Genomic DNA, 68,800 nt, shown 5'->3' on the forward strand with positions numbered 1-68,800 from the left:
TTTTGAAGTAACTTTCTAACGACATGTATAGCACAAGCATGTGCTTTATATGTTCACAAGTTACGGGCGTACGACGTTTAGCTATTTATTGCTGTCTTCCTGCCAAGCTAACGAGTTTTTACAAAAGTAGTAGAACTAAAGTTTCTTATATTAAGCTGTTTAGAATTTTCAGGACCCTAAAATAACGTTTTTTTCATTTTGGGAATTCTTGTTTTGCGTATTACTTTTGAACGGAGCACCCGATGAGAATATAACTTATGATCTTGTGCATTCATCCCAAACGGCCCCAACATATAACATTTTCTAAATTTTCACTTTTACACCGGTCCTTCTCGCAAACTAATTGATTTTTTTTAAGTCTTGGAATGCAATCCATTTAGTTTTTGCGATTCCTTTCGATAAATGTATCACTCGTTATCAACTACCACAGTAGATTTTCATTTCTTTGTGTACAGTAGTCGCCCTGCACACTCTCGTGGTGCGCTTCGTCACTACGTGGACTGCCGTCGACAGTGATAATCTTGCCAACTTAACAAACTCGTAAACAAGGCCGAATTAACCATGAAAAAGTACATGTACTCTTGTAGTCTGGGGCACACACAGCACAAACTCGGGATGCAAATTGACTTTGAAGAAGCATTTAGTCGGCTCTAGCGGGGCAGCTTACGGTACTGAGTACTGAATGCTGGGGAATGCTCAAGATGCCTATGGCTCGCTGTGGTAGGAGCTTATCTTTGCATTGATATTGATTACCATCCCGTGCAGTGCAGTGCGCACGGCGTAGTTGATGCGATTACAGCTGGCTGCTGTGCTCTTGAGTTGCCATAAGCAGGGGCTTTGTTAAAGGATTACTTTAAGATGCCCCATTGTTTACGTTCTTTTGAGGATTTAATCTTCCCACACATTACTTTGGTCAAGGCCACCGAAACACTGACGCCCACGCCCACCTTGTTTCTCCAGCTGCACCAGTGCATTAGGACTATGCCTAGGTACTTTCCTAATAACTGATGAAATCAGATCTTTACATTTGCATCTTAGGCAAGCAAAAGACGGCAATCACAATGGATCCGCCTACGATGTATTGTGAAAACATTTATCTCAAAACAAAGTCCAAAAAACTGTAATACTTGATTTATTAAGTTTTGAAAAGCCCAGATATTCTATTATTTATTTTATCCGACAAAGCTACATCAACTTGAATGGACATAGTCATAAGCATATATTCAGAGATTTCGACATCGATTGTAAACAACTAATTTAAATACACTTTCATTTCAACTAAGAACTAAATGTTAAAGTGCAAACCGATGCTAACTACCGGGAAATGTTTTGAAAAAATGTACACTCCTTTTTTAATTCTAATGGTCACCTGATATGGGCGGCAGGCACTATTTTAGCGAACCCGGCTGTCTGCACATGAATATAATTGCGATCGTTCCGCCTTTTCCATCATGATCTGGCTGAGTAATTACGCCGTAAATGCGAAAATAACAGTGTGCAGTGAACACTCGGGCATCATCACTTCCACGTTTGTATTTGGTGTGTACATATGTACTTGCTGCCCAGGGCAAAATTGGTTTGTTCTTTTTCAATATTCGGACATAGCTAAAACGCAATCAAGCATATTTTCTTGGCTTAAAATGCGTTATTTAATGTACTAAGTATTCCTCTTAATATAGAAATATGACTTGACATTTTTCCTGGATTCAATTAAAATTAAAGAGCAGTTTCTAGATCGATCAGACGTCGAAACATTTTCAACCAAGAGACCACATGCACTCACACATTAGGAAATTTGTTGAAATACATTTCACGTGCGTACGAAAAAGAAAAGATAAACAAAACCCGGGAAGACGATCAGAGTGGTCAATATCTAAAAGAGACGATAAGGAGCAAAGACGCTAGCAGCGAAATTTGTAAAATTCAGATATTTTTTCTTACTGGGGGAAAGTGTTTAAAAGTATGCAGCATTAAGTATAAGTGCATTTAGTCCAGAGCTCCGATGGATTAATTGCATACTTTCAGGCAGCCTTTTAGCTGGTTTCTGTGGTGGTTTCTTAAGTTGTGGATTTATCTGCGCAGGAGATTATCGAAAACTACTGACGTTTATGACTTGTTAATTCAATTAAGGACTGCCCAAACTAATATTTAAAATACCACATAGTGCTCGGTAAGTAATTGGTTACAATGTTTAAGCCCTTGAAGCATGGTAAATGCTATTTTTCGTGCTCAAACTTTTAGCTAGCTGATACCTGTAAGTTTCGACTAAAGGCGGGCTATACCTATCAGTAGATTTGGCTGTTGATGGTTTTTCGATTTGAGCTGACGTAAGCAAACGTTGATCACCCTAGCGAGGCCCCACTGTCGATCGAGTCAACAAACAAACAAACATTTTCACAGACTTTCTGGCCAACCAACACCACTGTGGGAGGGGGGAACACGAGCTAATAAACTAAAACGGTACAGTATCAGAGAAAGTGCGCCTATGGGCGGACTGTGTGTGTGTGCTCGGGTGAGGGTGCCCGTGCATATGTGTGTGTGGGCCAAGAGAGCGAGCTTTGATAGGCGCAAAGATAGCACACACTCACACACTCTCTCTATGGAGGGGCGTAATTGATGATGATTTTCCGAGGGTGTCTGTGTCTGTGCGAGTGTGTGCAACAACAATATCAACAACCAGAACAACAACATAGGCCGAAAACTTTGCGCAAAACAGTTACATATTTCACTTTGGGAGTTACAGTGTGCCTGCGATTGCGATGCTCTTTTTTGACCAAACCACCTCTGCTCCGAAATTCGTTTGCAGTAATGTACAATAAACAAAAGCACTGTGTACACAAATTTCCGTATTTTTATACAAGTGTAGTGTGTATACATATATTCGGTGGGCAATTAAATATTTACGTCCGCGAGCAGCTGGTTCGCAACTTCTCCCGGAACTCTCACTCTCTTCTCCGCACACCATATTGTGTGTTGGTGTGCACATGCACACACACACACACACACACACACAGCAGCGTCTGGGTCAAGTGAAAATGTATTATTTGGCACTTTTCATATTTTCCCCATGCAGACGATCCGACTTTTTTCATCCATCACATGAATTTCCACATATTCACTGTCAATGCTAGCATAACTAACGGTGTTCGCACTTTCGCACACAAACAAATACATTTTTTTTTCTTTGCTACCTTATTGCGCTGCCTTTCCTTGGCTTTCGCTTTGCGCTTTTCCTTTTCCTTTCTATGTGTGGCCTTCTCCTTCGGGGACTCTCGCGATTTTCTAAAAGAAATCGTTTTTGGTATTCCCTTTCGTTGCACAGCACTCTCACCGAAATTGATGGGAAAAATAGGAAAAAATCTCACTAAAAAAAAAGGCATCACATCTTTTCGAATGCACCAGCCACACAACAACACTCGGAATCGATTCGAATGCGATTGCGATTGCGATTGCGAATGCGAAAATGAACAGTTAGCTGGGGCTCCTGTTGTTCCGTTGCGCCCGCCAGTGGCTATATTTCCATGCTGCTCGATGCGATGTGCCTGTGCTCCCTGAACCCAAAAAACACCGTCAGCGCGAGCAAACGACGCACGCACGACAAGGACGTCCGCCGCACACGATACTTTGAGCCAGTGTCCGTATGTGGGAAAATGGAAAATGGATTTTCCTGCTGTTCTCGGCGACCCGAGTCGCCAGTCGCCAGTCGCCAGAGAGCAGCGAGAGAGCTTGTCGCCTGCCTCGGCGAGAGCGCCAGCGCCAAGTTTTCGGTTCGGGTGAAAAAGCTGCGGTCAGCCCTATGGCAACGCAGTTGGGAAAACAAGTGCCCGCGGCCCCCTGGAAAGCGAAGGGGCCCGCGAACTTTGGCACTGGAAGGGGAAGTACTGGCACGAAACCACAGCTCCTTTCGACTATCGCTTTTCCGTCCATCTCTATAGCGCTTGTAATACTCGTTGCTCGCCCTAATTCGGCCGTTAGTTGTTTGAATAGTAACAGTAGAGAGAAATATAGTTTTGACTTCTGGCTAATGGGAATCACAGTTGGTTAAAATAATCGTATAAAGGACATATCTTGAAGAGTTAGCCGTATAACAACAAGAAGATCAGATAATGTCTTCTGTAATAATGTCATAGCTATCAAAAATTCTGTTTTTTCTTTCCCAATATAGTTAGTTAGTTAGAAAACGTAAAAAAGCTACACTTTTCAGCGAGTTAAAATATCAAGAAACAATATAGTCGAGTGCCTCGACTATCAGATACCCGTTACTCTGTTATAAAGAATAGAATTATAAGAGTAACGTTCCAGAGCATTTATATTGGCTCTGAAAGAGATTTTTAAAAAATGGTTAAACTTGGCTGCTTGGGGCCCCTAGAATGCGTTTTAAAGTTCTAAAAATGCCGACTTTTGGTGGTTGCGGCGCCAAAGTTCATTAAAAAATCACAAAAATTTGTATTTTTCTTTTGTGTGACAACTTTACATCGAAATGAAATAAATTCTCATCTTATTTCGACTTAAGCAATGTTTAACTTTGCCCTTAAAGTTATGCTGTATACTTTCGTAACTCTTATGTGAGAAGGGCGCGAACAAAAATTAGGGGAAAGTGTAGCCTACTTTTGGGCTGTCACAAATTTAAAGTAAACGAAGCAAGAGGAGTACGAAATGCAAAGAGCGAATCCCGAAAACTTAAAATTAAACGTAATTTTGACGTTAAATGATAAAAACAAAAACATAATTTTTATTCGATTACGTATAAATTTACCTTTTAAAAGTCTCATTTTTAAGCAATAACTTTAAAAATATGTTTTTTATATATTATATTACATTTATTTTAACCTACAAACATTTTTATGAAATTTTCATCACCACATTGCCGATATTCAATACTTGGGCACCGTTACTTATTCTGACTAGAGAAATTTTGCCATCCTTGCCATTTGAAAAGAAAAGCTAACGTGATCTTCAAAAAGTACGCAACGAAAAATTTGTTTTGAAATCCGACATAGCATGTCTGTAGCTTTGGTAGTATAGCTATATATAGCTTTTCCCGCTACGCTGACGTATTTTTCGTATATTGGGCAATTTTATATAAGTGATCCCAAGTCAACTGGATACGCACAAACTGACATTTTCACGAATTTTTATTTTTAAATGGCTCCAAAATCTGGTTATTTGAAAATATTGGAACTTATTTTGGAAAAATTTCTTATATACTTAACAAAGCCCCTAATTGCTCATATTTTCAAAATTTTGACGATTACACTTTCCCCGCTCTTACACTTGAACCAATTTATGGAACCCGTCCCTCGTAGAGTATAGGTCTTCGTTGTAAGGCATGGATGCGTTGCCGACCCTATAAAGTATGTACGTATATTCTTGACCATGTTTGTCTGTACGTCCGTATAAACGCCGAGATTTCAAAACCTTTAAAAGCTGGGATTAGGAATCCTGGCTCTAGAAATTTCAGCGCAGCGCAAGTTTGTTTCAATCGAAGAGGTCTGTGGCGTCCAGTTTTGATGCTTTTGATGAACATTTTACTGGTAATGCTTTTAATTCGTCAATACTTAACCACTCCCCACTGTAAAAGATGTAAAATTGTATTTTTAAAATTGAATAACAGAGTAACGAGTATCTAATAGTCAAGTCACTCGACTGAAGCGTTCCTTCTTATATCTTCCATAATTACCAATCAGCTTTGAACCAACTTTTGTGAAACAACAGGAGATATGTACCTACACAATTACCGTGTTACGTTGCTCCATTGATACCGAAGCAACCCACTTTTCAAAGAACCTTGTTTTTTACTTCCGTTACTTACATACGTTCATTTTATAATCGGTATCTAATAAAAAGAGTAAATTTGTGATATGTTTTAAAAAGACAACAAGAAATGTATTGAATAAGTACAATTATATAATTTACACATAATATTTGTACATATATTTTGTTAATTTAATACGCTTTCAAATCGAATGAAAAAATACGCTGCGCTCGTAACTTAAATTCCGCCCTTTTACCATAACTTTATTTGCGGATTCGACTCGCGGATAATAGTCTAATGTTAAATTTAATATGTGTCTATATGTCAAAATACACTAGTCAGTTTACAATAGTGTAGCACTAAATTTCCGGTGGACCGAAAATGTTTGTATTATGCATTTTGTCAATATTCCGTTTGCCAAATAAAAAACATTTATGCACTTTGGCCTATCCAAAGGACTAATTTCTAGCTACCCGTCAGAAAAGAGGAATACAACTAACCTACCTTACAAGTGGACCACTAAACAAAATGTATCGAAATAAAGAAGTGGTTTCGAAAGTTCTCTCTATATTAGTCATTTGTGTATTTACATAACGTATGTATGTGTTACACCGATCCTTGTCCGAAATCAATTCGATCTTTCGCTGTTTCAATTATTGTTATCGGACAGTGTTCCTACCAAAATATTCCAGTTGACTGGGCCTAATGGAGTACACCTGTGAAAACAGCTTTTGTACAAAAATAAATTGTTTAAAGAGAAGTGCGAGTGTAAGTTATACGCCAAATTCCTATCTATGTTTCTACTAGTAAACTAAGTAAAACTCATTAAAATCAGGTCATGTTTGCCTTTTGATCTTTGGCTTGATATTAAGGGTTAGTCCTTCTGCTTCGGTGACATCCTACCAAAGCAAAGACGAGAGTCAGAGTCCCGATCATTCCTGTAGCCGATATTAGCAATCTTCTCACCCTGTAAAGTCTAAACTCATGGCTTTCATCGTCCCATATACCATGCTCTCCCTTCCTTATTGACTATGTTATCCGTCTGGATTGCGAAGTCTTCTAAAATTATCACAAGAAGTTGGCATTCGTGTGTTCAATGGCGCTTTGTCGGCGTCACATATAGGAGGGCGAGGACTTTCGGGATCGCGAGCGTGGCTTCGAAGGACTCTTCAGGCTGTGCCGCGAGCTGCTGCGCGGCTTGAACCCGCGATCGTTCCACGGCTCCGATACCCGTCCAAACCAATGAATCAAATCCATAACCTCTAGCTAAAAGGGCAACGGATCAGTTTACTATGATCGATAAGCATGGGTGTCGTGAAAAGCTCACCTGAAGTGTCTGTGGCAATTCCTTGAATATTTCACACTTGGTCAGTTGCGCATGTTGCGAAAGAAAGGAAAGGCATTTCGACTTTAAAGCAGTAGCCATATAGCGATCCGCAATGCCCAGAAGGCAGACCACGGAGTCCTCGTCAATTAATGAGTACAGGGTGTTTTCGCACAGTTCCTGTTGGTTTAAAACAAAATTAAAGCTTCTATGTAAGGTACTTAAGAACAGGTGCATGCAACAACGACTCTTGTATTTCTAAAAATAAATATCTCAAATTATAGATCAAATGGACTATATTGCATGCACCCCTTGAAACCATCCCCTCACCTTGAGATCATCTATAGAATACCGGTCTGCCAAGAGCATTAGTTCGCACACCTGCTCGGCGCCAACTGTTCGATCGATAGGAGCACCGTAGAGGTAAAGTAGCAGACGCCGGAATATTACGGGGGAGGTGTCCGTGATTATGACCTTTCGATTGATGGACTCCTGCATGCCCGACATCAGAGCCTTCTTGAACCACTCACAGCGAGCCGCAACGATCACCCGGTGGGCCTTGAAGCTGTGCACCTGGAGGGCCTTCTTCGCCGGCTCGGCAGCTTCAGTTCCACCCTCTGCCTTGCCGGCACTTGGGGTCGGCGCATAGGTGTGAACCTCGAACTCCATGTCGGCCAGTTGGGTCGAGTGCAGCAGACGCAGGGCGTTCTTCGAGAGATTGCTGCTGGCGGCAATGGGTGGCTCACAGAGATGTCGAATGAGGTTTAACTTTGGGCACAAACGAACGTTAGTCAGAAGCTCTTTCCCGGTGTAAGAGTTCGTTACCTTAATGCTATTGTAATCATAATATTGTTTGCGGTCCAGGTAGATCGGTTCCTTATCGCTCAGCCCCTGATTCAGGTTGTTCTCATGGTCGGCCATTTTGATGTTGTTGGTTAGCCGACTGCTGGCGTCCAAAAGTCCCAGCTCAATCACGGACTGTGTGAACTCCTGTTTTCGCACCAGCAAACAGATCTGACTGATGGCATCTCGCAGGGCATCCTTGTGGTCGAGTAACTTGGCGATGACGCCGTTCTGTAAACGAATTAAACGATGTAGGGGAGTACAGCAATGTGGGTATTCCAGCGCTTACTATCTGACTGGTGGCCAGCTTGAAACAGAACTTGAACTCCTTCCAACCCAGCTTGTCGTCCAGTCGATCCGACAGGTTCTCCACTATGAAGATGTAAGCGGGAATGTCCATGATCAGTTGCTCGAGGTTCTGGTTGATGGTGCTACTTTTGCTCAGAAAATCCATTTCGCAGAAGGTACTCCTGAAAGCAAGGAAGTGATCAGAGGCCGTGGAATTGCCCAGTACCACATGAACTCACTTTTTGTCCTTGATTATTTCCAGGGCCGCCACAATCCGGCCGTATATGTCGCGCATTTTCCGAACCTCGTACATGTAGAGAACGAATTTGAGGTCATTCTCCGCGGAGCTCAGGCGCTGCTTGTCCGGGAGATTGTCGTAAAGCGTTAGGCCCACGGGAGCACCGCGACGAGGACGTGGCGAGGGTTCGGCCCCGTCTGCAATCTGCAATTGCATGACAATAGCATCGTCTGCCTGCTGCTGTTGTAGTGGGAGATCCAGGTGGGAACATTTTAGGTCCTGTAAGTTGAAAATACACATGTAGTTTATGGTATTCCCACCAAAAAGTCCAGTCCCCACTCACCTTACACATGATTTCCAGCGAGTTTTTGATTTCCTCTATCACAGCGGTCAATACAAATAAGATTGATTCGATCTGTTAGGTGTACGAGATAGGTCAATAGTTAGCAACACTTTTTTTTATAGCGAAGGCTATTGCTATTACTAGTAATGGCTATTACAATCAGTTGAATTCACTTACTTCAGGTACAAGATAGTTCACCAATTCGGCTTTTTCGTCGACGCTCAGGCCGACAAAGACTCCGAGTACGTTCTGCAGCAGCTGTTGAACTTGCGACATAAAAATTGGGATGCGGGTTCGGACATACTTGACGATTTCGTTCTTCTGATATCGCGTCATGTGTGTGGCATCCGTGATGAAGATATTACAGAACTGAAGTACTTTGGCGCAACCTGCAGGAATGTGCATCCAGTAATTAGATCCTCTGGAAACAAGGAAGCCCACTGACTCACCTATGGCACATTCGCGCAAGGCGTCCTGAAACGTCGCATAGAGCTGCACCGGATCGCGGGTGATGTTCCCGGGATTAATGCACTGTATGACCCGATTGAGAATGCCGTGCAGATCCATCGTTACGTTGACCACAACTGAAAGCAGAGTGTCACAAGTAAGCAGGAGATATGCAGGTGATACTCGAAATGCATACATTTTTTGAGCCGTATCAGTCGCAGGTACTTGCGCGTCGGCTCCACCAGTTTGGTTAGCGACGGCTGCGACTCCGCAAAGCTTATCAGCTTCTCGCACACATCCTCGTCCAGATCCGGCAGCAGGGACTCCGTGTACAGCCAGTGGAGGATGGGGCCGAGCAGGAAGGTGGGCAGGTTGCACAGAACGCCCACGGGAGTCAGCGGCGACGACGGCGGCGTGTCCATGGAGCTGGGGAATGGCGAGGGGCTGCGTGCCCGGTAGGGCGACAGCGGTGGCCTCCGGATGCTGCAGATGGCCAGCCCGGCGGTTGGTGGCAGGGGCGTGGGCGTGGGCTGCAGCATCAGGTCCTGGCAGAAGTTGAAGATGTTCTTACAATGCGACTGCGACGTTTCCAGGTGCGAGTCCGAATGCGAAGTGGGCGGCAGACGGTACATGCCACCACCACCACCGCCGCCGCCGCCGCCGCCGCACTCGAGGCTCAGCAGACCCGTGGTCCTGACCACGGACGCCGCGTCCCCGGCATTGCCATTGCTCAGGCAGTTGAAGCTGCTGCTGAACTGATGCACTCGCTGGGCTCCCAGCCCAGATGACGGCATGGTTTGGAAGTCACAAGGCGGCTGCAGGTAGATGGGCGAAAGATTCAGGCGCGGCAGGGACTTGTCATGCCCGTCGTCATTGGCCGGCGCCACGGAGATCCTGATGGGATTCGGCGTGTTGGGGCCGCTGTGACAGGTCCTGGCCGGACGAGCGGTGGCCGAAGAAGGGGCACTATTGACACACATGCTGCAATCGAAGCCATTCAGCCGCAGTATGGAGGCGTGCAGGGCGTACTCCAGCCCGCCGGAGCTCTTCACCATCACGTCGCTGAAGTAGGACTCCTGCAGGGCCTCGCCGAAGCTCAGCTGCTTCTCCTGGCCAGCAGCCTGGCCATCCTGCAGCCGCTTGCACTCGACGGCATACCAGTTCTCGCAGCTGAGCACCAACGTGTCGGTCGGCGTCAAGGTGTTGGTCTGTGGGGCGAAGAGGTTAGAGTTCCTGGAGTTCTGGAGGAGATCCCAACGGAGCTATTGGTACTCACGCTGAACTCAATGCTGTGGCCGGCAAAGGCTCCAAAGACAAGACGCGGGTTGATCTCGTGGACGTCGAAGGTCTCGCAGCTGAAGAGCACACTGGCCGACTCACAGTAGGTGCCGCAGTCCTTGCCCTCGGGCAGCGGACTGACCAGGTCATTGTACCAGGTAATATCGCTGGTGTCATCCAAGCGGAACTTGATGCTAAACGGAGGGGAGGGGAATGACGCTCAGGATATTGGGTTACATGTTTCGGAGGATGACTTACCCCTCCAGACCGGAGAGCTCCCGCTTTCCCTCGAAGGTGCAGCAGACAATCTAGGATGTTCGGGTGTAGATTTGTTAGATGCACATCGGTTGCAGGAGATGGGGCAGTACTCACCTCCCATGTGCCCAAGAAAGTGTGCACCAGTGCCATGGCGGTTTTTTAGTGTCCCCGTTGGCGTTGCCTAATCTCGAGTAGAGCCATGAATCCTGGCCGAGAGCGGGTGTGTGTGTGTGTGTGTGTGTGTTGGTACCCGTGTGGGCCGACGAAATGCAGTTTCCCCAGCTACTGCGAGTCAGTGGGAAGTCACCAGTGACCACATTGCACGCTCCGTTTCCGATGCTCCAGGGAGTCCACTTTTTCCTTTGCCCGACTCTAGAAAGGACCTCTTCTGGATACGGATTTCGATGTGCGAGTGTGCATTTGTATGTATTTGTTGTTGCCAACAACTGTAACTGCGCTGCCGCTGTTGCTGCTGCCTCCGCTCCGCCGCCTCTCTGCCGCTCTGCAAGGATTCCAGCGAGTCCGGAGTCCTCGCTGCGAATCTGAGGCGCTCTCGGTCTCGGTCTCGCTCTCGCTCCTCCCGGCTGTTCGCTCTCACATCCCCGCGTCCGCTGACCACTGAGCTTTGCAGCAGCTGACGAAGCTTCCACGGAAAAGCTTCGGGAAAGGATGCGGTACGTGGGTGGTTATGCACGGCTGGTAAAGCCACCCACGCCCGTTGCCGTTCGATGGCGAGCTTTTCATTTACTCTTCCAGGGAATGTTTGGACCAACACGACGCACGCACCTCATGACGTTGCACAGACAGGCATTTGACGCTTTCTATTGACGCAATTGATTTTCGCACAGCGCTCGAATTTTGATAGACTCATCAAAAAAATGATATTTAGAACCCTTGCAGTTTTAGCAATCCCATAGGCATGGGTATAACCTTGTTTTTGTCAGTTTTACTTTCTTAAACTGAAAACCCTCAAATGTTTAAGTGGTTTAAAAATGTCTTTCCCGAAAATGGTTGTCTTATATGGTTTAAAATGGGTTTACTATTAAATTCAATATTTTTTATTACTCCAAGGTTCATACAATTTAATTTAATTTTAATTTCATGTACAAATAAAACATTTCATTTTGGCATGCTGGACATCACAATGGTAACCAGACTATAAAATTACTTCTCGAGCTCGAAAACATAATGCAAAAACCGCAGTGTTCGCTCAAAATAAAAAAATTTGTTTATATATTGCGTTTACTCCACGGATTGTAATACATATCGGGTTTTTTAAAATTTCAAGTTTTATCACCGTTACCTTTTAAACATATTTCGATTTAAGATTATAAACTTCACACAATAAAATATATTAATTTATGTTATAATTATTTCAACAATTAACACATAATTTGATCTCCCTTAAGGAATTAATTGCATGAACTATGCTTTCAAAATAAAGGCACTAGTTAATCGAGTCGAGAGTATGAATGTTTCTTGTACAATTGTAAAATTTAATGGAAAGATACAGTTTAAATAATACCGAAGTAGGGCTGAACATCACGACCTTGTTTGGATGGCTCTCTCGAGTCAGGTGCTAGAAGTCCAGAAAGGCATTGATGGCACACTGGCTGGTTTCCTGATCAAACTGTTTGTCCTCGTAGATCCGGATTCCATCCCTTGCTATGATATCTCGGGGAGAGAGCTGCAAATAATTGAAGCAATTGAAAGGATTCCCCGCATAGTGGGTTCATAAACCGAAACATACGCTGAGAAGCTGCTTGGAGCTCAGGTTATAGCCCTTATAGAGGGCAATCCTTTGGAGCGCCATCACGCTGCGAATCCGCTGACGTGGCTCGATGGTGAGCAGCTTGCGGAGCACATCCCTGCCCTCGTGGGAAAGGTCTTGCACCTCCTCCGGCAGGAAGTCCTCGCTGTCCCCGTCACTGTCCTGCAGACAACCATTGATCTGGGCAATGGAGGGGGCGTTGGACAGACCGTCCTCTGGTTCCACACTTTCCCGGCGGCGTCGCAACAGGTGACGTTTAATGTTCGGCGACTGCAATAGAGCAGGTGATAAATATTCAAGTCAGTTTTCTAATCAGAAATATTGAAAATCAACAGTTTTCATTGAGTATACTTTTATGCGATTATGGAAAATAGCCAAGACCCGAACCGACTTTCAAAATCCGTCATGCAATTGCTTCCGAAAACATATAGAAGTAGGTAAAGAAAGATAACCCAAAATCCGAGTGTTACACCTCTGATATGAAAACCCCTGTATATCCAAGAATTCAGACCTGGAGCAGACCTGTTACCGAAGCGATGAGTAACCTCTGTTTGTTTTTCCGCTTGTCAGCTATGCCAAAAAACAACAATTAGCGTCCGGTGACAACACGATCAACCGAACAATGCTAATGGTGGCGCCCTGAATCATATCTAAATAACCAAACAATTCGGAACAAACGCATGAACACGCAAATACGCAAATCACAAACGTCAGCTTATTGACAGAGCCAACCACATGTCTCGGGTTCCTTGCCATGAAACTGAATAAAGTAGAGTAAACAGAAACTCTATAGTAAACGACACTTACTATACCCTTGCAGATCCATTTTTATTGGTAACATGTTTGTGCATAGTATCAGTGCTAGTAATTAAATACAGATATATTATTTTCATCTAGCATAGCTCAAGTTAGCCCGATCGACTTATTTTAGAGTTCGCATATAACGCTAATTTACAAGAAATGTGACTCAAGTCGAAAAACTCGTTTATTTTTTTAGAAATGTTATTTTTGTGATCTGTGTTGTGTAAAAATGTGATGGATCACAAAGCGTGAGAAAATAAGAAAGAATCGTAAATAAGGCAGCCCCTATCTTCTTAAGGCATCATTTAGTCCGATTACTTGATGGGTATTTTAAGCCGAAATCTTTTATGCAGCATAGTATAGGATAGACACACAATCTTGAGATGGTATATAGCAATGGTAAGCACCAAACGATAGTTTTACAATAGGTCACTTTAAAATCGAATTATAGTAAAGTGCCTTTGGCTGCGTGAAGCTATATCAAGGAATATTGTACATTCCACAGCTTAATACGTAGCTTAATATGCTGATAACAAAATACTTTATGTTTATATCGCAAGGAAAGTAACTGTAGAATATTCTGGAGGGACTTAAGAACAAACTCTTAAATTTGGCGCCCCACACTTTAATATCTTTATTCCAAGCTGTAATTATGGTGATTTCGAGAAGATACATGGCGGTGGTAAACTGGATACCCAACTTGGATAAGTCGCAGGCCCATGTCTTAGATCGGCTCCGCTCAACTAGCCCGTAATGCTCAGCTCGGCTCCACGAACGCTAATGCATGCAAATTGGATTCAATTAGCGGGCGACTACTTTTAAAATAGAAATAGACAATTTTTGTCGAGTTGACGTCGCTGATGCTGGACTTATTGTCGTTGTCGCCATGGAGAGTGCTGTAATACTCGCACTCTCACTTGCCGAGTACGTTCCAGATTTACGGTCACAAATGCATGTACGGGGAAAAATGGGAAAGTGGGGGAGTTCTTTAGGGAATCGACGGGCGAGTTCTTATCAGGCCACTATACAGGGGTACTAAGAATTGTGTAAAGATTTGGTATGGAAAATCAATCGAATATACGTGAGTATTTAAGGAAACCAATTTAGTAAACAATATGGTAAAAAATTCCTCAATGTCTATATTAAAAACTACACAAAAATAACGTTTAGGTAAATTTGAACAACCCAATAGTTAAATGGTCCCATTTCATCAAAAGGTCAATTTGACCAACGAAATAGTTACTCTCCCAACTACAAAATATACACAACTTTTCATTTTATGGTGGTTTTACTATTAAATAGTAACACGTCACTATTCTAGTAGTTGTTACCTTTCTTACAGTTGCGTAATCATACGTAATGTTCAATTGTATCCATACAAGTTTCAATTCCTCAATGTTTATATTAAAAACTCGCATCATAGTTCAAGTTTGGTTAGATTGAAGGGTAAGACCCACTTCGATCAATCACACACATAAAGGCAGCAGAATCTACATTAACTCCCCATTGAATAGAATAGCAAATTTCATGCAAATCTAATTTGACAAACGCAATTGTCATGTAAGAGCCACTTACTGACACTGACTAGCTGCTAATTACAGCGCTGCACTTGAATACTCGCATGTACATGCATACGTAGTTGCATGTGGCATGTGGATGATGGTGGTGATGGAGGATGGTCCGGGTTCGAGACCAAGCGAGGCACGCACTTGAACTTAACTTGGACTGCGCCCGGAGAAGTGGGTGTCTCTCGGGCATGACCCAAAAATGCTGGCGACGGAGGAGGGTGACATTTATGATTGGACACTGTCACTTTCACATCGGAAAACGGCAGCAGGTGGCATTCGGGAAATGCCAGCGAATTGCAACTTAGTCATCCAGATCCATTACCAGATTCAAGGTGACTGCCTGCCTGCCTGGGGCCATAGTGGCGAATACGAAAAACTAAAGAGAAACCACTAGGTTAGGATGCATTGAGCGCTGGCCTAATGCCGAGAGATTTCGAAAGGTTTGACCTGCATTTGGAGCAACAAATTAAGCTTAATCAATGCGGCTGCGGCCGCCAACTGACAAACAACGAAAAGTTGACAAAGTGAAACAGTTTGGGTTGTGCTTAGAAAAATTAAATTAAATCACAGACGGGCGAGGCGAGCGGTAATGATCATCGGGGCAGGTGGCAGGGCGACAGGGCGACAGGGCGGTACAGGGACTGACCATGCCACCTTCCTGGTTCGTTGATTCGAAAACAAGTTGCGAAATGAGATGGGACGAGCGCTCCACTGATTCTGCTCTGGTTCCCGCAGACGCTGGCAATCTCTGTCCATATTATATCTGCTTTATCGCTGACAATGTGACGCATGGTAATTGTAATTGCCGGCACGTGAGCTGGCCGCTGTCACTCCATCATAACTACACTTCGACCGAAATATAGAACTCTTTCAAATGCGAAGTAGTATCTATTTTTGATACGGGCAATTCTTTACTGTCGCACGCGACATTCGTCCGCTTTGATACTGAAAAAAAACGAGTTCCAAGTACCATTTTTCTTTGGACTTGAATTAAAGCTCTTGATTAGCACTATAATTAGTGCCAGGGCTGACTTTGGGCCATTATTCATTTTCAGGATATATAAAAAATCGAAGCCTTTAGCCGCAACAAAAATAGAAGTGATATATTTTACTACCAGCTCAACTTTCAATTGCAGCGAAACGTGAAAAAATATTTTGATGAAGCTAATTTTATATTGTTCGCTTTCATTTTTCTTTAAAATGTTTTTGGGTTGGTTCCAAAATATTAAATTGTTTTTTTTTATTAAAATTTTAGTGACTGTCGCACATTTTTCCGTAGTTTTGTAAGGTGGTTTTTCTTTAATCTCAAATGAATGGTTCTAAACCAACTTAAGAATATACCGACAAATTCCTGAAAAAATAATTTTGCCCATACTAGTAAGTATTGTCCTGAAAATTATCGAATGTTAGGCGAATTTCCTAGCTAAGTTTAGGATCTATCTAATAAGAAACAAATATCGGTGAAAAACCATATAGAAATATGTTTTAATCACGATTCAAGATTTTGGGCATGGTTGACATGAAATTGAAATTCATCATTTGACTATCCTGTTATTATTTAAACCAGAATTCTTTCTCTCCGTGTAGGCAAATAGTTGTGGTACGATTTCTGCGTTTGATTTGGCTAACTAGATCACAATCATCCGCTGGCCCTGGCCCAGTCATGGGTTGCTGGAATCCATCTTTCGTTTGAACTACCATAGGTCACCAACCGCCTTCCTCCTCCAGCTGCCGCTCGGTTGGCCAATTATCGTCGCGACAATGTTTAGTGCGAGCAAAAAACTTGATAGTGATTATTATTTTTATATTTCCTAGAATTAATGTCCAGAGATAATTGTCTTAATCGACTGTACATCGCTTATTGCATAGTCAGCCGAAAAGAGAAAAAACCGGCGAGAACAGATTGACAAAGCAAAGTGCGCAGCAGCAAAAACCGAAAACAATCTGCAAGATTTCATTTCGGATGACCATTGCGGTTTTACGAGTGCCGAGCTGCCGAGCTGCCGATGAGGGGAGGCCACAGAAGCCCTAAACAAACGCGCCAGGAAGTGCTCTGGGACCTGGCCAAGATGAGGTGGCTGAAAGGTACGACGACGGCGTGGCGTAATAAGTTGCCCAAGTCCATCGACGGCCCATCAATATGTTTCAAGTTATTTATTTAAATGCATTTTTAATATATGCACATGGGCAGGCACATGTACATCTATTCAATCGGATGGCAGGCCGGGCAGAGGCCCCTTTGATCGCCTCCAGATCCCGACGGCCACATGACCATGCTGGGATGGGTCCTTTTCAATTACAGTCATTAAAATGCGTGTCTACTTTAATTACAAATTTCAAAACGGAAAAGACGAACATCGCGCAGAGGTGGATAAAAGTGCACATAGATTTCGCAGTTTCCCCAGGGGGAATGGAAAGGGGAATGGGAATGGGAATGGGTACGGAAGGGAATGGGAATGGAAGGGAATCGCCACTGTCCACTGTCCACTATCCACTGTCATTGTCCAGCAGTTGGCAAGCGCTGGATAGACTGGACAGGCTGGACGGGCGGTGTATTATGCGACAATGACCTCTTTTCCGTGCTTAGGACATTCAAGGCCAATAACAAAGAGTTATGTATCCATGAGATACAAAGGCGGCTCTGCCGCTGCTTCTCTGCCTTACCGCTGGTCGCAGGTCTAGTACTGGCAGCAAGGAGGCACGAGTGTGTGTGTGTGCCTCGGTGTGGATGTGGCATGCAGCAGTCTTTGCTTTGCAGAGAACACTGGGCAACAAGGTGGCAAAAGGTGGGTTTTCTCTGGGTTCCCCGGTAAAAAGAGAACTGGCCGAAGGATCCTACGGTGGACTAATGTTTTGCTGAAATCGCTAGCTTCCCTTGAGTTCGGATGCAGATTTCAAATACCTGAATGGGGAATAACTCGAAATAAACCTTGTGTAGTCCTGTGTAATTACCTTTCAGGATGATAATGATAATGATGATGATAATGCCCCAGCCCCGATCTATGCTAGTTCTCCCCCTGCTTTTGTGTTGACGACCAGGACAATGTTGATGTTGATTGCAACGCATGTGCATTTTATATTACATGATAGCAGACCAGTACGAGGAGTGCGAGCATATCGTGGCCATTCCCCATTTCCCATTCCCATTCCCCAATCCCCACCCAGCAAACCCAAAAGGCCACTTTATCCATGTTGGCCAGTTGGCGAGTCCGAGGCCGAGTCGATGGAGTCGGTGGAAGTCGTGTCCGCGGCGCACAAATTTATTTCTTTCGGTGCTCTGCAGAGCCTGTAGAAAATCTACGTCCAGAGGTTCCCCTTAGCGGGCTCCGCAAATATTTATGCAAGTCAAGAGCATAAAAATGTCGCAAGAAAATGAGCAGGCCAGTGCAGCCATTAAGTGACCACTTGGCCCAGCAGGCAAGTGCTTGTGGATGCCGACCTCCTCCTCCAAGTCGGTGCATTCCCACTTCTTCTGTTCAGTTGGGTCTCTTCAGCGTCCAGTCGGTTCGCGGGGAGGATCGGTGGCCGGCTGAAAGCAATGCCATCTCGTGCCCGGCCAATTTTCCACCATCTCAACGCCAAAATGTTGCATTTGATTTGGTCTGGCGTGGGTTAAGGTATGAGTACTATGGATGCCCTTTCTTTGGCCAGCACTTTACACCTGCTTAAGCAACATTCCGAATGCTTAGGGTTTTCAGATACATATTATAGTTTCCATAGATCTTACATTAACTATTGTTATTATGAAGCGTCTACCTAAGTATTGTACAAGAAACACAAAAGGTTCAAAATCCTTTTTGAGTACTGGTATACAATGCTTTGCACCGTTTTTGTAAATGTGATACAGGAATAACTTGGCATTGCAAAAACAAGTGTAGTTAAGGGTCGGCTAAATATTACCACACTCATTATTTTAATAGCATCGCCTACTTTGGCTAAGACTCAGTGGCCGAAGTCCCTCCGGGTTTTCTTCTAACTTCTTGTACTCCAGCAGAGCTGAGGTTGTTTTCAGATCGAGCAATTAAATGGCTAGTGGGGATCTTCGGCTAAGTGTGTAAGAAGTAGGACTAGGTCTCACAAAGAGTTAAGGCTAAACTTAGCTAACAGAATCTATGAAACATTTACTGGTGAAGATGTGGGGTAAATCAAAGTTATGTTTAGTCTATAAGCACTGTAGCCCCGCCACTAGAATACGTCATCTTTTTCCTTGAACACATAGTTGTAATAGGCAGAGTTGTTGTTTCTCAGCCGTTCATCCATGGAAATCATTGAGCAACTTAATAATTGCAATTATGCATGATTTTTCTAAACGTAAGTGTCTAAAGATTATGAGATTCATTTTCGTGTCGAGACATACAGCGCTGTAGATCGACCTTCAAAATTAGCAAACGACTGGTAGGCCATAAAGGTTTTCGGGTTCTTGGTATTTGGGCTATTGGTTTCGCATACATTTTACAAGTCCCGAGGTACCAGCACCGGGACTAATCTTCCCGAATTATAGTTTCAGGTTATAGGAAACAGGTAGAGAGTCCGATAATCCCTAGGCCCATAAAACCCAAAACCGAACCCAAAGTGGTCGTAAATAAACAGATGGGTCGCGTTGAAATATTTTCGACAGCGTACATTATGCGGCTTTCTCTGTTTATCTTTCCATCTCTGTTACTATCTGGTACCATTAGTACTATCATGCTCATTCTCAAATCAGAGTCTTTCCAAATCCAATCAGAGCACGTTTAACTTAAGAGCTCTCCCAGAACTTTTCCGCTAAACGATTGTCTGACCTTAGAGACGTCGACGCAGTCGTATCTTCTATAAGGCATTTGATGTTATGAGTGCACCGAAAGAAAAAATGACATGGAATTCGATATGGTACCTAAGAAAAACTTTTAGAATATTGTTAGTACAATGCATTAAAGTAAAAGTTGCGTTATATACATCTAATGTTTTACCTGTTATTGATGAATGATTAAGACCAAAAGAAATTATATTATCTATTACGATAGAAATTAAGTTATATAACAAAAAATAATTGATCTAAACGAATTAAGTTTTTAGAATTAAAAAAATTCAGTTTGAAAAAGATGAAAGTTATGCGATCAAATTTGGCTTATACAGGGGTGCTACAAAAACCGCCGATGGCTTTGGAGACGGTTGGTTTGGAAAAAAAATCGGAATTTTAGGAACATTTTTTTCAAAGCCCTCTATTTGGTTTGTTTTAATTCGTCTACTTATTTTTGAACCGGCTTCTGTGACACCGAGATTTGCTTTCGGGGGAAATTTGGTTGGAAAGATTTCTGTGACACCCCAAAATATGATTATTTCTGCTGAATAAGTATCTTTGTGGCTGTTTCACTCTTAGTTGCCCAATTAAGAAAATTCGAGAATGCGGTGGATGTGATTTTCGTAAGCGACAAATGGGGCCGGGCAATTAAGTGCCCCACCCCCGCGCTTCATATACAATCTTTGTTGCGGGGAGTGGAACTTTCCACAGATACGCGTCTATCCTTTTTGGTGTATATATCTGGCCGTGGTCTATAAAAAGAATCTGCAGGCCTGTTTGGAGCTGCCCCAAGGCATTTATCATTCTAAGATAATCAACGATCGGAAACCCCCTGCTTTGATTATGTTAATGATGTTCCTCGGCCGGATCGAACGCAGCCCGGTCTGGTCTGGTCTGGTCCTCTTCTGGCCACTGGCTTAGTCCGTCTTTGGCTCGAAGTTGCTAAAGTTCTTGGCCTGTGGTGGTGGTGTGGCGGTGGAACTAGCAGATAGGCAGCCAAGCTGGCCCGTCCCCTGGCCCCCAGTCCCGTCTCGGTATCCAAGACGGATACCGGTTTCTCGCCAACCCAGCTAGCCCAACGCCTCTGCGACCCCGCCAATTGCAATGAACCACAATTAAGCATTTTTCTTTGGCCCTGGCTGATTGCTGATATTATCATCGTCCCAACTGCATTTGAAAATCGTGCTGCGTTTAATGACGCTTATGGCAATCGATCAGCAGCGAGCGATCCTGGCTAGTTCGATTTATAAATAGATCCCCGTAGGTCTGCGGTCTGCAGAAGTCTGCAGAAGACTTACAAATTGCATTCGCTTTAAAAATAGACAGAGCTTGGGAGCAATTTGCCGTCTATTTATGGAGAAAGGGTTCTGGATACTGGGTTTTCCCATTCTCAGAGCAGCCGGCTTAGAGCGCGGACTAAAAATATCCATGTCCCCGGGATCCTGCGAGGCTCACGTACGCATGCCCGCTGCCCCAACCTCTGCCTCGATTCTGCCCGCTGCGTTTGCTGCTTCGGCTGCTGCTGCGGTTGCCTGCTGCGACGTTCGTGCCTAGCACGCTGTCTATGGCCATACCGCTGACGCTCTGCCGACGTCGGCGTCGGCGTCGGACGTCGGGCGTTCGTGATCCGCCGCCGAGTGTATATAAACGCCCCGGCACACTGGCATCCACTCAAAGTGTTTCTTGAAACTGACCGGTGAGAACACGCGGCAGGCCAGGCCAGCAGCGCAGTGGATTAAGAATATACCATATAACCATATAACCATTACCAATAACCAATTTTTTTTCAAATACATTTTTTTTTAACTTTGTGCGTTGTGTGTTTGTTGCAGGGCGCGAAACGAAATCCCAGAATATTCCCGAAAATCCAAACCGTAAAACGATAACATTAAGTGTATCTGTGAGATACGCAGTGCCAAAGCAAACCCTGTTTTAATCCGACGAAAGCGGCTTCAATTAAAAGGTGAGTGGTGGCCAAAGGCAAGGTAACAAGGTATTAAGGTACCGGGGTACCGGGGTACCGGGGCATCAAGGCATTCAGGGTGATATCCTTAAAACGAGGTCTTAGCCTGCCTTATCTGCATCTTCGGGCCATCCAAACGCTGGGTGAACCACCCGTTTGTGTTTCGCAAATCACCGCCAGCATTTCTTAACGAGTTTCGATTGCCAAGTCTCGGCTGCGGACCTAAATGCAGTTTTGGCCAACGAGAGCTGCTCGTAAATTATAAAGATCGTATCTTGGCAGGGGGCCCGGCTTCTCGACCGGCCAGAGTTACGTAGTTGCGTAACACCCACGAAATTATGGCCAGAGCAGTGGTCGTTGGCAGTAGTACAATAATACAATGGGGGTGCTCAATCATGTTCAAATGCATATTGTTTGTGGGGCTCAAGAACCCCATATATTAATCGGAGCCCATACCGTTAGGTCCAAGCTCTTTGTTTAATAAATTAGGGTTTATCGATGGCCATAAACCAGCCGCATTAATTAGCATAAGGAAATAAGCAAATGGCCAGTCCAAGTGGTAAATTTGCAAGTCAGCCGTTATCAGATGGACCGAGTAAGCCACTGAAAACTTAAGTGATCATCACTTAAGTGCCGCATTTGAATAATTAAACGCCGTGAATGTGAATCTGAATGTGGATGTGGGCCACTCGGAGCAGGGAGAAAGGAGGCGCCATTAGACAGGCAGAGCGAGGACCGGCAAGCCGGGTCTACGAACTGCCGCGACCGCCAATTTAATTCAGAGGTAGAATTTCATTTAATCGAATTACAAAAGAAGCAAACGAAACGTAATTCTGCGGAAGACGAAACGGTGATTGGGGAATTCAAATGGAAATGGAATAGAAAGTCCGGCTACAAAAATCCCACTGAGGGTCATTGTGCAGCAGAAAGATGGCGATACGATACACACAGGCTTTTATGGGTTCTATGGTCCGCTCCCTCATACTAATTAAGTCCCCTGTTTGCTCTTCCCTTCGCAGAATGAAGTGCCAACTGCTTTTCCTGGCCACCGTGTGCCTGGCCAGCGTTTGGGCGCTCCCCGTGCCCGACGAGGAGGTTGCCATTCAGCCGGAAACCGGTGCCAAGGCCGAGTTGCTGACCAAGAACGCGCTGCCCACTGCCGCTGAGCCCGCTGTCCCCAAGCCGGAGGTCGAGAAGGTGCCGGAGCTTAAGATCGCCCAGGAAGCCAAGGCCGCCGTTCCAGAGCCCGCCGCTCCCATTGCTCCCGTCGCCGAGCCGGCCAAGGAGATCAACAGTGTGGAGCTCAAGTCGAGTGCGCCGGACGTAGAGACCGCCCCAGCCATTCCGGAGAAGAAGGCCCTGCCCGAGGAGGCCAAGCCCGCCCAGGAGCCCACTCCCGTAGAGGCCGAGAAGAAGCAGGAGAAGACGGCCCGCACAGAGGCGGAGCCCATCGTCGAGGCACAGCCCCAGGCACCCAAGGCCATTGAACTTGCCCCCGAGGCCCCAGCCGCCAATGCCGAGGTGCAGAAGCAAGTTGTGGACGAGGCCAAGCCCCAGGAACCCAAGATCGATGCCAAGTCGGCCGAGGAGCCAGCGATTCCCGCCGTAGTAGTCGCCGCCGCCGAGAAGGAGACAGTCGCCCCCGAGCAGCCCGCCCGTCAGGAGAGGATCAACGAAATCGAGCAGGAGGCCAAGAAGGATGCTGCAGCCCCCGAGGAGCCAGCCAAGGCCGTTGAAGCCGCACCCACCGCCGCCCCGGAACCTGCCAAGTCAGAGACCAACATCCAGGTGATTGCTCCGGAGAAGAAGTCCATCGAGTCGACCGCTGCTGCTTCTCCTGCCGCCCAAGCCGCACAGGCAAAGTCGGGTGAGGCCCCCAAGCCCGTTGACCAGCAAAAGAACACCGAGACCGTGGCCGAGGCCGCTCCAGTGCTCAAGACCAATGCCCCACTGGCCCCTGCCGGAGCCACCAAGGTGACAGAGCCCGCCAAGGAGCAGGAGAAGGAGCAGCCAGCCGCCGAGACCATCGCCAAGGCCTTGCCAGAGCAGAAGACGGAGGAGACAGCAGCAGCCGGTGCCCCGGAGCCAGCCGCTGCCGTGCCCGAGGCCAAGAAGATCGATGAAGCACCAGCACCAGTTGCCGAGCCCGTGGCCAAGAGCCCGGAAGCCATTGTCGAGCCCGTTCAGGCCCAAGCTGCACCGGCCGAGACCAAAAAGTCGGAGGAGGAGAAGTCTGACAAGTCCGAGTCCAAGGTCGAAGAGTCCTCAGAGTCGAAGGAGTCGGAGGAGAGCAGCGAATCGAAGGAGAACTAGGGATAGTAAGAGCTTTACATCTACCACCATGCCTTTACCCAACGCCACCAGCACCAGCACCACCACCCCCCGACCATCGCACCACTGCTACGCCTTGGCAGCGTCTTAATATTACGATCGTAGTTAGTGGTATCCTTAGTTGTATATGGAGCAGATCGAAATGACACACAACCATGAATACGAGGGGAGAGCTGAGGAAGGCGCCCCGGAACAATAGAACCAAGTGGATCGCAAGTTACCCACGCGTAGGCATAACAATTCAACACACAACAAACAGGACAAACCGCTAAGATGGCATAAAATATTACTTATAATTATAATTTAATTAATGTAATTTTAATTAAATCTTAGTCATTGCAAGACAACACCCCTGCACTCAGCACCCCTGCAACCCCCAATCCTAGATCAGCCTCCCCAACTTTCCTTCCTAAAAATAACCCCCAGAACGAAGCCAGCACTCGAGTATCGCCTACGATGCATTATAAATGAAAAACCCTTTTTTTTTATTTGAGTTCTAACATAATGAAACTACATTTAATAACGATAGTGTTATAACGTATATATGAGAGGAAGTATATATGATTTTATATAGACTGAGAAAATTCTTAAATAAAAATCGAAAAACTAAAATACAACATGGGTGCTGCGAAGACTTTCTGGGGGATGGGATCAACAAGATCCTAACATAATACCAACAGAAGGCTAAGCCCTATAAACGAGTGGCTTTTCCAATAACCTTAGCTGAAGAAAATGTAGAATCAAGTCTTAGGGTGGACAATACTAGATTGTACAGCTATAATGGCTAGTCCAATTACACACATAGCTCCCGGCGCCCGCTGTTGGATTATAGAGCTTCACTGTTGACTGGGCAATACCAAGTATTCTCCACAGATGCCATGCACATGCAGCAAACCAGTTCCACAGTCCCAGATCTACTGGGGCTACACAAGCGCTAGCTATTGCGTCGGAAAACCAATGGGATCGCCGAGATGGCGCATGCTCGCATTCTGAACGGTTATTACCGATTGAATTACTGACTACCGGAATGGGTGGCTTACCTTCTGTGTCAGCATCTGACAGGCTATAACGCCCAAGGCCCACCAGTCCACTGCATGGCCGTAAGGTTCGCCGCACAGAATCTCGGGGGCTGAAACGATACGAGAGGGGGAGAACGTTTTACCCACCCGCAAACAAATGGTGAAGAGGCAATAGTGAGCAGTCAACTCTGAATTGTTGCTTCGGCGGGCCGAATTCGGATGATATCCATAGGGTTTGGATTATAGAGCGGTACGAGGTGACCGACTGTACAACTGGGAGCTCGGAACGATAAATGGCTGGTCGAAATATGAGGTGATGGTTTATTTTGATAATGCTCGAAAAAGGCCAATTACATTTCTACTTTGAACGTGTGCTTCAAAGGATTTATTCTGCTTAATTCGATTTTACAATATTAGTTAAGTCGTAAAGTACATTTATCGATTACTTCTATAGCTTGGACATACAGATAAACATTGATTTACATACATACACATCTATGTATTGGATCTCCATGGATACATAGAGTTGGTACTATCGTTTAAACACTACAAGTACAATCACAATCTTTTATACATACATCTCTACCGCTAATTGCCTCGATCTCAACATTAGATGGGTTCTGAATTCGTTATTGTTTTCCTTCTCCTCCTTCTCTCTTCTTCACCGAATATAATTTCTTAGCTTGCATCATTTTCATTATTTACACTGGCGATTTAGACATAATTAACACAATGCATTTGATCTGCTGACAGGTATTTGCTTGCTAGGGGAGCTCAAAGCTTGCTTTTGGAACGTTTTGCATGAATTTTCGAAGGGATACAGCGCTTGTCACACCTCGAGCTTAGGCTTGTTGGCTCGATGGGGTGATAGACAGCTAAATGGTAGCCCAAGTGGTAAAATCGAGAGCCCATTCTTTAATATTATCAATCGGTTATTGACTCTGCATCCATCTCCTTTTAGCTAAGCATCGCTGTCTGCACAACGTTGCCTCCTGCTCTTTTGCGTGAACACTTTCAAATCCTGCAGAGCTGGATTTACCCATACCATGCTCTTGGATGTACCGGTGGTTAATAGAACCTATTGGATAGCTTAGGCCATAATAACAACTAAAACAAGAGAGAACGTTATGGTCGAGTGTCTCGACCAGCGGATACCCGTTACTCAGCTAACCATCTACAAAACAAGATTTCTCAACAAAATTTCAGGGCATTTCTTTTGGCTCGGCACCTAGCGGGAGAGTTACTAGCTTACATAACTTCATAACTTTAATAATAATATTGCAATTGGTTTGATTAGTGGAATGTAGATAGGTATTGATCAACAAAACCTTTAAAAATGTGGGCGCAATACAGACTTTAGCGCTAGAGTGGGCGTGGCACTTCGATGAAACAAACTTGCGCTGCAAAAGAGCCCCTAGAATCTGTATGCTCAACCCCAGATTTCTAGCTTTTGTAGTTTCTGAGATGTTAGCGTTCATACGGACAGAGAGACAAACGGACAGAACCACAGACGGACTTGAGTATATTACTTTTTAGGGTCGGAAACGCTCCCTTCTACCTGTTTCATACTTTTTGACGAATACAATAAACCCTTTTTCTCCATGAGTAACGAGTATTTATATTAATGGTCGCATAACACTTGCTTAGTGTTTGTCTAACTGGCTGAATATGTTTACGGGAGCTTTTCAGTACGAAATCCTCTATCTCTCCCACAAAAAATCCAGTCAGTTAGCCAATATTAAAGAAAATGCCATCCGGCTTTAAGGGGGTTCATCTATGTCTCGGTTTATAAAAAATTGAACATTTTTTTTGCAGTTCTAAGTTTTAATGGTTCTTCACAAAAAAATGTTCAAAAAACCATGTAAATACGGACGAGACATGAGTGAACGCCCACTTAAGGCAGAACTATTGAAATGAAAGCCTACATTTAAAAGATATAGTTCAGCGGGGACTTGCCATAAATATTTAGCTACTTGGTATTTTATCTTATCACCCTTGCAAATGACTCACCCTTAGTCTTGGGTAAAAACACTATAAACGGTTGAAAAAAAAAGAAAATACAAATAAATAAACTCGCGAACAACTAATTTTGATGTGTGGACAGCCCCGTAGTGATAACCAGCCACTGGTGTGGCATTTCTACACAAAGGTGGCAGGATCTCGATCCCTTCTCCATCAACCCGTCACATTGCGAGGGTCTCTTTGATGATCTTCTTCATGGCGTTGCCCATGGAGGGAGCAGTCGAGCCAGAAGTTGAGTAGTCGAATTTAAAGAGGTACGGCTGCACGTCCGGAAAGGATGTGTCGAAAATCAGGTCCAGTTCGCTCTGACTGGGCGTCTTGGGGACGTAGTCGTGTCGGTTCATCAGCTCGGTGATGTATATGACCTTTTCGGTCAGGAGATCGGAGACATTCTCGCGGCACAGCTGCCGCTCGTCCTCGTTCTCGTGCTTAATGAGGTCCAGATGGACCGTCCACACTTCCCACGGGATCGACTCCTGCGGGAAGGGCCAGCGGTTCTTCTTTTTCTGGAAGAACTCCAGGCTGATTTGGCCGGAGCCGCAGCTTTCGTTGGAGCGCAGCTTTTCGCTGAACGAGTTGATCGCCCTCTTCACCCTGTGCGTCAGGCTGTCCGAGGTGCAGCACACGTAGGTGAAGTCAATGAAGTTGCAATCGACGTCCGTGTAGCCGACCGTCCCGATGGAGTACTGGGCGTCGCCCGTGTACATGTACTTGCCCAGGCAGCGGTGGAAGAGGACGGTGTGAAAGATGGTGGCTACCGCCTCGTCCACCTGACGACCCTCCATGGTCAAATCGAAGACCTGCGAACGCGCGTTCATGACGATAACTTCTTGGGCTTGGGACTGAGATTGAATTTGAGTGCTGGCTATGTACAGTGTTCCGTCGCTGTTGTGACTCTGTGTCCCTTTTGTTAACCTTGCTCCCTTACTGTCTGCCTGCTCTGTAATGCCTTTCTAGGGTAATCTGGGCTCTCTTTTGTTAATGACTGTATCTCACAGCTTACAGTTGCTTTTATAGTAAAATAACCTTTCTCTTCTCAAATGTACATTGTTTTATAACTTAAGTGGTAGTATCCTAGCGTGACAGTAGGTATATATGCTATATTTTCCTATACTGCTCTGTTCCCTTTGCTTCTAAGTTGCATCTGCTGGGCTTTCTTTTCGAAAATGCCTTTGAACGATTTGAATTGCGATGGATCGGCGCGCCTCTTAACAGCTAAATCTATTACTTAAGTGTTTGTTATGTTTAAGTTGAATTAAATCGTACCCATGTATTTGAAAGTGCCACACATGGTGCGCGTGTTGGCCCCCAGTTTGAGCCACTTGCTAAGGCCGAAGTCGGTCAGCTTTACGTGAAACTGTTGCGTTAGCAAGATATTCTCCGGCTTGGCATCGCGGTATATAATCCCGGCGTTGTGCAGAAAATCTGTGAACACGCACATAAAACGTAAGACTTTGGTAATATGATCAGAGGCTGCATTAGCCCCTGTCTACTCACCCAGAGCAAGTGCTATTTCGCCAACATACAGTCGAACCAGATCAATGGAGAAGTACGTTATTTTTGAGAACAACTCGCCGTTAGGTACGTATTCGGATACTGCAAAGGAAGTATTTAGTATACACTTGGAATGCTAATAAAAACGTCCTCGAGACGTACGAATGTGGAGGTTGTGGCGGTTCTGCCACAGATCAATTTGCTTCACGATAAACGGATGGTGACCGCAAACCTTCTGTATGTCCGCCTCGTCCTTGATCTGCCGCACGCTATTGTCCTCGATGAGCTGCAAAAAACGTAGGGTGTTACTTAATCTCCACGAATATCCACATCAAGTTTTGAACAACCTTTGACTTCTTTAGCACCTTCAAGGCGTAGCACACGCTGTTGTCGCTCTTAGTGCACACCTTGAAGACCACGCCGAAGGCTCCTTTGGCCACTAGATGCTCGATTTGGTACAGATCGTTCCGGCTGGACTCCTTGAAGTGCGAGTTGAAGATTGAGTTGGTGAGAGGCCTGTGCCACTGAGTCTTTCCTCGCCGAGAGCCGTGAAGTGACGTCAAGCTGCAGGGAAACGGAGGCGTATTAGTAAAGGCCCCAGAAGTTCAAGCCCAAGGGATTCTACCTCTTTCGCGTCGCCTTGTTCCGATGACGAAATGAGTTACGTGCCCCGGAGAAGCTCCAGTTGAGGCGTCCTCCGCTAAGGCTGCCAAGACTCCAGGTGGAAAGCTGTTGCTGAAACATGGCACATCATTAGGACTTATGTTTTCAGTTTTTGCAGCTCACTATATTATATGTAAACTGAACACGCGGCGGACTGTCTGCTCGAAGACAATGTTGAAGCCAACAAAACGGCCTGAAAATGTGCTTAGCCGATTTATTACGGCTTACCTGCGTTGTTTTCGACGGTTACTCGGCCCGTTTTCGCCGGGAAACTCAGCTAATGAGTCGCAGAACCCTGTCTATCTATCTACGAATTTCTACGGAGGCGTAGGTTCGGTTTTGCGATGTTCACTGGGCGACGACACGTGCGTTATGGCCTGTGAATATTTGCAAACAAATAACGCCACCGATGATCGAACAGCTGGAATCGGATCGCAGAAGAGAGCGAGAGAGCGAATCGAAAACAGCCCATACAGTGGGGTCCACGAAAAGTGATCATGTTTGGGTTTTGTCTATTATACTTTTGGAAACTGAAACTATTCCATAAAAAAAATTGAAGTGATAACCCTTGTGAGAGATTTGATAAAGAAAACATGTCAAAGTGTATGTGAAAGGATTTTCCCATACCGCGGGCCTCTTCTGACGACCATTTCTATAGTGGAAAATTCGAGAAATTCCTACTAAATTGTAATTACTATACATACAGAGTTCCTAAAGGACTTTACAGGTAGCTGAAAAATACCGTTGAAAAGGTATTATGAAATGCAGGTTATCCAAACCATTATATCTAATTTGTTTCTTGTTACATTTGAAAATGAAATTGATTTATACACTTTTAATTTGCAAATGATAATTGCGGTTTTTAAATAGATGCGGTTTTATGAAATTTGCATTTTTAAAAAAGGAAAAAATGTGTTGTGACTGAATACTTTGGGCCTCAAAACGGTTAGTCGCATCTGTGAGTTCTTTGATATCAAGTGGGGAGCTTGTACAATACTTTCGACCGCGACTGTGGCCAGCGTTTCTTGGCTGAGGGTCACCATTCCGTATGGTTACACACACGCACGTGCTCGCAGTATACGTACAGATCTTTGGATCTGGATCTCCGTGTGGGCCGTGCGATCCTCATAGTTATATTGGGATCGAGATGGGCTGGAGGGGGCACGCGGGAGGGCGGATTTGATAAGGGGGCGCCAGAATTTGCGCAGCGGGAGGCTCAATTGGCATGGCCCTGAAATCCGTATGCGAATGCGGAAATACTCGGGGCATTTGAAGAGTGCGGAAAAGAGCGCCCACACACGTGCCTAATTTGGGGTGGTGGGGAAATGCTCGGCGGGGTGAGAGAGGGGGTCAGGGGTCAAAAGCCGCGTCGTAATTGAATGGGGAAAATGCGAGCCCAACACCCATTAATGACGCAGTATTTATTTGCGCTGACGAGGGAAAACATGGCCAACACTGCCCGAGATATGTACGTACATACATATGTATGTGGGTTGCCTTATCAGCCTGTCCCAAATACCACCCACTCCAACGCTTCTTACTCACTACCTGCTGTGATTGTACGGGCGGCTCCTCCTCGCCTGGAGGATCTGGCTGGGATTGGTGGGCTTGGGCCTGGGCCTGGAGCTGGGCTCTCCGCGGGTTGGCCTGCTCCTGCTCCTGCTGCTGCTCCGCCTGCTGCTCGTCCTCCCGACGATGATCGGCGGTGGCTCCTTGTTCCGCTGCTCCTTGTGGCCACTGCGATGTCCTTCTGCTTCTGCTCGCGTTCCGCGGTTGCGAGTTGCCCATCAAAAGCTCCACTCGTTCCAAATCAATTCCCGTTGTTTCGTCTTCGTCCCGTTGTTGTTTACACACACACACACCGCACACCACCACACTCGTTCCACTGGAATTGCGCAATCACCGTGTGCGTGTGTGTGCGTGGGGGCAGCAGCAAAAATAATCGCAGTAAAAAGCGCGCACTTCGCAGCCGGAAAGTGAAATTCTAATATAAATATTGGGTGGCTCTGGTTCTATTTTGCTGTTTTTTTTCTGTGTTACGCTTTGTTGTTGTTGTTGCGGGGAGGTAGCAGTGTGGCCAGGTGGCGGATGGAACTAAAGCACTAGTGTTCTAGTACTAGCAAACGGTCACACTTAAGCAGGGCTGGCTTAATATGTTGACCTTTATTAAGCATTACATATCTATTAAGGTATCTACCCCGCAGTTCACCAATTCAGCACTGGCACAAAATCATCACGCAGTCGACTGCGTCGCCACAGAGCCGAACGCACCAACGGCAGAGCCGAACGCAACGGCGGCAAAGCGCCTTTTTAGCGCTTTTGTAGTGCTTAAAAAAGCGCTTAAAAGATGCTGATTGTACGACAGTTTTGATGCAGTGATAATTCGTAGGACATCAGCACCATTTTTAATTCAAAATCATCGCCGATTAAGCGCTCGGTGATGATCTTTTTGCAGTGATTCAGCGATAAAAAGCGCTAAATGGTATCTTCACAATGAAAAAACACAATCAATAAACTAATAAATAATGGAAAATATATGTGTGCAGCTTTCGGGGCTTGGAAAAAATGTTAATATGGCGCGAAGTTTGGAAAATTGTGATGAGTGTGCAGCCTTTTCCAGAATTACACTCTTTGCACTCTGGGTATACCTTAAGCTGTTGAATTGCTGAATTTTTGAAAATGCAACAGAAAATTGCAGAAATAGGGAACGACCTTAAATGGTTCCTATTGGCCGCGCTCAGCAGACCATGATACCTGATCACTAGAGCGGACTTTTTTGTATGAAATTTTTAAGGTCATACTCTTACCCCATTAAATCTTTTCTTTTGGTATCCTTAATGCATAACAAAAAGAAAAAGTCTTAAAAAAATTAGTTTAAGACGGTGCGTAATGGCTTTTAAGGATTATGGGCATATGTTATATTCGTCGTAGACTTCATTTTTAATTTTGACAGTTTGTTTGTAAAGCCTAGTACTCACATCGACGAAAACCGCGAGCTAACCATAGGAGTGAGCGAGAGGCAAACAGGCGGCTAAAGCTTTTCGATGAGCTAAGGAAATACCAGAAAAAATACCTGATTTCGGGAGTGAATTTTCGATGAAAGCCGTTAGCCGCAGCCCAAAGAATAAGAAATTTAATCTTTGGCGGTGTTCGTGCAGAAGCGGTGGGGAATTTAAAAATTTTAAATGGAAGAAAAACCCCAAAAACGGTTAAAGGACATCCTGCCGGGCGTGTCCTCGCAAAGAAAGTAAGATCTGGCCAAAATAATTTGGTTGCGTTGTACTAATAGAAGCAGAACCACCAGTAATATGATCTCCGAAATCCTCTCCATTAGGACTCCGTACACCACACCACCAGCTACTTGGCAGCTTAAGCTGAGCTGGAGGACGCGGTGGCTTCTATAGGGATGAGGAAAATAGGGCGCCCGCTAAGGAACAGTTGGAGATGCCATGGCCAGGATGCTAGGCGACTTCCTGCAGCATCAGCGGATCAACCCCGTTCCCAATCCGGCTCCCACTTCCTCAAGGTCCAATATGCCTATTGGGACTCGGAGCTGGACTGCGGTGGCGCGGGAAAGATGGCGAAGCATCCGTGGGACGAAAAGGAAGCTGTAAACTATTAGTTTACATAAATATAAACATTCGTTGAACATTCCATTTAGTTTTATTTTAATTTCTTTGTGTACCAACAGACTCCTCCTTTTTACATTTCTCCAATTGATTTGTTTTCAGTTTGGCAACAAACCCAGCCGCTTGACAGTAAAACCAAGCTACGTGCATTGCGGGTGAACTTTGAATACTTTGGTCACACTACAAAGAATACGATTTTTCGACTAGTGAAACTCTTAGCCGATCTGAGAACTAGGCTTAAGCCTAGCTAAGAGTTTCACTAATCGAAAAATCTTATTCTTTGTAGTGTGACCGAAGTTTTCAAAGTTCACCCGCCATGCATGTGGCATGGTCTTACTATCAAGCAGCTGGGCTTGTTGTCGAACGGAAAACAAATCATTTGGAGCAATTTAAAAAAGAAGAGTCTGCTGGTGCATAAAGAAATTAAAAAAAAATAAATTATATGTTTTTATGTATGTAAATTAGAAGTTAAAGGCTTCCTTCTCGTCCCACGGATGCTGCGCCATCTTTCCCGCGCCATCTGTAGTCCAACTCCGAGCTGGCCAATAATGGCTGGTGATAGCTCCTCCAGCTGTCCCTTAGCGGGCGACCTTATTTCCTCCTCCCTATAGAAGCCGGCGCATCCTCTATCTCCGCTCCATCACCAGCTGCCAAGTAGCTGGTGAAGGAGGAGTCCTTAATGGAGCTCATCGGAGATCGTGCGATGTCCCATGTCCCTTCCCACTGGGATTCTCTAGTGGATCTCCTCCAGCGCTTCAACTATTCTGCGGATTTGACCCGTTGTGGTACTGCTTCCTGTCGGTCAATTCCCACAATAATGGGCAACAGCTTGGAATAGGCATCCTCTTTCATCTGCACTGACCTTTAGCCGTTTTGGGTGTTTTTCTTCCATTTTTAATTTTTAAATTCCCCACCGCTTCTGCACGAACACCGCCAAAGATTAAATTTCTTATTCTTTGGGCCGCGGCTAACGGCGTTCATCGAAAATTCACTCGCGAAATCTGGTATTTTTTCTGGTATTTCCTTAGCTCATCTGAGTACCGCGCTGAAAAACAGACCCGACGAAAACCTTTAGCCGCCTGTTTGCCTCTCGCTCACTCCTATGGTTAGCTCGCGGTTTTCGTCGATGTGAGTACTAGGCTTAAAAAAAATCAAAACGATTCACTAGGACCAATTTCAAAAGACATTGGAATTGCATAATGCAGTTTTTTATGTAAAATGTCTTGCTATTTTGACATCGTTATGATTACTGATCTATATAATCATGTTGTTCTGCTGAACGGTACTTGAATTTTTACCAGCTGTGATTAGTTGTCGTATTGGCAGAAAAAAACCATGTACAATTTTATTTTATATTAAATTTAAATTATTATTAAGATAAATTTAAGTACTTTGTACGGAGCAGGTGATACAAATTCATTAACTTAGCAATTTAACAGCTTAGATACATTTCTTATAAGCTAAAAATATATTTTTAGTTAATCGATAGCCATTTTCGATATTTTTAATCGATAGTGCAGACATCCACCCCCATGTGCCACCACTAAAACGCCTACGCTTTTTTTTTTTAGAAAATATTGTTGGAATTACATATTTAAAGGGAATTGTTTATTCTCACATCGTTGGGAAAAAGGCTCGAGTAGCAAAAGCCGGGTGCGATGGACATCGAACTGAGTCTGGACGAGATTATAGAGCGCAAACGCGGACACGGCGGGCGGCCCATAGACAAGAAGTTGTAAGTACGAATGCGGCGAAGGCCGAAAAAATGGCGTTGCACTCCATGCGTTTTCCGTTGCAGCAATGCGAACTTCACCAAGCCGCGGCGGGTGCTCAACAAGCCCGCCTTCAAGGCCACCGGCACAGGAGGCTCCCTGTCGGATCCGCCGGCACAGCGCTCCTTCGACGCCCGGAACAAGATCATCCAGAAGACACGTGCCAAGATAGCGGATGCCCGCGATCTCCTCAACCAGAGCATGCGCGACTCGGGCATCGATGCCCGCCAGTTGCTGCTAGAGCGGAAAAAGGGTCGCCCACTGGGCCCGACCGCCACTACCGACGGAGAGGCACTGAAGCCGTCACGCCACGCCCGCGCATCCGGGGTGCACCAGGGTCACTTTGGTCAGCGCACCATCACCATGTCGAACCGCCCGGGCGGCACCATACAGACGGAATGGGACTCTGATGAGGAGCTCGTAGGTCTGGGCGGTGGTGGCCATGGTGGCCATGGTGGTGGCAGATTGGCAGGCATGCGTCGATCCTTCCCCCCCAGATCGAACCAGCCGGGCAAGCCCTTCGCTCCGCGTGGCTACATTGACCATGACAATATGCAGGAACTAGAGGATGGTAAGCGGGTGGATCCCCAGCTGTTCTGGTCACTGTAAGCAAGGCCCCTAAGGGAAACCCTGTGCAGCAGTGACCAGAATTTTTGCCGTCCATCTTTGGTCAAGTCTTCTTTCATAACACCCCCGCTTTCTTTCAGAGGAGATCACGCGCACCCTGCACTTTGGCAACTTTACCGGCCAGCAGCCGCCGCCGCGCTACACCTTTGGGGGCTTCGACTTGAATCGCGACGACGACGTGGAGATGTCCACGGCTCCGCTTAAGAACAATATAGCCAGCGACCCGTTTGCCATTTACGAGGTGGCCCGCAATCGAATCGAGCGACCATCGCTGCCGACCCCACTGGTTGTCGGACACACGGATACCAGCGAAAAGCTCTTTGAGCGCCGTCAACGGAACATGGTGAACACCACCAATCTGCCGGAATCGCTGCGCGCTCGTCTGTTTGGCGGTGAGCCGGATCGTCGCGTATCCCATGGTATTTATGCCAACGAGAACAGGGGAAAGGGTGGTGGTGGTGGGGCTCCATCGATGGCCCATCCGATGGGATTGCACCGTTCGCCACCAACACTGCCGCTGGGATCGTCGAACACCAAGGGCGGATATCGCTTGTTGGTGAGCAATCTGCATGCTAACGTGACTACCGCGGATATCCGCGAGCTCTTCAGCGACATTGGACCGATGTACGATGCCCATGTGGTGCGCCCGGGCACTGCCGAGGTAATTTACAAGTCCTTGGAACATGCCGAGATGGCCGTCGACGCTTACCATCATCGCGAGTTCGATGACCAGCCCATGCACTGTGTGCTGGTCAATCCGCACTCCTCCCACCGGTCGGCACACCCCGCCAGGTGAGTCAGATGGTGAAAAGACACCAGAGTGTTTCTTTTGACATTCCCTTCCGCAGCTCTCGCACTGTGACTACCAACTCGTCCGGCGTGGAGGTGGACATCGATGCCCTCCATTCGGTACTCTTCCGGGACCGCTAGGTATGGCCAGCGGACTGACGCATCTAGGCAATTTTCCAGCTACTCTAGACATGGTGCATCCTTCGCATCCTACTCTATTCATCATCTAGTATTAAGCCCAACAATGTACACCACTTAATTCTTAGGCGCGCTTGTCTAATACGAATCGATCCACCCGGCGTTGGTTCAGTAAACTAGACAAGTTTTAACCATGCGTTTTTTTTTGGCATAGACCTTGAATATATATGAATAGAAAAGAATCCTTAAAATTTAATAACACCCATTTTTCTTTTGGATTTCCTGATTTTTTCGGGTCAACGTTTTAATCCATGCGTATTAATATTAAAATCAGGGCTCTTACGCAGATCTGCCTGTTTTGATATCTGCCTACTGAATAATTTGAATGTTAAGCTTTAATATTCCATCATCGTTAAAGTAATTTAGCAGTTCTAAATTAAGGTCTTCTAAGGTGATCTACTATATAATATAATTAAAATGAGGACATGCCATTCTTGTCAGTGAAATAATCAAAGTTGGTTAACAAGTAAAGTTGGGGAGGAAAAATAGATACCCAGTAATGTTACAATTGCTTGTATAATATTACATAAAATGTACAGTTTTTAAATTTCATAAAATTAATTCATAATAATTAAAGAGAAAGGTTCAGTTTGGTAAGCGGTTGAGAGATGCAAAAAAAAAAGTATGTAAAGTAACTTGGAGGCCGCTTAGTTATCCCGGATACCCGTTCCGTAGTTAGCACCTCCGGCACGGTTCAACGCCTCCCGGAAGAGCTCAATGTCCAGCTCGGCCTCCACGCCCGCCTGCAGTTCCACGGCGAAGTTCTGCAAGATATGTGGGTTATAGGAACTTGTCTCGTCGTCGAAATATATAGATCTACTTACGTTAAGCACATCCTTGATGAGCGCCTTGTCCGTGGACATCTTGGCCCGCTGGATGACGCCCACCTCCTGGCCGATCCACGTCAGGAAGATGAACTTCTTGCGCTTAGACATCTCGTCGCCCATCTGGATGCGTATGTAGCCGAAGGCGCGTTCCGAGTCACCAAACTGCTGTCGGAACTCCTCGAAGCACTGCCCGCGTCCGTGGACGATGATCTGGGCCCCATCGAACTTGAATACCGCCCACTCGGTGTCGGTGAGATCGGAGCGCACATCCTCGTAGGCCTCGCGAATCGAGTCCTTCTCCAATGATGTGGCCAGTGGCATCTGTGCGGAAGAAGGGAAGAAGTGGCGTTATAATCAAGTAGACAGGATCCAGGTTCCCAGACGGAAGTGAATGCTTTTGGTTCATGCATTCCAAGTCCGCCTCGTTCCGCCAAAGCGAATCACCATGGCCGCCCATCGTGCATTGGACTGCGGCAATGGGCAGCAATGAATGAGTTCATGTACTCAACCAGCGGCCAAGTGCTCTTGACGGCGCCATCTATGAGTCAGACTTGATCGGGGCTTTCGCTTTCGATTTTATAGTTTATTCAATTCAATTTGTTTCCGTGTCAGGCTACCACAAAACGCCTAAAAAAGGCACGCCATTGCATCGCCCACTGGCGTTACTTTCAGGCAGATTCACGGAAAGCCATTTGTTGGGCTTTTAGTGCTTCATAAACTTAGCAAGCAGACCAATAAAAGTATGTTTTTGTTGCACACATGGTATATGGATATGCAGATGTGCATATGATAAGATCAATTTTAAAAGAATACCCGCATGTCATGTTGGTATACCATGTTTTGATAATCATACCATAAGGGTTCTATCCAGATATAAAAATATACGTTCATTGAACATTGTTCATACTTATAAGGGTTTCGGTCCTAAGTTGTTTTTAAAAATGGTTCTTTAACAGAAAATGTGTTTTTTGTGAGCTGAAACTTAAGAAATGAAATGCCGCAAGATTTCGGAAAGTTCAAGTTTGAAAATGTGTAATACATAATAGGCCTAGTGTATGAACTTGGAAAGCGTCAAAAAGACTGTAATTGGATCGATGAGTTTGATAAAAATACCCACACACAGTTATGGGTCGGAAAACGACCCTATCTACGAAGCGCTCTCTTTTATTCCCCTATTGTCTTAAGCGGATCGCTGTATTAAAAGTAATTTAAGCGTGACAATTTTCAATCAGAAGCCGACAGAAAGCAGGTCAGAGATTTGATAAGTGCGTTCGGGTCGTCGGAACGGGATGACAACAAACAAAGAGAAATGCTGGCATAACTGGCCGCAAACTCGGGTTTGAAGACAGGAACGATACGCAGTAGAAATAGACATTGAAGCTGGTCCAGAGATACGGATACAGATACAGATACAGATGGAAGATAGAGATAGAGATCGAGGTGGAGCAGAAGCAGAAGCCCCGCTCCAAAATGCGTTCAATGACCGGGGAGTACGGCGTCTGGTGAGAAAAATCAATTAGAAAAGCGACGACTGCCGAAAATATCAAAGCCAAACAATTAAACCCAAAGATGATTCGGGCGACGACTTTCACAACACAACGCATCGCATCGCTCGGTGAGAACTTGGTATGGGTAGGTATACAACACATAGAACTATAGAACAGCTCGGAAGCTCCCGTTTCGTGGGTCTGAATTAATTAGTCCCAAAACCAAAAAAAAAAAGAAATGATGCGGACGCGAACTGTGCCAAAAAAGAGCGGACGACGAAGAAACCGTTGCAGCAAATGACCCACCGAAATACACAAAATTCCCCCAAAGCCAGATAGGGGATCCATACATACATATGTAGGTGCTCCTGTGGCCCTGTGCTCTGTGGGTACGTGAGCCAATTTGATGGCTAAAATTAGCTGAAATTAAGTTTCCAGCCGATAAGCCCGATAACGGACGCACACAGTCCCGCCATATCTCTGGCTCTGACACAATGACAACACGACAAATTAGATCACACCATTTGGGCTGCGGCTGCGACTGCACCCCGAAGATCGGATGGGATAGGCCCGGCTAGAAGAGCCCCTCCTCCGCCGTTCGGCCTCTAAACATTGATAAGAAAGTGCCGCAGAACTACAGACTTCTAAATTGATTTATTACATAATGTTCTTGGGATCGCCTGGGCAATTAGAGAGTGCTAAGTAAATCGAGCTATAGCCTTTCGGCTGTTTCAATTTAACACACCATAAAAACCCACTAGAGGTTGGCGCTTAGTCACACTGTAGATATAGGGCTGGTTCGGAGTGAAAAGAGAGCCTGGTTCCAAGGAAATCCAGATGTGTCATGTTTCACAAATCTGTATGGAGAGCGATAACCATTAGTACTGCCATAATTGATCAAGTTTATCGCAATACTGTCAAAATCAGTCGTAAGCCAGAGCTATAGCCTTGTTTTGACGACAGGAAATTAATTTTCGTAAATTGTATATTAAATATGTAACTATAATTTATCAATTGATCAATTGGTTGTGCGTTCTTCTCAGCTTGTTTGCCACCTTCTCAGCAGGAAAGCCATCTGCCAGGTAGCTCGCTCCAATGAAATGGCATGCGACCATGTCCGATAGATACGTAATGAGCCATTTATGCCCATATGTGCATTCATACAGCTCATCGCATTGCCTGCATATATGTGTGCATATTTCTATATCTATCAATATCAGCCGCCTGCAATGCTGGCAATGAGTGGGGCTGCGGAGCATCAACATGGCTAAAACTGCAGCTGAACGTAACCAAGCATAATACTGCAAATCAAAATTGCTAACGAAAACGAAACTGAATCCGATTCAGGTGCTCGGAACTGACTTACCGCGTAACTCAATGTTGATACCCTTGCCAAAGGTATCAACAATACATTGCAACAAGGAATTTCCAAACAGATTCATACAAAATAATGAACTGATCGGAGTCGACTTCAAAAAGCAAAGGACTGGAAAAATAATTGTCAACCATAAGATATTTCCCTATCTGTATTCACTGTGCGTAATATCTGCATTTGTACATATGAATATATCATAAAATATGGTAATATCTGCATACATATGGCTATATACCATCAAATATTGTGGGATTATTTAAAAATAACTCTTGCTTGTATAGGTATATTCATGTGCTTATAACGCTAAAAATGAAGTATGAACGAAGTAAGAGTATTCGATTAATTTCTCACTGCACTTCATTTTGTGTTTTATTCGTTTTCTTTATGTATGTACAATGTACATGTGGATTGAAATTGTTTTATGTTGACTAATGAATTTCAGATAAGAGGCCAAATAATACAATTGATTCGGGGGAAACAAAAGGAGGAAATGAAGTAGGGGGGGTGCAGATAATATGGTGAGCGCATAATGCGGGATGGCGATTCTTGGCGATTCACAAAATCGGTCAATCCATGAAGCAGTTTGAAAATAACAAATAAATTACATTGAATCGGTTATTAACCGCTTCGCCTTGGGCACGCCAAGAAAAAACGATTCAGTGACAAAATAATACAACTGAATTGGGGGGCGATGCATATATGTAATATAGTGAGTGCATAATGCGGCTTGGCGACTCTTGGTGATTCAGAAAACGTGTCAATGAAGCAATAAAAAAAAACAAAAATTCCTTCGAATCGGTTATTAACCGCTTCGCCTTGGCTACGCCAAGCAAAAACAACGCAGTGACAAAATATTACAATTGAATTGGGGGAAACAAAATAAGGAAATTAAGTAGGGGCAATGCATATTATATAGTGAGTACATAATGCGGAATATTCTTGGCGATTCAGATAATGTCAGTCAATGGAGCAATTCGAAAAATAACAATAAATTCCTTCAAATCGGTTATTAACCGCTTCGCTTTAGTGAATCGGGGGGCAATGCAGATAACATATTGAGTGCATAATGCGAGATGGCGATTGAGAAAGTCGGTCAATAAATGTAGCAATTCGAAAATTTCCAATAAATGCCTTCGAATCGGTTATTAACCGCTTCGCTTTAGTGACAAAATACTACAATTGAATCGGGGGGCAATGCAGATGACATATTGAGTGCAAAATGCGAGATGACGATTCACAAAGTCGGTCAATCAATGGAGCAATTCGAAAAATTTCAATAAAAGCCTTCGAATCGGTTATTAACCGCTTCGCTTTAGTGACAAAATACTACAATTGAATCGGGGGCAATGCAGATGACATATTAAGTGCAAAATGCGAGATGTCGATTCACAAAGTCGGTCAATCAATGGAGCAATACGAAAATTTTCAATAAAAGCCTTCGAATCGGTTATTAACCGCTTCGCTTTAGTGACAAAATACTACAATTGAATAGGGGGGCAATGCAGATGACATATTGAGTGCAAAATGCGAGATGGCGATTCACAAAGTCGGTCAATCAATGGAGCAATTCGAAAATTTTCAATAAAAGCCTTCGAATCGGTTATTAACCGCTTCGCCTTGAACACGCCAAGAAAAAACGATGTAGTGACAAATTGCCAGTTGTTGCGGCGCAGTCGCGATGACGTACTTGCTCCGGCTCTGGGACCGCCGATATGTCATTGCCTGCTGCTGCTGCGGGTGTTCCTCCCCCCCACCCCTATGTCTCATTCTCATTTTGGGTTTCTGTTTCTGATTCGCCGCCGAGTCGCCTCTCCTCGCACACAGTGCAGCAGGAAACAAAGGAGCAGTCGTATGGGGTGGGGGGGCCTTCGAACGGGGGGTTTCGGGGTGCGAGTGCGTGATTCATACCGCCCGAAGGTGACGACGACTCGGGGAGTGGACGACCAAAATTGGCGCGTCAGGAAGCGCTTCTCGCACATTGGAGGGTGTGAACTGCCCACTTGGACGCCTTAAAATCGTCTGATTTATTGGGCTGGCCAAGAAAGAACTCTTTGTTCGACCAACCGACCGAATCATTATGACCGTAGAGATTAGGTTTACGAACCCAACTGATGTGCTGGGCACCAAAGTCACATGAATCTGCACGATCAGCTGAAAAAACAACCCCAAAGATAAGCGCTGCAGCGGTTTTCTCCCCCCCCCAGTTGCCAAACACCGTAATCTGGAAAGGTATACGTGTTTGCCAGGGAGACGGGGTGGCCGCATAAACCACAGGGCATCATCTCCGGCGGGTATCGGTATCGACGCTGACTCGAGAACAAGTGCAGCGGTGGCCGCACCGAAAACGCACTTGAACTTGATATGCACCCAGTGCGTCGCGTCGCGTCGAAGGCGTCGGAGTCGCCCTCGCAATCTGCATCCGCCCCCGCAATCGTTTCAAGTTGGATGATGATGATGCCTCGGGAGCCCTGTCCCCGCGCCCCCCTACATCCCCTTGTAAGCCCTCCCCTGGCCCAGGCCCTCTCGGCCGGTTCTTGTGGAGTCGCCGGCGAGCCAATGCCAGAGTTATTTACAGACACTCACGCATGCCCAGAGAGATACACACACGCCGCATGGGCCTGTGCTCCAGCAACTCCATTCGCTCCATACACGGAAAAAAACCGCTTTAAATTTACAGATACCTTAACGTAGGGATATTTGGTACCCATTTAACGTTTTCGAAAATATCAGTTTGACTTTTTAAGGTTAGCATATAGGAAAGGCTCGAGTGCTGGTCATTATTCTTATACCCTTGGAGAAGGTATTATAGCAAAGTCAGGAGTTCGGTGAAGGAGACAATTCGGACTCTATACATTTTATATGTTTGTTTCTACGTAATCTAATCTTTTCCTCTTAAAAGTATTGGGATAAAAATTTGCAAAAGTTTTTTTTTGCTATGCCAGGTAGTATAGGTCATAGGAACGGGCTGGATCGAAAACCTATATCCTATAACACCTAATGAAAAGTTCGAAAAAATTACGAAAAACTTGTATCTTTGTTGTTTTTGATCATATTCATTTCTATAGCCTATCTTAAGATTTCAAAGGTACTTATAAAATTGATCTTTAATAGTTTTGCACTATTTACTTTATTTAATATCATTATCAAATCAATTAAAGTGTTCGATAACCCATCGACGTATTTTTACTTGCTGGTAACATATGGAAGACTGATATATATAATTTAATAATATTTAAAATCCAAATAAAATGCTTAAAGACATGCAATGATCTTCATTTCAATTATATTTTTCTCTCGGTGCATTTAGAGATATCTTTGTGGCCTGCTCTCCGGCTCTCTGGGTCTCTGGCTGCCCCATCCAATCTTTTATAATTCTTAATTTTCGGTCGTCCCCTGCCGGTATACACACACATTTCTTGGACCCTGGAGCAGGACTACCAACTCCCGACTCCCGACTCCCGACTCCCGACTCCCGACTATCCCCTGCCCACCCCACTACTCACCCTTCTTGGCTTGCTCTCCACCAATTGCTCGACCTCGATGCCGTCCGACATGCTGGTGCTCTGTGTTCTGGAAGTGGATTTGGTCTTGATGTGCAGCTGGGATGCTGGTCCTCTGGGGTCTCGGATCTTCTGGGGATCGCGAATGAGTCTCGGAGGGAACGGAGTAGTCCGGCGGAGAGAGTGGGGTGGACCGCTCGCAAGGTGACAAAGTGACAACGAAAACAAAAATACAAAACGCCAAAAAAAAGCAAGCACAGAGAGGGAGGAACAGAACCAGCACAGTTCCAGATATCAGAGCAGCCGCTGAACTTCGTCCGACTGCCACGAGTTGTATCTCACGAATGCGGCGGTGCCGGCGTCTGCAACTCCAACGAAGTGCCGACCGCCGAAGTCGGCGGCGCAGTCGCCGTGGGTGCGAGCGAGATGCACTGGCAGCGGACGCGGCAGAGGCCCCACAGCAGCTGATAAAAGTCCAGCGGTGCGACAGGGCCAGCAGCATGGGGAGCGAGTGAGAGCGGAAGATATGCGACGACGTCGCCGCATTTGGCTTCATTTTCAGTTTCATTTTCAGTGCAGGCACTTAGCAAGCACCAAAAAAAGCCAGATGTTGGCTAGTGTTTTATCCATGCACAGAAAGAAAATTGGGATTAGTATAATGACCCAGCTTATCAATAAAAATCTGGAATCTGGGTCACCAAACCCCCAAAGATCAGGACATCTTAACTTGACCAAAAACACATTAATCGGTGAAGGTCAATTAATATCATCAGACAATACACGTTAGCTATGAATAAATTACAGAGCAAGAAATATTAAAGAAAACAGAACGGATTAAATAAATATCCATAAAGGTTGTTCAAAATTTAAGAGATTCATACAGAAAACCTAAGAAGGTATTCCGTTGAAAATTCCGTTATCAGTAGTTTAAGTTTAGCGGTAAAGAAGTGTAGATCTGGGCCACCAAGCCAGTACTATACAATGCAGAACGAATAATTTGAGAACAAACGTTCTTAAAAATGTACCAAATCGTTCTTGAAATTTTTAAGGCGAACGTTTTTAAAATAAGAAGCATTTGTAACTAGCTGTTAGACGCGTCGGTACAATAAGATTTTATACCAAAATTTTTATAAGGTCTTTTTAAATTCTTGCATATTGTTTTTTTTTTTACGTTTTATGCCCGTAAATAAAATTGCTTAAACAGGAATACATTTTTGTTGATATGCTCATTTATCGACCGAGAGTACTTGTGCCTCGTTGGTCTGCGCTCTTTTAAGTCGAGTCGAGAGGATTAGGGTGTCTGCAGTGCGAGCGTTCATAGGTTCAAGCCGAGGTCGCGGTAAAAGTTTTTTCGGCTCTCACTGATATCTTTATTTAAGGTTTTTAGTACATAAGACAAATTAAAAATATGCTCAACTCTAATTATGAGTTAAATTTAACTTAAATTGTAAATTGAATAATGTTGAGTAAACGCATTTTTAAATAAAGAACAGTTCGTTCATTGACAAAGAACTTTTCGTTTTAAAATTAAGAATTTTTCCTTCTCAAATCCATCTTAGTATTAGTTATTTCTATACATTTTTAGGCTTTTGGTCAAGAACGTTCGATCTCTAAGTCATTATTTCGATATTGTATTATTCGTTCTTTACGCTAAATTTCCGATCTTGGATCAAGAAAATTGGCGCTACCTAACTTACGATATCGTTTGATTTTGATTTGACAACGAATTTCCCTGAGTGTCCATATATATTGAAAATTGTTAAAATATATATAATTTTTTTATTTTGTCAAAACGATTATTTTTTTAAATATCGTTTTACAAAAACTAACATTAAATCAAGCTGTTGGCCTAGAAATATAGACCTGAAGCACCTTTCTGCAAAGGGAAGGAGGAATATGGGTCACCAAATTTCAAAAATATAATAAAATATATACGTTAGCAAGGGCTCCTGGAGTTAGCTCTAAGTTCAAATTTATACCCATGAATCCGGCTAGGCCAGCACTGTTCAGAGCCGTCGGCTGGGAATGCAACCCGCGGAATTAGCACAGAACAGTTGTACAAATAACAAGCCGAGCTATCTGGGAGGAGTGACTGTTTTCTCGGATTAAGCTGCCGTCGGAATGCGACTGATTAAATGATCTGCCGGAGCGTGGGCAGCTGGGACGCGATGCAGTGGCTCTGCTCCGTTAATTTGTCCCAATCAGGAGGCAACGTCCTCCGTGCAACATGTGCCGCCCGGCCAGCCGGCAACATGCTGCTGGCCACAAGTTGCCGTGGTGAGTTTGCGCCGTCCCCGTCGCCCACGCAACATGTTGGGGCAACTCCGCAGCGCAGCGGAGGCGTCCTCGTCCACCAGTCGTCAGTTGCCCACGACGCGTCACTCGCAACGGTAGCAGGCGAGCCATCTCCCGGCAGCAGCCGCCGCCTCCTCGTCTCCTCGGATTCTGCGGAGTCCCAGAGCCCAGAGTAATCCCCGCCAGCCTGCGCGCAAGCGTCGCCGTTTCCACTGCAATCGAGTGAACTTATTTATTTATTTTTTTTGGTGACCCAACGGCACATGTCCGGTGGTGCCAAGTGATCGTCCGGCCTCCCGGTTCCCGGTTCCCGGGATGTTCAACTACGAGGATGGGGACGCCGACCAGGGCACGGCGTCGGTGTCCGCGTCTGCGTATCGGGCCCTGCTCGACTACTATGCCAATGCGCCCAGTGCGGCGGGTCACATAGTTTCCCTCACCGTGGGTCAATACAATGACACGGGATCCGGCTCCGACTCCTCCCTGGCGGGCAATGGCAGCACCACCACCGCCGACTACATCGACATCGACCTGGTCACCGAGCTGGCCGTCTCCCTGGGCACCAGTTCCGCCGCTCCAGGTGCCGTTCCAGGTCCCGCATCCACTTCGAGTCCCAGTCCGGGGAGTAGCACCACTGGCATGCCCGTCTGGCTGATACCCAGCTACAGCGTGATCCTGCTCTGCGCGGTGCTGGGCAACCTGCTGGTCATCTCGACGCTGGTGCAGAACCGCCGGATGCGCACCATCACCAACGTTTTCCTGCTCAACCTGGCCATCTCGGACATGCTGCTGGGCGTGCTCTGCATGCCCGTCACCCTGGTGGGCACCCTGCTGCGGAACTTCATCTTCGGCGAGTTCCTCTGCAAGCTCTTCCAGTTCTCTCAAGGTGAGTGCGGCGCTAAATGCCTTATGGGCTCCTCACCAGCGATGTAACGACCTCTCACACCGGAGGGCCGTCCTAAAGGAAACCTAGTATTATATTATCTGGCACCATTATAGTGGGTGGCAGATCCAGCCTTCAATTAGCTGGAATTACGATTACATAAGTTGGGGGTCCTATTAGTGCCGCATGTGCGGGGTGGAGTGGGAGGTACCTGGGTTCCGATGGTTCCCATGGATGCCTGGTTTCTCGGCGGAGCATTAAAATAATTTTTTACGATTATCGTCGCATGTGGATCGTTTTATTGGCTCCTTCCCAGGGGCAGCCCCATAAACCCAGAACAACAAGTTGGTTAAAAGGTGGGCATACATTTTACTCTTTTTCCTTGCCTCTGTTTACCCCTTTAACGTGGTGCGTGTCGCATTTTCCAGCAATATGAAAGTTTCCCCTAGAAACGCCCACGCACCAAAAACGGAAATCATAATATTAGGACTTGTTATGGGCAGAGTGTCCTAGTGTCCCGTCGTCCCTAATGACAGGATACTTTGCATCCGAAGGAGACTGCGGCCGTTACATAACTTCAAATCAAACACGTTGCCAGAACGACAGTTGGACATGATTAAAAAGACATTTGTAGGCGTTATTTAGATACTGCGGAGAATTAAGTGAGATTTGGACGGCTCATTCTTTGTGTTTATGCGAATAGCGCATTAGTAGGTCTATATATATATATATATACTCCAGGTTTTTGGAACTGCGAACAAGGAGTTGTGGCTTATAGTGAGCCGTATGTTTGGTTAATCCTGGTCAGGGCTGTTGACTGTTCGTCATTGGGGCTGGTAGAAATGGATCTCGAATGGCAAAGGGAACTATAGAGACAGGGAAGAAACAAACGCAAATGCGTAGCATACTTGGCTGCGCAATTCAAGGCGGGCGTGTGCAAAAAGCATTGCATACTTTTGCTCCCAGTCCCCGCAACAGTCTGCGAATTAAATAACCATTTCAATTACCACAGCGGGGCAGGATGTGGGTGGATAAGGAGGCGGAGGAGGCGGACCACTGATACCCAGCGACATGTACATGCGGCACGCACTGGGGAACTTGCAGCATGCAGCATGTGACAAGGGTCGCGGCCGTGATGGGGGTCTTCAATTACAATTACAGGTGGAACAGATATCCTAAGGGCACTGGCCCAGGCGGTGCCCTTGGGAGATGGGGCATGGGGCATGGGGCATCGAAGGAACGAGAGTCATTGGGCCGCAAAGGATGCGTATGGGGGCGGTGTGTCCACAGGGGACTCCTCCTTTAGGCTTAGTACTCAAGAGTGGAGGCAGCGAGTGGACTGGCTGAACAATGTCACCTTCGCACAAGGTCCTTGCCACCAAGGTAGTCTGCTTCGCATCCAGTGATGTCATCTTCCCTTTTTTCAAAGGCATTTCGGTTTCCTGATGCCCACAAAGTGAAATATTGTTTTCTATTGGAATAGTTTACAAAAAAAAAATCTGTAAACTATGTAGCTATGAAGAGATTACCTACTACTTTAACAATTTCTATTGCGAAAAATAGTTTTAGTTAGGCCAACGAAGGGCAGCTTCCCATTAAGCGGGTATGGGAAATATCTCTGGCGCCACACAAACAGTGTACAACACCGGCAAGCAGCCCTGTGCAAAATCCTATACAAATGAAAGTTTTTTTATTGGAATAGTTTTTAAAAATTATCTGAAAACTAATTAATAAGCTTTAAAAAGACTACCGCTTGCTTGAACTATTTCTATAGCGAGAAGTTGTTAAAGTTGGGGCAAACAACTTCTACGAATAACATACATGCTACAATTTAATTGAAAATCTAACAATATTAAAAATGTTTTCTTTAAAATGTGCTGCCACTTTTCTTTCATTCAACCATATTTTGGTTTCAGATATTGCCCATCAAATACTTTTTTAACAGAATGCAATTCCTGATGTCTACAAAACTAAATCTTGTTTTCTATTGGAATAGTTTCCAAAAAACATCTGCAAAATTGGCATCCGAACAATTCTTATTGCGAAAAATTGTTTCAATCAATGAGTGCAAATTACTCACACAAATGAAATAAAAATGTTATTGTTTGGCCGGCTGACTGCTGAATTAGGACAATCTCTACCTAAAAAAAGGAAATGAATGCTTCAAATTAACTGGAAACCTAAAAAAAGATATATATTTTTATATATATTTATATATATTTTTCTTTTAAACGTGATGTCAGTTTCCTTCTATTTTGGTTTCTGGCGTAAACTATAAAAAGTTGTATAATATGCCCACAAAATTCTTATTTTCTATTGGAATTGTTCTTAGCAAATGTCTTAAAACTATGTGGCTATCAAGAGACTAGCTTCTACTTGAAAAATGTGTATTGCAAAAAATAGCTTAAATGCCAAACAATCTTTACGCATGAAATCATACAACTAGCGCAACAAATGTATAGGAAATTTGAGGGAAATGAATCTTGTTTATATAGAAAGTGTCTATTTTTCTGTTTTCCAACATGAAAAAATTTCTCCCGATTTTATTATACTGCCTTGCGAGAAAGTTGGCAGCACTGTTTTGAACCGTTGTCGAAGGCAATAAAATCTGAAGTGCTTAAACGAGTTAAAGTTCGATTTTGGGGCAGAACCTTTTGCTGATTTGAGATCAGCAGGGAGTATAAAGGTGGCGTATTTATGTATATAGTGTTGAAGTGTGGGAAAGGTGTAAAAAAAAGCACGCTGGGTTGCCCGCGCTCCCCACTCAAGAGCGGAGTCAAATTTGATGTTGAACCAAAAACCAATTTCGACGCACCTCGTTGTTTTCCATTTCATTTTTTTTTTGTTAACATTTGTGGCCGGTCCACGGGATCCGTTTTAGGCCGCATAAACTGCGAAACATGTGTTCGACATCAGTTTTCGGGCGTTATGTACACATTGTACGGAATGCAAAAAGTGTCCTTTACATCGGTTCTTGTTTGGGAGCCCATGTGTGCGGAGATAGTGGGTTGAAGTCCAGAAGCCACCTGCTGGGGCCAGACAATGGATTGGAACGGGGTAGAACGGGGTAGAACGGGGTTCCTAAGGGGAGCCAGTGCTGGGCAACGCGCACCATTTGCCTGATGAGTTTTTAGCCAACGGCCAACACTCTCTACTCCTTGGCTAATTGCTGTTATCAGGCATAAGAATGAGTGTTGTCCATAAATAATGCTGGGAACATTTCCCAGGAAAAGTGGCTTTGGCCTTTGGCTATGGCAGAAACTTGCAGCCTCAACTTTGTCGCTTTCGAGGGCTTTGTTAGAAAACTTTGCTGCCTTTTGGGATTTGTTAAGCATGAAGTTTTTTAATTAATGCACATTCGGCTGAGGCAGCAACCTCCATTGGCCCCGCATGCCATGTGCACGTGGAGAGTGGCCCGCAGAGCGGCAAATCTTGAGTCTGAAATTCGAAATGAAACACTTGAAAACAATATTAATATCACCGAGCGATGCTCGGCTGAACCTGCTTCAGACATGTGAAATTGGGCCGGGGCCTGGGATTAGGGGCGTCGAGGTGGTACCTCCTGGATGATAGCTTAGCCAAGTGGGCGCCCACTTTGGAGTACTTAATTCGATAAAAAGCGAGCGCCGGGCGTTTTAGCAACTTTGTTTCTCTTTCAACTTAAATAGAATTTTCGGCAAACTCTGATTTCGTTTTTCATCAAACTTTGCCATTGGCAGGCTTTTGGGGAAGTCCCCACCCCTCGCGGGTGGAAATCTTCGCATTAAAACGAATGCATTTGTGAGCCCGAATCATTGAATTTAAATGAGTTTTGCCCCGAGACCTTGGTTTCCTTGGATATTGGGTTGAACACAAGAGAGTACTCTACGAATTCGCCGACAGTGTGCACAATTTGCAAGGGAAATTTATACTTATTGGGGAGTTTATCCTTAAAATTGGGGTAATTGAAGAGCACTCGTTTTCGCCCTAAGATCTTTGCCCGAAATCTCTGCTAACACCGAGTGTTCCAAGTCAGGAGTATTTTTCCGCACTGTCAACCTTTCATCAGCGGCCGAATCTAGTTGTCAGTCACTCAAAATGATGCCAAACTAATTTAAAGAGTTGGCCGAAAAAGAGGCGAGAAGTACTTCTAATTCCGGCAGCTCCTTTGCCAGCCTCCTGGGTATCACATCCACATCCAGGGAGCCCTCTGCCCAGGCAATATGTTACATCATCTGAGGAGCACTCAATCTGCTAAGTGGAGCGACAGGCGACAGGAACCTGGAACGCCTGCAGATGTAATCACAGGACCAAGTTCCTTTCGAGCGACAGGCACGCAAACGCCTTCTCCCCCAGATGTATTTACTCCACTGTCAGACTGGTCAAAGCGAATTTTTGCGGTCTTTGCGCTCATTGTTATTGCACACCGAAAGAAATTCATCTGTATCTGTAGAAAACAGCAATGCAAATTTAATTTCCATTTTTAAAATTGGATGAATGCTTCTAAAATAGTCAGGATGCTGAAAACCAGAGTTTTCACCTTATTTCACTTCTGTAACATTTTAGTGTACCCAGTACACATGATTTATTTAAGGTCAAATTAGATAGTATATATTTAATTTTCCTCACCGTATTAATAATAATAACACTACGTTACAATAAAAAATAAAAAGTACATAATTTTTTTATCCGAAAACTTTACCAACAGTCACAACTGTTTGAAAATTCAACAGGAAGCATTTAGTGTAGTGCCCTCAATTGCTGAAAATTTCTGTCGAATTTTTAACAATTCAGCAAATCAACAGTTTAGGGAATACCCAGAGTAGCTCAAGTTTAGAGCAAAGTTTTAGGGACTTAATAAAAAATTGTATACGAATGTGATGAAGTAACACCTAAAACATTTTTCTGTAAACAAGTAAGTTCTTCATATAGTTTATTAACAGCGCGTTGAAGTACCTGGTTCAACCAGAAATAAGAACTTTAAGTCGATGGAAATATGAAGACTTATAAGAACTCAAGTAGGCGTAATTGTATTCCACGATAAAAACGGCTTTGTCAAGAGAGAAGAATCCTCTTCAACGAATACTTAGGCAAATGAGTTTCTTTCCATAAATGAAAAGGAAAGTGTGGCCTTAGTTTTTGCTGAGTGTGGCCTTTTTATTTGCGGCAATCAAATTTTATCACCCAACTGACGCTTATAAATTCCGGCCTGTCAGAGTCGCATATTTATGCGGGACCGAGGACTGCGTGTCGTATGCGTAATATGCTCAACACGTCTGGGGGTTGCCCGTTCCACATCCTCATCCACAGCCACATCCTCGTCCATGTCCTTTTTCTGGCCTTAAAGGCGTGCTGCTGCCCGCTCTCCACACAAATCAAATTCAATCAGTTGCCAAAAGAAAAACATCTTGGACGTGGAACCGGGGATGGCATCGAATTCAATTTGGGTTCATCATTTGCCGACGCCGCCGCCTTATTTGCCGTCAGTTTTGCATTTGCCAATTGAATTACGCACCGAGTGAGAGCATAGGCAATCGGGACTGGGGAATGGGGTATGGGGTATTAGGTATGTATGGTGCGGTGGCACATGTACAGCCACGGATCGTATTGGCATCTCGAAATGATTTAGTTGTCAAGACGTTCCGCGGCAGCCAGGCGGCGAATCAATCAAAATGCTTAGCCGAAAAGCCTTAAAGTTGAGCGAGCGAAAAACCAATGTGGAAATGGGTGCTTGTTTTAAGTTTAAGCGCCCACCTGCAAGTATTTCTGGCTTAGAGCGTTACACACCGCCCGTCAATCAAAAGTAAACTTCAATTTCAGGGGGTTAACTCAGCAAACGCGACTGAGCGCGAGGCAAATGTGACAATGCAGCCCCACGGCAAGGCGGATTAGAGTGGACCGTGTTTGGTTCGACGAAAATGGTGGAAATTGGTTTTTATACCCTTGCAGAGGGTATATTGATTTCAGTCAGAAGTTTGCAACGCAGTGAAGGGGACGTTTCCGACCCCATAAAGTATATATATTCTTGATCAGCATGACTAGACGAGTCGATCTAGCCATGTCCGTCTGTCCGTCTGTCCGTCCGTTTCTACGCAAACTAGTCTCTCAGTTTTAAAGTTATCGGGCTGAAACTTTCCCAAAAGTCGTATATCTTTTGCAGGTAGTATATAAGTCGGAACCAGCCGGATCGGACAACTATATCTTATAGCTCCCATAGGAATAATCAGAAAAAAATATTTTAAAAATTTATATCTTTGGTGTTTTGTAGCTTGGAAGCTTGGAAATAACATTTTTAAATTAGTTTTGAATTTCGAATTAAATGTTTATCGAAATCGGACGACTATATCATATAGCTGCCATAGGAACGATCGGAAAATTGGTGGAAAAATAATATGAAACAAATTATAGCTTCGGTGTTTTTTGACATATTATCTTATACTATTGGATATATCATTTTTTGTACTTTTAAATTTAATAAGTATAGCTGCAAGGGTATACAAACTTCGGCTTGCCGAAGTTAACTTCCTTTCTTGTTACTTTTAATGACTACGCCCATGTTCTTTTTCTAAGGCCTACTTCTTAAAATCAGACATTTCTAGTTCCCATTTTCTGAAACGTTTCTTTTTGAGGTTCTAGAAAAAAGTTTATCCTTCGACGTACGCTAGCGGTTAGTGCCTTAGAAATTCGGGAAAAGACGCCTTTAAGTGCATGTAAAATATTTTTTTAATTATTATCAATACCCATCTACATGGCAAAAATTTGTTACTTCGGACCATTCAATAAATTTAGTAATATGTTGAGTATATTGTAATCAACAACTAGACAACTTTGAAAAATCCTAAACCAATTTCCAACTCTACCAGAGACTACCATTGTCCTTCTTGGAGCATTTTGGCTGTATGGAGCATCGATGGCTTTACCTTTTACTTCAAAATTGTATACTCCTTTTCACCTAGGTAAGGTGTGTAAAAATAATTACGTTGGCAGGATAAATATACTTTATTTTCTCAGAACCTAAGTAAAGCCTGATGCTCACCTCAATCAAAAAGGCAAAAACCAAGAGAGAACGCTGTAGTCGATGGTCTCTACTATCAGAACCAGATACTTAGCTTGCGCGGAAGATGGGCGTGGCACATTCGGACAACAAACTTGCGCTGAATGAGAAGCTAAGGAATCGTAATTTGAAATCCCAACTCTCTAGCTCATAGTTCTTCGATCTGATAAGATGTTCCTTGCAATTGCATTTAAAATTAAATTAAAGTAAATTATATTCGAGTCAGTACACTATCTTAAATTTATTTATTCGTCCCAATACAATAGAAATTGACAAAACCCGCTAGTCTAGCGGGTTCCGCCATTCTGTTGTTCTGTTCTGCCATTCATCAAATTCTTCGATCTTCTTCGATGTTTGGACAGAAGTCCGTTGGGATCCTCACAGGGATCCACAGGGCGATTAACGACACTCCACCTGTCTGTTACAAGATCCGGGTTCTGCAGAACCCTGTCTGGTAACAGACAGGTGGAGCGTCATTAGTCGCACTGTGGATCGCTGTGAGGATCCCAACGGACTTCTGTCCAAACGAGATTGTTGAGTCGTATATCGACGAGGAAAGCAAGGATCCAATATCCCAACAGTGTTCAAAGATAGTATACTTCTGCTGGCATCTGAAGGTCGGATACATCAGAGAATCTCGTAAGCAATCAGATTTCGGGCCCGATATGCAGAATATAGTGACCGTAAACGCGTGCCCTTGGAGGTCTCAACGCGAGTCAATTTGTAACGGCGCGAATGGTCACTCTCCGAACGCACCACTCGAGAATCAACAACGGACAGGAGCCCCTCAGCAGCAACGGGAACAGCCACAGCCCATGGAACCCATCGACAGATCCAACTCGCAGATCCAGGCGATCACCCACGATGGGCTCTCGGACGCGGAGGATAGTCCGCAGTCTTGCTAGTTTTCCTGGTGGGAGCTGCCCATCAATGCATCGATAGCCCCGCAAAGCCAGGAGGATCCTGTGGGATCCGAAAATGTTTTATTTTATTTTGGTGTAAAAGAACTGGAACATTTTTTGTTTTTACACAACTAGTATATGAAAATGATATTATTTATTCGGAATATATTTCTGAAATCCCAATTCTCTCTCTTTGAGAGTTTCCGAGATATCCGCGAAGTTTGTGGGCGGCTTGTGGTTAAGTGATAGGTTTTGACGGGAGCAATGTATTTCTGTTAAGTTTTAGTCTTGCATAAAAGAAGCCTGTTTTTGGCGGCTTGTGGGCGTTAGAGTGGGCGTGGCACATTTATGAAATAAGCTTGCGCTGCGTAATAATTTCAAAAATCTGCACGCCTAATCGCAACTTTCTAGCTTTTGTAGTTTCTGAGATCACAGCGTTCATACGGACGGACAGACATACGTTCCGACTAATCTAGTATACCTTTTTACTCCACGATTAACGGGTATAAATTCTTAGACTTACCATGGTTTGATTATTTTCAAAGCTTGGGAAATATTTCACTTAAATATTTCGGTTTTTGTAATAATTATCACTTCGTAAAATTTCCGTTTTTATGTTGGAGTAAAACGAGTAAAGAAAAATTGATATGAACTGTGGCTAAGCCAGTACTAAAATGAAACTTTCTGGATATGGTACCCCCAAGTTCCCAAATTCGAATGAGTGGAAAGTCATGGCACTCTACATTGAATTTGTCAACTTTTACCATAACCAAACTATTTTCGGAGCTTAAAAAAATGTTCACTAAAATCATTATGGCTTATGTAATAACTACCACTACTTTAAATTTCGGTTTTTATGATGGTGTGAAGTAGTATTAAGAAAGTTAATATTTAACAAAACAAGATACGATTTGGCAACTATCAATTAATTACACAGTGCTCGATTTAAAATTAGTACACCTCAATACCATGACCAAAAGACGTCCCCATATTATTTCGTTAATATGTATGTACACAATCATTAAAACAACTAGCCACACAGAACTTAAAATAATTTTTCGTCACATAAGTTGATATCAGAACTATCGTCACTTGTTGAACCCCGTTAAGGGGTGAGTTTGAATGATATATCAAAAGCTAAGCAATCTCAAGGACTATATGGTTCCAAATTACTAAATTCCGTTACTTGTAGAGTAAAAGGGTTTACTAGATTCGTCGGAAAGTATGATAGAAAGAAGCCTTTCCGACCTTATAAGGTATATATATTCTTGATCAGGATCACTAGCCGAGTCGATCTAGCCAAGTCCGTCTGTCCGTATGATCGCTGAGATATCGGAATCTATAAAAGCTGCGCAAGTTTATTTAAGCAGGGTGCCATGCCCACTCTAACGCCCACACGCACACGCTATTGCCTATCTAGCGCCCAATATCTATCTTCTTGCCAAAAATTGTCCAAATCGGACTATCCTTTAAGAAGATATTAGCAAATAAATGAATCGACGTTTGGTGGCGTTGTTGCGGGGTGTACATACAATGCTCCCACGGGAACGACCAGCTAAGGTGTAGAAACTATGGCGTGCCGAAGTTAGCTTCCTTTCTTGTTTTTCGTTTATATCCATCGACATGCTAAAATGCTTTCAATTTGACCATCTGGTAACAAGTTGAGTTGGTTTTCAGTGTAATGAGTATATGATAGTTGAAGCACTCGCCTATATCGTTCTATCTTGTTTTAATAAAAACTGACTTTTAAAATAGATATTACTTTGGCTTAGGCCCCAAAGCGACTTGTGCTTAAAATGTTTTCCTGAATATTTTATTGTGACGTTCTTCCGCTGAAACCATACCATCGTATCAAAATCATTTTTAAGAAACCGTATTATACAGCGTATGGTTGGTGTTTTAGTGAAACAAGACCGACTTGACCAAATTGACCGATTTGGAGTTCTTTCATAGGTCCACCCTAATGGACATACATGTGTAGCCACACTTGTTTGCATACAATACCATCGATATTTGTCAATGGAAATCGCACCCCATGGAATGTGTGGGCCGCGGAGAATGTGACAGTAAATTGCTTTATAATGGGGACTCTACTAATAGGTTTACATGTCAGGCGGACAAACGGTAGACTGGGCAGGAGAAAAGCAGTGGCAAGGGAATTGTTTAATTGCAGTTTCCACAAATTGCATCGTGTTCTGTTTGCCACATTCTGGCCAAGAACACACAGAAGTGTGAAGTGAGCGAGCCCGTCTGGTTTTAATATGCAAATTGTGTAATTAAAATGCAGCGAGGGCGGGCAAAAGGACTTTCTAATGAAAGCGATTTGACAGGGAGCTAGACACGGAGACATTTCCGCAGGGTGCGGTCGTGGTGTACGCCATCGTTAAAGGTTTCAACTTAACCCATTCCGTGCTCCTTCTTTCAGCCGCCTCCGTGGCCGTCTCCTCCTGGACCTTGGTGGCCATATCCTGCGAGCGCTACTACGCCATTTGCCATCCGCTCCGCTCGCGATCCTGGCAGACGATTAGCCACGCCTACAAGATCATCGGCTTCATCTGGCTGGGCGGCATTCTGTGCATGACCCCCATTGCCATCTTCAGTCAATTGATACCCACCAGTCGACCCGGTGAGTACGCGCCTAACCCGGGAAAGGCCCACCCAGTTGTTATGCACCTCTCTCTAATTCACAGGCTACTGCAAGTGCCGCGAATTTTGGCCCGACCAAGGCTACGAGCTCTTCTACAACATCCTGCTGGACTTCCTGCTGCTCGTCCTGCCGCTGCTGGTGCTCTGCGTGGCCTACATCCTCATCACGCGGACCCTCTACGTGGGCATGGCCAAGGACAGTGGCCGGATCCTGCAGCAATCAGTACCCGCATCCGCAGGACCGACCGGCGGAGGCGGACCCACTCCGGGCACAAGCAGCAGCAACTGCATCCTGGTCCTGACCGCCACCGCAGTCTATAACGGTAGGATAACTACCGTACCAAGTATAAACTTTAACAAGAAAGGAAGTTAACTTCGGCAAGCCGAAGTTTGTATACCCTTGCAGTTGTAAGAAATAATCACTGTTAGTAACACCATGTTAAATTATTAGGGATTGTTGCTAGCTTCAGTGATATTTGTGTAAAATTAAATTCGTAATGCTGAAAAGTTAAAATATTCTATATCCCAGAGTAAAAGAAAATACGATTAAAATCAACACAGCACAATTTTTTAAAAAATAATTATTTCATTAATTTTTGACCGTTTCTTTGACAGCAATATGTTAGAGTCGTCCGATTTTTATTAAATTAAATTCGAAATTTACAACTAATTAAAAAATGCGGTAATCCTCTAGCTTACGCTCCTCACCCCCAAATCGCGGCGATTTTTTTTTAATTTTATGCCTAATTTGCCTAACGGTTACGCGAATTCTTAAGGAATCGCGGCGGATATTTAATTCGCGGCTGTGTGGCCTGGCCTACTACAAAAACAATTGAACATTTTTGTCACATTATATATTATATATTAATCTTTTAATATTTCTGAATTTCGAATAAAATTTTAATCGAATCAGACGACGTCATCTTATAGCTGCCAAAGGAAAGATCGGATAATTAATGTCAAAATAATACATATACCATATCATATTTCGTTTTCGGTAAACATACACGGTAAAAAATTGAAATGGAGCATTGCCTTAAAATTTTTGTAGTTAGTTTTAAGTTTTCTAAAAATCGGAAGCTCTGTACATACAATGCTCCCACGGGAACGACCAGCAAGGGTATAGAAACTTCGGCCAGCCGAGGTTAGCTTTCTTTTAAAAGTTGTAGGGTAAGGTGATGAACTCGTAAAGACATTCTAAAACTGTATGCAGATGTGAAAATTATTTATTTTTTCTTTAAGAAAGATTGAAAATGTTCAACAGGAAAAGAAATTTAACTATAAACTTTAAAAAATGTCTTCTTTAGTTCTACGTTTAAATTGATTGCGCCATCTGGAGGCTTATTTTGGGTAACAAAGTAAGGGGTATCCGATAGTCAAGGCACTGGCCTATAGCGCTCTTTCTTGTTTTCTTTTAGTTTTCTGATCATTTTTATGGTTATGGGATATGGTTGTCCGATAGAAAGAAATATTTTGAGTTTATATTTGCATATAGTTTGAAAACTGGCTGGACTGATTCAGAATATATATGCATAAAAGGCATTTCGCTCTGCGCGGTAAACTTATTCCTGACATTATAAATATATTTATTTGATATATTGTTGTTGGTATGTGGTCTTTGCAGAAAATAGTAACAACAACAATGGTAATGCAGAGGGACCTGCTGGCGGAGCAGCTAGTTCAGCCACGACAACTTTGACAACGAGAACGACTGCTCCAACTGTGATCACCACAACCACCACGACGACGGTGACGCTGGCCAAGACCTCCTCGCCAAGTATCCGCATCCACGATGCGGCTCTTCGCAGGTACGATTCAAGACGGATTCCCGGACTGTCACTCCCACAGCCGTTCTCACCCGGTTTCTTGTAACCAACTTAGATCCAACGAGGCCAAGACCCTGGAGAGCAAGAAGCGGGTGGTCAAGATGCTGTTCGTCCTGGTGCTGGAGTTCTTCATCTGCTGGACGCCGCTGTACGTGATCAACACGATGGTCATGCTCATTGGGCCGGTGGTGTACGAGTACGTGGACTACACGGCCATCAGTTTCCTGCAGCTGCTGGCCTACTCCTCCAGCTGCTGCAATCCGATCACCTACTGCTTCATGAACGCCAGCTTCCGGCGCGCCTTTGTGGACACCTTCAAGGGGCTGCCCTGGCGCCGTGGAGGCGGTGCCGGTGGCGGTGCCGCCTTCGGGCTCTCCGCCAGCCAGGCGGGCCCGGGTCAAGGTGTCTATGCGAATGCCAACACCAACATCAGTCTCAATCCCGGCCTGGCCATGGGTATGGGCACCTGGCGGAGTCGCTCGCGCCACGAGCTACTCAATTCGGTGGTGACCACCAACAGAGCCGAAAGTCCTCAGCTGTAAGCTATTGGGGACCCGCCAGGACTCGACCGGGACTCTTCAAGGACTCGCCCAGAGGATCGGTGTAAATATGTACCATAAAGTCACTTCGTGTGTGTTTTTTTTTTAAGGGAAGTATGTATTTTTTTTACCTACTTGTGATTATGATCGTACTCGTAAAATAACTCAGACGCTAGTCTATCGGTGTTTCAATTGAACTTCCTAAGGTTGCCGCTAATAAACAGAGTAAAACTAATGCCGTTTCGATTATTAAAGCTGGAATTGCTATGGGTCAGTGTTTGGATATTAAGTGGAACTCCCTTAATGTCATTTCCACGGGGTGACGAGCATGGCGCCCACTCGAAACGCTTTTGGCAGCTGCTTTCGTCCACAGTTTATGGGGCCCCAAGTGAGAGTTTTAATTGCAAGCTTGGAACAGCACCTAAAAGGTGACAGCTAAGTTTGGGAAAAGCCGTTTATGACCTGGATGTGGGTCCATCCGCCTGTCATTATATAGCTGGAGGTGTTCTTCATGAAGTGGTGGTCTCGGTTCTCGGTTCGTCGCCTTGTCGAGTGTTCACATCAACTGAGTCGACAATAACGGGCATAAGCCACCGCACCCTGAACGAAAAAGAGGGCCATGATGACTATTTTAAAGTGGAAATACTGAGTGCAGCGCAGTCCCTCCAGTTCTCCTAAACGGTGTTTAGTTAGAAAGGCCCCTGACATAGACTACTCAAAGACCATTCGGTTTAGTTAGCTACTTATCACAATCATCATTCATTATCATTCATCATCATCCATTTCACATTTATTAACATTAAATTGAACAATATTCAGTAATAATGTTCAAGGTGCAAGAAATATACTAGCAACTAGCTTTAAAATACAGGGGTGGTCAAAAGTATTTTTACAAAACAAAAGTTAAATATACTCATAATTTGAACTTACTTTTTGTTAACTTTGGCATTAATGGAAAGGTAATTTAAATGCCGTTTGAATGATACAATACATTTCATAACCCATTCAGTACTTATTGAAAAGGACGAATTTGTGTGAAAATCTACTTTTTGAACTTTTTATCTCGTCATGAAAACTTAAATTTTTTGATGCAAAAAGTTCCTTCAAACAAAAATAATAGTAACTGCAAAAAGAATTTTTCAAAAATCATTTTGCTTATACTTGTATTTTTTATGATTTTTTGAAAATGCTTAGAAACATGCATTTAACCCATATTTTTCTCTTTTTCAAACAAATGTTTTCCGACATTGTCACCTTCAAAAAATCATAAAAAATATAAGCAAACTGATTTTTGAAAAATTCTTTTTGCAGTTACTAATATTTTTGTTTGAAGAAACTTTTTGCATCAAAAAATTAAAGTTTTCATGACGAGATAAAAAGTTCAAGAAGTAGATTATCACACAAATTCGGCCTTTTCAATAAGTACTGAATGGGTTAAGAAATGTATTGTATCATTCAAACGGCATTTCAATTACCTTTCCATTGATGCCAAAGTTAACAAAAAGTAAGTTCAAATTATGAGTATATTTAACTTTTGTTTTGTGAAAATACTTTTGACCACCATTGTATTTACAGCTTCGTTTTACCCCAGTATGTTATCCATATGTTTTCGTATTTACGATTATTTTTGTATTTGCCTACTTATTACCATAATTTTTTGTCTTTCCTCATTCTTTATAAAATATATTCGTTTTTTTTTCACTTTTTAACATCCTTATTATAAATTAATTGGAACAGCCAGCATCAATCACTTTTTTTGTCAAACGTTTTATGTGCAAAGCGCAAATTAAACCATTAACAAAGCGTGATTGTCGCAACTTACAGCTGTGCATACATATGTATGTACATAACACTGAGTCGATTTGCATAGACACAAAAAAGTGATAAAGCGTAGGGAACATAATCTACACTCAGGGAAAAAATCTAGTATTTCGTGCTTGAATCAAGTATTTTCAGTGTCAAAACTTCGCCAAGCATGGAAAATCTTAATCTTGATAAAAAAGTACAGATTTCAAGTAAGAATTTGTAAGATTTCAGTACGTTTTTAGAACCGTTCGGTCTACAATTAATTATGAATAATTCTAAAATCTAGTCATATTTGTACTAAAAACAGTTACAATCACTGTGGACGGCAGTACACGTAGTGGCGAAGCGCGCAAGAGAGCGTGCGAAGACAACTACTATATATAGCCGCAGAATTGAAAATCTGCCATTGTCGTAACGAGTGATACACAAATCGAAAGGTATCGCAAAAACTAAGAAGATTGCATACCAAGACTTTCGAAATATAGTTTAGGAGAAAAAGCTTTGAAAGTGCAAAAGTAAAAATTTAGAAAATTGGAGCTGCTGGATACGGTGGGGATAAAAGCCCCCGGCTGTTTAGCTAGTTTTATTCTTACTGAGAATATGCGTCGAATGACATCTCATTTGTTGAAATCCGATGTTTCGTTCAAAAGTAATTCAAAAAAAAAGATTTTCTTCTTCTTCCCAAAATGAAAATGTTTGTCCCTTTGTTTGTGGGTTTGTATGCATCCCATCTTAGTTTTAGGGTTTTGGAAACCCTATGAATGTATAAAGTAGCTTGAAATAGAAAACGTTTGTTCTACGACTTTTGGAAAAACCCGCTAGTTTAGCGGAAAATCAAAAAAAAAAACAGAATTAAAATGCGTATAGTATCTAAACAACTAATGCTACAGAAACGTGCTATATATCTCTGAAAAGATAATTTAATTTGCTAAATACTCTTTATACAGTAAAATTGTCTAAATATAATAGATTTAGCGTTATGATAAAAAGTTATTTTTTAAAACCGCTTTTTGATTATTTTCTCAAAATTGAGTCAAACGATTTCTTTTTAAATTTCAAATCATGTAGCCCTTGAGATTCCTCAACTTTTGATCTATAACACTTTTTGCCCTCAAAATTACCGTTTGGAAGATATTAAGCGATAAAAAGTGCAACTCGTTTCAGCTCCGTATACGAAATATTTCATACTTATTGGAATAAACAAGAAAAAAACCAATTTGATGAAAATATTCTTATTAGATTTTTTCAAACGGAAAATCTGTTATGGCTTTAGGGTCCTTTACTTGCAAGAAGCTAATCGAAATAGGAAACTTGATCTATTTGTTCTACCGCTTTGGAAAAACCCGCTAGTTCGGCGGGAAATGTAAGAAACGACAGATTTCTCTTGGAATCTGAAACTATACAGCCATTGAGATTCCAAACTTGTGCCATTAAAATAGGTAATTGAAGCGATAAAACTTGTTATTAAAAAGATTAATATTCATATTAGATGTTTCAGTCTTATTAGAATGTGAATGTAAACAACCCATACCTCATTTAAATAAAGTTAAGCCGAAGTGGAACGTGAAAGTTTATTAAAGTCTTTATACATTTTTTAGAATTATATATTTATTTACTTAAAACTAATGAAAGAAAAACTTTTCTACGCTACAGTGCCTAATTTAAGGTGGCGTTCAGCTAAGATTAGGGGTCGAATCTGTGTGTTTGGTTTTTCAATAGCCAAGCAATATGGGGACGACTCCTAGTCATGGTATTGGGGTACTTAAGCTCTTGTGCAAAAAAAAACTTCTGATATCAAACAAAAACACCTCTTAACGAGGTAAAAAGTAGTGGCGAACGCGCCTTTTACAAACATTTCTGATATCAACAATTGTGACGAAAAATGATATTACATTCGATAAAATAAATAAACTATATTAAATTTATGTATTTTTTTTTGGATCAATCGATAGGTATTGACGAGACTAATGAATTTCAGCTAAAATTGTTTATCTAGCATAAAAAGTGTGGGCGCCACAGGCTCGGACGGCTTGTGGGCGTTAGAGTGGGCGTGGCATATTCGCGTAACAAACTTGCGCTGCGCTCAAGGCTACAGAATCTAAATCTGAAATCTCAATTCTCTATCTTTGATATTTTCCGAGATATCCGCGCTCATACTTTCGATTTTTTGAAGTTTGTGGGCGGTTTGTGGGCGTTAAAGTGGGCGTGGCAAACTTTTTTTTGGGTCAATCCATAGGTATTGATGAGAATAATTCATTTCTGTTAAAATTTTTACTCAAGCGTCAAAAATGGAGGAGCCACAGTTTGTGGGCTTTAAAGTAGGCGTGGCACGCTGCTGAAACAAACTCGGCTAGTGATCCTGATCAAGAATATATTTACTTTATGGGGTCGGAAACGCTTCCTTCTGCCTGTTACATACTTTCCGACGAATCTAGTATACCCTTTTACTCTACGAGTAACGGGTATAACAAGCTAACCTCGGCACGCCATAGTTTCTACACCTTAGCTGGTCGTTCCCGTGGGAGTATTGTATGTACACCCCGCAAAAACGCCACCTAACGTCGATTCATTTATTTGCTAATATCTTTTTAAAGGATAGTCCGATTTGGACAATTTTTGGCAAGAAGATAGATATTGAGCGCTAGACAGGCGATAGCGTGTGCGTATGGGCTTTTGTGGGCGTTAGAGTGGGCATGGCACCCTGCTTAAATAAACTTGCGCAGCTTTTATAGATTCCGATATCTCAGCGATCATACGGACAGACGGACTTGGCTAGATCGACTCGGCTAGTGATCCTGATCAAGAATATATATACCTTATAAGGTCGGAAAGGCTTCTTTCTATCATACTTTCCGACGAATCTAGTAAACCCTTTTACTCTACAAGTAACGGAATTTAGTAATTTGGAACCATATAGTCCTTGAGATTCCTTAGCTTTTGATATATCATTCAAAATCACCCCTTAACGGGGTTCAACAAGTGACGATAGTTCTGATATCAACTTATGTGACGAAAAATTATTTTAAATTCCGTGTGGCTAGTTGTTTTAATGATTGTGTACATACATATTAACGAAATAATATGGGGACGTCTTTTGGTCATGGTATTGAGGTGTACTAATTTTAAATCGAGCACTGTGTAATTAATTGATAGTTGCCAAATCGTATCTTGTTTTGTAAAATATTAACTTTCTTAATACTACTTCACACCATCATAAAAACCGAAATTTAAAGTAGTGGTAGTTACTACATAAGCCATAATGATTTTAGTGAACATTTTTTTAAGCTCCGAAAATTGTTTGGTTATGGTAAGAGTTGACAAATTCAATTTAGAGTGCCATGACTTTCCACTCATTCGAATTTGGGAACTTGGGGGTACCATATCCAGAAAGTTTCATTTTTGTACTGGCTTAGCCACAGTTCATATCAATTTTTCTTTACTCGTTTTACTGCAACATAAGAACCGAAATTTTAGGCAGTGATAATTTTTACAAAAACCGAAATTTTTTAGTGAAATATTTTCTAAGCTTTGAAAATAATCATACCATGGTAAGTCTAAGATTTTATACCCGTTAATCGTGGAGTAAAAAGGTATACTAGATTCGTCGGAACGTATGTCTGTCCGTCTGTATGAGCGCTGTGATCTCGGAAACTACAAAAGCTAGAAAGTTGGAATTAGGCGTGCAGATTTTTGAGATTATTACGCAGCGCAACCTTATTTCATAAATGTGCCACGCCCACTCTAACGCCCACAAGCCGCCAAAAACAGGCTTCTTTTATGCTACACTAAAACTTTTGACAGAAATACATTGCTCCCGTCAAAGCCAATCACTTAACCACAAGCCGCCCACAAACTTTGCGAATATCTCGGAAACTTTCAAGGAGAGAGAACTAGGATTTCAGAAATAGATTCCAAATAGTATATATAATTTTCATATACTTGTTGTGTAAAAACAAAAAAATGTAGCAATTCTTTTACACCATAATAAAATAAAAAATTTCGTATCCCACAGGATCCTCCTGGCTTTGCGGGGCTATCGATGCATTGATGCGCAGCTCCTACCAGGAAAACTAGCAAGACTGCGGACTATCCTCCGGGTGATCGCCTGGTTCTGCGAGTTGGATCTGTCGATGGGTTCCATGGGCTGTGGTTGTTCCCGTTGCTGCCGAGGGGCTCCTGTCCGTTGCTGATTCTCGAGTGGTGCGTTCGGCGAGTGACCATTCGCGCCGTTGCAAATTGACTTGCGTTGAGACCTCCAAGGGCACGCGTTTAGGGTCACTATGTTTTGCATACCTGTGCCCGAAATCTGATTGCTTACGAGATTCTCTGGTGTATCCGACCTTCAGATGCCAGCAGAAGTATACTATCTTGGAGCACTGTTGTGATATTGGATCCTTGCCTTCCTCGTTGATGTACAACTCTACAATCTCGTTTGGACAGAAGTCCGTTGGGATCCTCACAGCGATCCACAGTGCGATTAACGACACCCCACCTATCAGTCACCAATTCCGGGTTCTGCTTTTCCATCAGTGCAAAAATGCAAAATGACAAAGCAGAACCCGGATCTGGTGACAGACAGGTGGAGTGTCGTTAATCGCCCTGTGGATCCCTGTGAGGATCCCAACGGACTTCTGTTCAAACATCGAAGAAGACCGAAGAATGTGATGAAGGGCAGAACAGAACAACAGAATGGCGAAACCCGCTAGACTAGCGGGTTTTGTCAATTTCTATTGTATTGGGACGAATGAATAAATTTAAGATAGTGTAGTGACTCGAATTAAATTTTGTTTAATTTAATTTTAAATGCATTAGATGGGTATTGATAATAATTAAAAAAATATCTTTTCCCGAATTTCTAAGGCACTAACCGCTAGCTTACGTCGAAGGATAAAATATTTTTTTCTAGAACCTTAAAAAGAAACGGTTCAGAAAATGGGAACTAGAAATGTCTGATTTCAAGAAATAGGCTTTAGAAAAAGAACATGGGCGTTGTCATTAAAACTAAAAAGGGGATTTCGGATTGATACTCTGTAAAAAGCTGGTTAATTTTTAACATTACCTAATCCCATTTACATTATTACAAATTATTATAAAACAATGAAGAACGCTATAGTCGAGTACCTTGTCTATCAGATACCTGTTACTCAGCTTAAGGGACCAAAGGGAAATAAAGATATGCAAGCAGCAAAGCGAGATTGAAATGCATCACCTACCGGCGGTAGACAGAATTAAGCGTTATGGGCGTTAGAGTGGGCGTGTCAAATTTTTGGATCAATCGATAGGTATTGACAAGAACAATACATTTCAGTTAAAATTTTTATTCTAGCATCAAAACTGCAGGAGCCACAGTTTTGGGCGGTTTGTGGGCGGTAGAGTGGGCGTGGCACGTTGCTGAAATAAACATGCGCTGCGTAAGAAGCTCAGGAATCTGCATGCCAAATCTCAATAGCCTAGCTCTAATAGTTTCCGAGATCCCAGCGTTCATCCGGACAGACGGACATGGCTAGATCGACCCGGCTAGTGATCCTGATCAAGAATATATATACTTTATGGGGTCGGAAACGCTTTCTTCTGCCTGTTACATACTTTCCGACGAATCTAGTATACCCTTTTACTCTACGAGTAACGGGTATAACAAGAGAGATCGTTATAGTTGATGGCCTCGCCTATCAGATACCTGTTACTCTGCTAAAAGGAGTGCGAGGGAGATGTAGATATGCAGCAGCACAGTGACTGTTCTCAGGATTGCACACCACGCCACTGCGCCACCTAGTGCCGATTTCAAAATGAAATCCCACATACACTTTTTCAAAATCTTCAAAAACAATGGCGCTAGACTGGGCGTTAGAGTGGAAGTGACACCCTGCTGAAATAAAATTGCGCTGCGGAAGAATCTGCATGTGTAATCCCAACTTTTTAGTTTTTATAGACAGACGGACAGACCTATTACATGCTTTCCTACGAATGTAATATACCCTTTGCTCTACGAGTAACGGGCATAAATATTCTGTATTCGATGAAAATTATCTTGGTAATACATTGATATGGACGCAAAAAAAAGTTATCAGTATGTGCCTAAAACCTTTTGACCGTCCACATGAAGAAACTTCTAGACGAATACAATATACCCTATTACTCTACAAGTATCGGGTATAAATACTGGTGTACCAGTTTACTTTTTAAGATATTATAGAAGTCGTTAGAGACTTCAATCAATTATAATCTCTCCCCTTTATTCAAAACCTGTTTTCTCTTTTAACTATTAAAAAAATATTAATAATCTATAGATTAGGTACCACTTTACGATTTGAAGATCCTCAAATCGTCCCACGTTAATATATGGTTATAGATTTGTTCTAATTAAATATTTTAAATTCTTTTTGCGCATCAATTTTATAGATGCTTTCCATTATATTAGCCCAATGGTAATTGAGATGAGTATTTGGCATTCTAATTAACACTGTAATATGCAGAAGAGTACGAAAAAAATTCCCATCAATTCTTCATGGCTATGAGGTGGCAGCCAAGTTAAGAAATTGCCCAAAACAGAGGCGCAGAGTAATGAAGCGGAGGGAAAAGCTGCAATTTGTTTTATTCATGCACATAACTTTAACTTTGGCATGGCAAGTGTGCACTGACAGACAGCCAGCGAAACTGCCGTCGTATGCAGAAAAGTCCCAAAGACGACCCCCATCCCCATCCCCATCCGCATCCGCATCACCATCACCATCCCCAATCCCAGATCCCCATCTCCCCGTGGAATCCGGGCAGGGGATAGCCCGGAAGATCCGCATTCGGAAAGATGTATGGCCCTAAACGAGCTGTTGTCAGCCGGCTCGTAGCAAATCTGCTTTGGGTTTTTGGGTAATTTAATTTATGGCGAGTCCTCCAGCAAGGGCTGTTCCTGGCCCGCCTGCCCAGAAAACATGCGAGACACATCCTTATAATCAAGCCGCAGCTACGACGCCACCACGGCGTAGTCGAATGTGGGATACCGAGCAGGAATTTGGTCCCTCAAGCTGACCTTCTGATTGGTGGACTTTGCTGGTGACACTGGGTAGCACTGTTGACCAGATACACACGACATCGCCACCGGACCGCGTCTAGTTTGGCCTTTATTTAATTTATTTTATATTCTTGCCAGAGTCGTAGATAGTTGTGCGGCGACTTTGACATGAACCAATCTCATCCGATGACGCCCCCGACAAGACGAACTTCTCGCTGCGCTGCGGTCGTGGTGGATGCGGAGGCTCCAATGATGATGATGATGGGTTGTCGTTGCCTTTCTCTTTTATTCATGACTTCTTATGCCATAGCGGCAGAAAGTTCCTCAGCTCTAGGATGGGGATGAGGATGAAAATGAGGATGAGTATGTGTGTGTGCGTGGTGTCCTTGCTGTCAAACTGCAACTGGCAGCCTCGAACACTTTTGACAGAGGATTAGTCAGTCCGGAACTCCTAGGTGCGCAGCCCGGCCTTGA

At 43.8% G+C, this 68,800-nt stretch overlaps 8 protein-coding genes and 1 long non-coding RNA gene across 15 annotated transcripts in view; 4 read left to right on the forward strand and 5 right to left on the reverse strand.

The window, feature by feature from the left end:
- LOC119558357 overlaps positions 1 to 3,755 on the reverse strand; it is a 24,583-nt gene extending 20,828 nt beyond the window's left edge. For 2 of the 3 annotated variants that reach the window (XR_005220184.1, XM_037871861.1), the window contains exon 1: positions 3,192 to 3,755. The gene's annotated coding sequence lies outside the window, so the exon portion shown is untranslated. The remainder of the gene's footprint in view (positions 1 to 3,191) is intronic. The other variant, XM_037871862.1, reaches the window with a different exon arrangement.
- A 2,187-nt stretch (positions 3,756 to 5,942) lies between these two features.
- LOC119557787 lies at positions 5,943 to 11,264 on the reverse strand. The gene is made up of 13 exons (XM_037870687.1): positions 10,889 to 11,264; positions 10,775 to 10,824; positions 10,515 to 10,710; positions 9,435 to 10,446; positions 9,241 to 9,375; positions 8,969 to 9,180; positions 8,792 to 8,863; positions 8,450 to 8,727; positions 8,212 to 8,392; positions 7,905 to 8,153; positions 7,410 to 7,847; positions 7,083 to 7,259; positions 5,943 to 7,021 (listed from the first exon to the last, which is right to left on the reverse strand). The coding sequence occupies exons 1-13, from the start codon at positions 10,922 to 10,924 to the stop codon at positions 6,869 to 6,871; spliced, it is 3,189 nt and encodes a 1,062-aa protein (XP_037726615.1). The 5' UTR covers positions 10,925 to 11,264; the 3' UTR covers positions 5,943 to 6,868.
- A 564-nt stretch (positions 11,265 to 11,828) lies between these two features.
- On the reverse strand, positions 11,829 to 31,266 carry LOC119558214 (serine/threonine-protein kinase S6KL). 4 transcript variants are annotated; one of them, XM_037871523.1, is made up of 9 exons: positions 30,735 to 30,974; positions 29,149 to 29,252; positions 28,871 to 29,087; positions 28,686 to 28,809; positions 28,527 to 28,625; positions 28,296 to 28,454; positions 25,029 to 25,117; positions 12,525 to 12,815; positions 11,829 to 12,461 (listed from the first exon to the last, which is right to left on the reverse strand). In XM_037871523.1, the coding sequence occupies exons 1-9, from the start codon at positions 30,972 to 30,974 to the stop codon at positions 12,354 to 12,356; spliced, it is 1,431 nt and encodes a 476-aa protein (XP_037727451.1). In that variant the 3' UTR covers positions 11,829 to 12,353. The 4 variants fall into 4 exon arrangements, with proteins under 4 accessions (XP_037727451.1, XP_037727450.1, XP_037727448.1 ...); XM_037871522.1 differs by having other exon boundaries at positions 11,830 to 12,461; positions 30,732 to 31,266; XM_037871520.1 differs by having other exon boundaries at positions 11,830 to 12,461; positions 29,149 to 29,258; positions 30,732 to 31,266.
- Positions 21,371 to 24,580, forward strand: LOC119558215 (protein bangles and beads). 2 transcript variants are annotated; one of them, XM_037871525.1, is made up of 3 exons: positions 21,371 to 21,390; positions 21,527 to 21,657; positions 22,677 to 24,580. In XM_037871525.1, the coding sequence occupies exon 3, from the start codon at positions 22,678 to 22,680 to the stop codon at positions 23,968 to 23,970; it is 1,293 nt and encodes a 430-aa protein (XP_037727453.1). In that variant the 5' UTR covers positions 21,371 to 21,390; positions 21,527 to 21,657; position 22,677; the 3' UTR covers positions 23,971 to 24,580. The 2 variants fall into 2 exon arrangements, with proteins under 2 accessions (XP_037727453.1, XP_037727452.1); XM_037871524.1 differs by lacking the exon at positions 21,371 to 21,390 and having other exon boundaries at positions 21,412 to 21,657.
- LOC119558216 (autophagy-related protein 101) lies at positions 25,358 to 28,289 on the reverse strand. Its single transcript, XM_037871526.1, has one exon. The coding sequence runs from the start codon at positions 27,845 to 27,847 to the stop codon at positions 27,191 to 27,193; it is 657 nt and encodes a 218-aa protein (XP_037727454.1). The 5' UTR covers positions 27,848 to 28,289; the 3' UTR covers positions 25,358 to 27,190.
- A 3,084-nt stretch (positions 31,267 to 34,350) lies between the features above and the next one.
- On the forward strand, positions 34,351 to 36,397 carry LOC119557139. Its single transcript, XM_037869721.1, has 4 exons — positions 34,351 to 34,550; positions 34,614 to 35,158; positions 35,295 to 36,006; positions 36,063 to 36,397. The coding sequence occupies exons 1-4, from the start codon at positions 34,474 to 34,476 to the stop codon at positions 36,142 to 36,144; spliced, it is 1,416 nt and encodes a 471-aa protein (XP_037725649.1). The 5' UTR covers positions 34,351 to 34,473; the 3' UTR covers positions 36,145 to 36,397.
- A 301-nt stretch (positions 36,398 to 36,698) lies between these two features.
- LOC119557140 (coactosin-like protein) lies at positions 36,699 to 43,737 on the reverse strand. The gene is made up of 3 exons (XM_037869722.1): positions 43,394 to 43,737; positions 37,026 to 37,349; positions 36,699 to 36,965 (listed from the first exon to the last, which is right to left on the reverse strand). Exons 1-3 carry the CDS (start codon positions 43,442 to 43,444, stop codon positions 36,849 to 36,851), a joined length of 492 nt encoding a protein of 163 aa, XP_037725650.1. The 5' UTR covers positions 43,445 to 43,737; the 3' UTR covers positions 36,699 to 36,848.
- Positions 43,738 to 45,767: 2,030 nt separating this feature from the next.
- LOC119556751 (gastrin/cholecystokinin type B receptor) lies at positions 45,768 to 59,749 on the forward strand. The gene is made up of 5 exons (XM_037869172.1): positions 45,768 to 46,571; positions 56,929 to 57,129; positions 57,194 to 57,472; positions 58,774 to 58,957; positions 59,031 to 59,749. The coding sequence occupies exons 1-5, from the start codon at positions 46,001 to 46,003 to the stop codon at positions 59,515 to 59,517; spliced, it is 1,722 nt and encodes a 573-aa protein (XP_037725100.1). The 5' UTR covers positions 45,768 to 46,000; the 3' UTR covers positions 59,518 to 59,749.
- Positions 59,750 to 64,733: 4,984 nt separating this feature from the next.
- Positions 64,734 to 66,097, forward strand: LOC119557264. Its single transcript, XR_005220059.1, has 2 exons — positions 64,734 to 64,868; positions 65,333 to 66,097. It is a non-coding gene; the product is annotated as an uncharacterized LOC119557264 (long non-coding RNA).
- Positions 66,098 to 68,800: the final 2,703 nt, after the last annotated feature.

Source organism: Drosophila subpulchrella, chromosome X (assembly GCF_014743375.2).
Source record: "Drosophila subpulchrella strain 33 F10 #4 breed RU33 chromosome X, RU_Dsub_v1.1 Primary Assembly, whole genome shotgun sequence".
Lineage (NCBI taxonomy): Eukaryota > Metazoa > Arthropoda > Insecta > Diptera > Drosophilidae > Drosophila > Drosophila subpulchrella.

What these genes read in the sequence shown, in the direction of transcription:
- LOC119557787 (XM_037870687.1), bottom strand. Translation starts at nt 10,924, where the DNA reads ATGGCACTGGTGCACACTTTCTTGGGCACATGGGAG. An exon ending in GAGCTCTCCGGTCTGGAGGG is followed by an intron (nt 10,711 to 10,774) that starts GTAAGTCATCCT and finishes CCCTCCGTTTAG; the next exon opens with CATCAAGTTCCGCTTGGATG. An exon ending in AGCTGGCCACCAGTCAGATA is followed by an intron (nt 8,154 to 8,211) that starts GTAAGCGCTGGA and finishes ATTCGTTTACAG; the next exon opens with AACGGCGTCATCGCCAAGTT.
- LOC119558214 (XM_037871520.1), bottom strand. Translation starts at nt 30,974, where the DNA reads ATGGGCAACTCGCAACCGCGGAACGCGAGCAGAAGCAGAAGGACATCG. An exon ending in CGAAATAGCACTTGCTCTGG is followed by an intron (nt 28,455 to 28,526) that starts GTGAGTAGACAG and finishes GCGTGTTCACAG; the next exon opens with ATTTTCTGCACAACGCCGGG. An exon ending in GCTCCAAGCAGCTTCTCAGC is followed by an intron (nt 12,462 to 12,524) that starts GTATGTTTCGGT and finishes AATTATTTGCAG; the next exon opens with CTCTCTCCCCGAGATATCAT.
- LOC119556751 (XM_037869172.1), top strand. Translation starts at nt 46,001, where the DNA reads ATGTTCAACTACGAGGATGGGGACGCCGACCAGGGCACGGCGTCGGTG. An exon ending in GCTCTTCCAGTTCTCTCAAG is followed by an intron (nt 46,572 to 56,928) that starts GTGAGTGCGGCG and finishes TCCTTCTTTCAG; the next exon opens with CCGCCTCCGTGGCCGTCTCC. An exon ending in GATACCCACCAGTCGACCCG is followed by an intron (nt 57,130 to 57,193) that starts GTGAGTACGCGC and finishes TCTAATTCACAG; the next exon opens with GCTACTGCAAGTGCCGCGAA.
- LOC119557139 (XM_037869721.1), top strand. Translation starts at nt 34,474, where the DNA reads ATGGACATCGAACTGAGTCTGGACGAGATTATAGAGCGCAAACGCGGA. An exon ending in CGGCCCATAGACAAGAAGTT is followed by an intron (nt 34,551 to 34,613) that starts GTAAGTACGAAT and finishes TTTCCGTTGCAG; the next exon opens with CAATGCGAACTTCACCAAGC. An exon ending in TATGCAGGAACTAGAGGATG is followed by an intron (nt 35,159 to 35,294) that starts GTAAGCGGGTGG and finishes GCTTTCTTTCAG; the next exon opens with AGGAGATCACGCGCACCCTG.
- LOC119558216 (XM_037871526.1), bottom strand. Translation starts at nt 27,847, where the DNA reads ATGAACGCGCGTTCGCAGGTCTTCGATTTGACCATGGAGGGTCGTCAG.
- LOC119557140 (XM_037869722.1), bottom strand. Translation starts at nt 43,444, where the DNA reads ATGTCGGACGGCATCGAGGTCGAGCAATTGGTGGAGAGCAAGCCAAGA. An exon ending in TGGAGAGCAAGCCAAGAAGG is followed by an intron (nt 37,350 to 43,393) that starts GTGAGTAGTGGG and finishes TCTTCCGCACAG; the next exon opens with ATGCCACTGGCCACATCATT. An exon ending in TCATCAAGGATGTGCTTAAC is followed by an intron (nt 36,966 to 37,025) that starts GTAAGTAGATCT and finishes CATATCTTGCAG; the next exon opens with AACTTCGCCGTGGAACTGCA.
- LOC119558215 (XM_037871525.1), top strand. Translation starts at nt 22,678, where the DNA reads ATGAAGTGCCAACTGCTTTTCCTGGCCACCGTGTGCCTGGCCAGCGTT.